This window comes from Etheostoma spectabile, chromosome 24 (assembly GCF_008692095.1).
Source record: "Etheostoma spectabile isolate EspeVRDwgs_2016 chromosome 24, UIUC_Espe_1.0, whole genome shotgun sequence".
Taxonomy (NCBI): domain Eukaryota; kingdom Metazoa; phylum Chordata; class Actinopteri; order Perciformes; family Percidae; genus Etheostoma; species Etheostoma spectabile.
In genome coordinates this window covers 10,025,324-10,093,874 of record NC_045756.1, presented here as the reverse complement: position 1 = coordinate 10,093,874, position 68,551 = coordinate 10,025,324, and the positions used below count along the sequence as shown (strand labels likewise).

The window sequence follows — 68,551 nt, the reverse complement described above, 5'->3', positions numbered from 1 at the left end:
AAAGGCCCCAAATGGAGGGCTACCCAAATTTAAATTTCCACTTGGGAAAAACGCCCGGGGGACTTCCCCCCAAAGAGTTCCCATATTTTTTGTTTTTTTAATTTTCCGGGGGTTTCCCACTACAGGCGGGCCCAAAAAAGTAATCAGGACTTTTTTTTGTTATGCTTTAAAATGATTTTTGTACATTAAAAAAAAAAATAAAAACAAACAAATTATTTAAAAGACCAAATAACCCCCTAATTAACAAAGAAAGGGAAAAAAAAGTACAAATGTTTAGGGTTGGGGGAATTAAGTTGGGTTGGTAAAAAAAGGGTATTTTAAAAAAAATTTTTAAAAAAGAAAGGGGAAATTTGTTAAACTTTTGGGTTTTGCTACGTGGAGCAGGGGATTATATAATTAAAAAATATCAAAAAAACCCAAACACTAAAATCCCCCTTAAAAACCATCCCAATAAAATTTAAATTTAAAAAAAACAGGTTAAAAGTCCCCCCCTTTTATCCCTATTGAAAACCCCCCAAGGTTTCCTCAAATTAAGCCCTTTTTTTTAAAAAAGTCCCAAGGAAAAAAACACATAAGTTTGACCACTTTCCCCCCCAAAAAACCCCCTTGTGACCCCAAAAATTTAAAGTTAAAAAAAACCCAAAAAACACGGGCGCTTTTTTTCTTTTAAAAATTTTAAAAAAAATAACCCAAAAATGACAACACGGGTCAAAACCCCTAAAATAACTAAAACCGGGCAAGGAAAAAAAATTTAGTGACCCCGGGACTTTTTTTTAGGGGGCTTGGTTTTTGGCTGTAGGGAACCCGGAAACAGAAAGACATTAAAACCCTTTTCATTGGGTCTCACAAAATTTGAAAAACCTGTCCCCAAAATTCCCCTTTGGGCTGTAGCCCCCCCGGACCCGCCCCCAGACAAAACCCCCAGACGTTTGGTTTTGGGCTGTAGACCCAAACCCCCCACACACGCCAGAAAACAGCAGCGAAAGGGGAAGGTGAGCTCTTTCGGGGGAAACCTTTTTTAAGCCTTGGTCACGTGCCCGTTCACTAAACCAAAACCTCTAACCAATGGGTTTAAACATTTACCCCCTCTTTTTTTTTTCTGTACTAAAAAAAAAATGGTGCTAATTCCTTTTTAATCCCAGGGTTTCAAAAGATTGCGTTAACAACTACAGGTGGAGCCCAGAAACCCGAGGAGAGCGAAAGGCCCAAACCGCCTCCCCCCCGAAAGGTCTGGAACCCGATGGGGGGAGGGTGGGGGGCCTGGGTGGCCCTTGTAGTTCTTCTGAAAGGGTAGTATGTTTAAACAGGCCTCCCCCTGTAGGGGGGGGAAACTGAGGTAGGTTTTAACTTGGGGCCCCACTTACTGGTGTCATTAGGGGGCCGGCTGGCTGCGCAAGGTGGGTGGACCGAAATGGTGTTCCCCGGGGCCCACATCCGGGGGGTCATCTTGTTTCCCTTTCCGCAAAATTTTTGAAAGTTTACAAAAGGGGACTCCAGGGGCCCAAGCGGTAGGTGGGTGGGAAAACGTAGTTGGGTTTTTGGGCGGTTGGGGGTGGCCTGTCAATTTTTGGGTTGATCAGCAATGGGCAATGGAATAGACTACTCCCAGGTTCGGGGTAATTACCTTTAAAAGATTGTGGCCCCAAAACCCCTGAATTTTTTTCCGACCTTTTGTTTAACCCGCATATAGCCCTGCGGGTCCATCTCCAATGGTTCATTCGTTTTAATTGGTCACCCTCCCCCTTCCTCGGGCCTGGTGCGCTTCATCCGATTTTTGGCACAGTAAAAAGAAACCTGAAGGCCCCGTCGATTTTTCCACCACCCAGTCGCACACCCGTCGGTTGTTTGCGTGGTGGGGGCCCCAAAAAAGGAAGTCCCCGGGTTTAAGGGGGGCCTGGCCCAAAAAGGGGAAGGGGGGGGCTCTCAGTCAAATGGGGGATGTGGTTTTTATAGTTGAACACCCCCCCCCCCTTTTTTTTTTTGGGGAAGGTGTTTGGGCCAGGGGACTTTTTTGAGTGGGGGGAAGGGGTGGCAGCGGGTTTATGCATTTGCCCGGGGGGGGAACCCGCACGGGCCCTTTTCCCCTGAGGAGGGTAAGGAGAGTAGGGGTTTCGGATGCCATATAGTTAACAAACTTTTGGAACTAGTGCATTTAAAAATTTCCCGCCCCGGGTCGGGAGTGCAGGGGGACGGGGAAAACTCCATAGGGGGCAAAACCCCACTCTTGCACCAACCCCCGGGCCACAGTAGTGTTTTTGGTCTTATTTTGGAACAGCCTGAGGGGAATTTGAGAAAAAAGTCAGCCTTCCCACCCCTGTTCCCTCCCTCTCGGTGGTTCTAAAAAAGTAAAGGGCAATCGCCAAAATTTTTTGGTTCGGTCGGCAGGGGAGTAAGAAGGGGACCCTTGGGCCCGGATCGGGGGGGGGTGCGTCGAATTTTTTTGGGCAATAGTGCCCCCCCGCTCACCCCTTTTTGGCCCCAATGTTTTATCTCTCGGCCCAACCCCTGGCCAATAGCTTTCTTCGCCGAACCAGCTCAGTGGTAGGTTCTACCCTTGAGGGCCGGGGTTTTTGGGGGGGTTTGCATCGGGTTTTCCTCCTTGAGGAAAATTAGGTAAACAGCAACTGGGGAATCATTTCCCCTCCATCAGGGCGGAAAACCCCGGCGGTGGGGGGAGACCCTCTTTTTTGCAAAAAACCCGACCCCAGGGACGCAAAAGTCCAGCACCTGTGGACTCAGTTCCTCTCCCCTTCCCCGGGATTTGGATCCTCTTTTTCCCCCCCAAAAGGGTTTTAAAGGTACCAATGGTTGGGCCCCGCTTGCTGGAGGCCTCCCTGCCCGCCGGGGTCCGAGAAGGCAAAGAAAATACACCAGCCCCTGCCAGCATACTGGGCTTACCCTTCCAGTCCCTGACCCAAGGTGGGGGTAATGCGGTCCCAGGCAGTCGGCCGCTTTGAGTGGCGGGACCAGGGTAGTTTGGGAAGGGAATCTGCTTTCTTTTTTAGTCCCGGCCGGGGCAAATACCAAAACCACTGTAATCAAAAGCGAGAGGCTCAGCCCCCCAGCGCTGCTCGGGAGCCCCAACTTGGCAGTTTTGGAGGTGGTCAAAGGTTTTAAATCAGCCCCGGCCCACCCCTTTTGGCCCCAAAATACCCTTTGAATTTTCCTGGTCATGGCCGACTTATGCCCAGAAACCCCAATTTCCAAGAACGTGTTTTTTCTGCAGGGTGTGGCTTCGGGGGTAGGCCCCGGGCCCCATTTTCCCCATTTGTTCCTGGCCCCAGAAATGCACCCAACCCACCGTGACTAGCATCCATTAAAGAAAAAAGGTAGGGAAAATTTAGCAAAAGCCAAGGGGGGAGTACTCCCAACGGCCCTTTTCAGTTCCGGGGGAAACTTTTCCCACATTTGCCGAAAAGGGCCCCTCCGGGGAATGCACTGCCCTTTTTCTTTGCCCCGGTTGATGGAGTTCAGCCCCCAAACATGCGGGGGTTTCGGCAATTTGGGAAAAAACCCATTCCAAAAACCCCCGGGTTAATAAGGGGTAAACCTAAAAAAGATGGAGCTCAGAGACATTAGGGGGGGGGCCATTTAGCCACTGTAAAAGATCTTATTTGGGGTCAGGGGAAAAACCCCTTCTCAGAGATCAGATGCCCAAGTCCCTGATTTGGGTTTTTTAAAGAAGGAAAATTTCCTAGATTTGCCTTTGGGTTTCCCTCCTGTTGAAGGGGGTAGCCCCCAAATCCAACCGATTTAGGCCTGTTCCGGAAGAGAACCAAGGATTCACCCAAAAAACCCGAAAGTAGTTGGACGGGGCAGTGCGTGCCCCAAAAAACCCCTTTCCTTTAAGGCGCTGGAATGTACCGGGGATTACACAGGAAAAAAGGCATGGTTTTTTTTAAAACCGAAAAAACCCCAAAGGGTGAAAAAAGGCAGTTTTCCTTGTCTTTTTCTCCCGGTACTGGTTTTTAAAACGGGGAAAAAGCCCCTGGGGGGAAAACCCTTTTAGCCCCTTGGACAGTGCACCAGGGGACTATCTATTCGAGGGAGGGGGAAAAAACCTCCCCGGGGTCTTAGGGTTTAGTTGCCGGTAGTCCACAAAAAGGAAAAACCCCCATCTTTTTCCCTGCCCAGGAGGAGGGGGCTATTTAATCGGCAAAACGGGGTTTCTCTAGCAACTGGGGGATAGAGTTTTACCCCCTCATAGTCAAAAGGGGGGAAAAACCCCGATCCCTCTGCCTTACGGGCACACACGATGGGGCGGGTGTGGTGTGATCAGATTTTTTACAGCCAAGGTCCCCCCCAAAAGAAGGGGAAAAACGGGTTCCCAAATTTTTAAAAAAACAGGGGTTCAACCCGGGTTCCGCTCGGCCGGTTTAAAACCCCCTTTAAGGGTAAAGGTTTTCCCGTTTGTATGGGCAAAACCTTCCCCCCCGGCGAGTTAAAGGTGGCGGGGAAACTTGCTAAAAACCCAAAACCCAAAATGACCCCCGTTGGTAAGTCAAAAACCTTTTGTTCGGAAAACAACCCAAAAGGGAAACGGGGGGGAAGAGTTATTGTTTGAGGTACACTTTTAAACATCGGAAATTTATGCGGTCCCCCGAAAAACATGTCAAAAAGGCGGGGGGACCCCAACAGCCATTGGTAGGGGGATTTTGGGTGGCCCGGGCTTAAAACCCCCTGATAAAGGGGGAACCCAAAAAAACTAGCGGAACAAGTGGCAGCTACCCCTTCAAGTCCCCCCTGGAATGGGGAAAGGGGCCCTACCGCGAAACCAGCGAGGTTTGGCTTGGGGGTTTGGGGTTTTGAGTCCTGTCTGGTAAAACAAATGAAGGGTTTGTCCCAAAATGCGAGGGGGCACTGGGAAACTGCTAAAAAGGTCAAAAGGAAAAGGGCCGTACTGGAAAAAAACTCCTAAACAACCACGAATGGGGTTCACCCAAAACCCGGGGCCCTGGTAATGGGATTGCAAAAGGGGGGTCCTTAACTCCCAATTACACCCGTTTTTGCTTTTTTTTCCCAAAAAACACTTAAACCCTTCTAACCCCACAAAACCCAAAGGTATGGATGCCCCAACCCCCGGTTCGGCCTTTCAACTAAAAACCCAAATGGGGAAAAATTTGGGTTCGGGGAAATTTTCTCTAAAGAAGTTTCCCCCGGGTAGATCCCTAGACCCCCTTTTGTAAAAAAAAAAACCCCCTTAGGTCTATACCCCCCTTTTTAAAACATTCACCGGAGGGCAAGGACAATAACCGATCCCCCACGTCTCATCTCCCCGACTTTAAACCGTGACCCCACTGAACCCCCCCCCAAAATTTTTGGTCGGCACTTAGAGGGAGCGTTTTCCCCCTGGGGAAAAGGGTGCTAACGACACCCGGGGGGTTAAGGACAAAGCTATTTGAGGGGGAAAGGGGACCCTCTTTTCAAAATCTCGGGCAAAAGGGCCGGGTTTGTTGGCCCCGTCTAAAAATTTTACATACGGGGCCGGTTAAATCTAGGGGGGCGGGAAAGGAGGCCGCTTTGGGAAAAGGGTTTGGCTCGGGCTGATTAACCCGGCCGGCGGGTTTTTTCTCATGGCCACAAATTCAGTAATTGTGGTTGGGGGAAGGAAGGGGTTGGGGGAATGAGCAACTTTCCCCCTTTGCCCCCAAACACTGTAAAATCCAATAGCTGTCAAACTTAAAAGCCGGGGGTTGTTTGTAGTTGGGTATAAAATAATTGTTTTGCTTTTTTAATTTGGTTTTTCCCAAAGTAACGATCAATTTCAGGGTTTTGGGGAAAAAAAGCTTTTTATCATTTTTTTGGGGAGGGCAAAAATTTTTGTTTAAAAGGTCTCTTAACTTGTTTTGAGGACTAATGGGGGCATGCGCAGTAGAAGCCCCCAAAACTTTGGCTCCTGTCAGGCCCGGTTAGGGGTTGCCGACGGACTAAATGGGACAATTTGCGGGGAGTTTTCATGCATGGGGAAATTAATAAGGTAATTTTCAAAAAAGTTGGGTTATATTTTGTGTGAATTTCTGTTTTGTCTGTTGCCTAAAACATAAGCGGCCTACCAAGGGTTAAAAAAAAAAAGGTAAAAGGCAGGCACATTTTCGGGCTTTTTTGGGGCGGCTTGAAATCCCACCCCGGGTTTCACCTAAAATCTTTTTAAAAGGGTTTGGAAAAAGTCAAATTTAAAGTAGCTACAGAAATTTTTTATTTTTAACGGGAGTCACAGGGGGAGTTTTTGGGGTGGGGGGGGAATGGGGGTTTAATAAACGGGAAAGCCCGAGTTAAAAATTAATTACAATAAATTTGGGCTACATAAAAGTGTAAGGAAAAAAGAAAAAAAGGTTTTTTGGTAAGCTACCCAGTTTTCGCCACATTAGTCAGCAGTTTTGTCCCTTTAAACGCGTTTTTTGACGATGGGCCGGACCGTAGGTTTTATGTTAACGTCTGGAAAGGGTACTGCAAAACCCTTTTCTTTTTGGGTTTGGGGGAAGGGGCCCCCTTTCCCCGCCATAATTTCGTTCAATAGGGGCCAGGTTTTCTATAAAAATTTCCCGGGCCGAAAAACCGGCAAAAACCCCACCGCAAACGGGCCCCTTAATATGTAGCGGAAAAAAAAAAAAAAAAAAAAAACCTTGGCAACACCAGTCCCACGGGCCCGCCAAAGAGTCAAAAACACAAAGCAGCAGGGAGGGCCCAAAGCAGAAAGAAGGCTTCGTGTGATAAATTAAAAGTTTTTTTAAGAAAGGGTTTGGTAGGTGCAAAAAAATCTGGCTTTGTGAAAAACTTTGGCCCGCCAGCTTTAAAAAAGAAAAAAAGCCCCCTTATTTCCCTCCACGGGCAAACAGGAAACGGTAGGCTACTTTAAAAGGAACACCCGGATAGCATTCAAGGTTTATGAGAAAGTAATCAAAATTTTTAAAATAAAAAATCTTTTGTTTCAGTTTTTAAAAAATTAAAATAATGCTGTCGGGGTTTTATGGGCAGTGGCAAAATAAAAAAAACCCAAATTTAAAAAAAATCTTGGCAACATTTGGGAAAAAAAACTATAAAATATTTCAGGTTTGTACTGTGACCTTTTAAAATTTTAAAAGGGAAATGAACAATAGTTAATTTTTAAAATGTATTTTTTTGAATTTGGAACAGTTATGTAAAAAAGTGAATTTTCCCAACACGGGTGTTTGGCCCATTAGGGGGAAACATAATTTAAATTTAATGCTATTTTCTGTTTTAAGTTTGAAAAGAAAAAAACGTGGATTTACATGAGCGTTTGGAAAAAAAAAGGACATTATTTTTCCCTTTGGAATTTTAAAGAAGGCCCTGAAAACCCTTTTTAAAAAAATTTAACCCAAATGGTTTTTAAGGGTTCCTTCAATCCCATCCGTCCAGCACAGTAGGGAGGGATGGAACAAGGGCACCCCCTTTTTAAAAAAAAGTAAAAATTAAATAAAAGCTTTCCCAATTTTTTTACAAGAAAAACACCGGTTATTGATAGAAACGTGAGGCTTGCTAATTTTTCAAAAATTTAAAATTTTAATTCGGATTGTTTATCCTCTTAATTTTTCGAATTTTTTAAAAAGCCCAAATTTTAATTTCAAATTTTCATATTATACGGATTTTATTTTTTGGGAAAAAAAGGGCTTTCTCCTAAAATGCTTGAAAGTATGAAAAATATGTCTTTACTCTCCCAATCACATCAATTTTAAGGGGAACTTTTTTTTTAACTAAAAATTTTAATTTGCCCTTTTACAGAAGGGATTGGGGCAATCCCTTAGGGATCCACAGCGGTTTTGGGCCCAGGGGCCCCAGTTTTTTTGGGGGGGTGAGAAAAATTAACAAAGATTTATATATATAAAAACCCCCAAGGGCCCAAATTTTTAGGTCCCCATGCTTTTAAGGGGGTGGCCCCCCTTTTTCCCTTTCAGAACTCCTAAATTTTTCGTGGAATGTTTCAAAAAAGGGGGCGGGAAAGTTTCCTCAGGGATTTGGTCCATATTGACATGATGGCTTTCCCCAAATTTGCCGCTTTTTGTCGGCTCCCACACCTTTTGATGCAAATTTTTCCCCCTTCCACCACACCCCAAGATGCTCTTTTTGGGTTTGGAGACTGGTGCTGTGGAGGCCCATTTAGTAAAGCAAAAATCTTTTGTCTTTTAAAAACCGGGTTGTAAATGTTTCCCAAAGCTTTATGACTGGCGCTTTTATCCGCGAAAGTACCAAAGAAGGGGGGGTACATTATGGTCATAAAGGGATGGCATGGTCAGAAAACCATACTAGGTGGCTTGTGGGTTGCAACGACGCTCAATTGGTAACCCAAAGGGGCCCCCAAAAATGCCAAGGAAAATTTTCCCCCCCCATGACCCCACCACCAGCCTGAACCCTTGATACAAGGGAGGGGGGGGGGCCCGCTTTTATTTTTGTGAAGCCAAAAATTCTGACCTACCTCGACTGTCGCAGCAGGGAAAACGAGGCTACAGACCAGGAAACTTTTTTTAAAACTTCTATTTCCAATTTTGATGAGTTGTGCCAAAAATTTTTCTCAGTTTCGGGTTTTTACGAAAGGGGTGGCACCCGGGTGGTTTCTGCTGCTTTTGCCCCTCTAATAATAAAATAAATGAATTTGATAGCGCTTTTCCCGAGCTCAAAGGCTTAAAAGGGTAGAGACAGGGTTTTTTTAAAAAAAAAAAAAACTAAGGATAGGCCCGAAAACCCAAAAGATGGGTCTTCAGCCGGGCTGAAAAAAAGGGGAGGGACTCTGAGATGGGATTTATGGGGGAGGGAAATTCCAAAAACCCTTTGGGGTGCCCCGGAAAAAAGGCCCCGGGCCCCAAAAAGCGGGAGCTTTTACTTGGGGGCTTAAAAGGGGGGACCGGTGTGGTGGATTTAGGGGGAAGGGGGGTTTGGGAGGGGGGGGAGGGGGGCATGAGGTATGACGGGGCCCGGTTGGGCGGGTTTGGAGGTGGGGCCAGGACTTTTAGTGATTCCGGGGTGAGAGATGGGAAACCAGTGAAAAAATGTTTTTGGAAGGAGTGATTTTGTTTCCCCCGGATGTGGAGGGGCCCCGGTTGGGGGTGAGAGTGAAATTGAGTTTGAACCCGTTTTGGGGCCTTTTGAAGGGGGTTTTACTGATGCGGGGGAAGTGGGTGAGTTGCAATAGGGCGAGTCGTTTAGGGGATGAAAGGGTTTGAAAAGTCTTTCCCGGGATCGCCTCAAAATTCGAAAGTATGTCCCTTCAGAGTGCTTTCGACCCCCCTTTGGTTTTTTAACGGGGGGTTTTTTTGAAATCAGTTTTCCCTTTATAAACTCGAAAACCCGTCTGGCCCTTTTCCCCGACCTCTGGCATCAACAAGGCATTTCCGCCCACCCGAACTGCCGCTCACTGGATGTTTTTTCTTTTTCGGACCTTTCTGTAACCCTAGGAGGTTTTGCGGTTTTTAAAATCCCCCGTAGATTAGCAGTTTTGAAAAAACTCAGGGGCCCCCCGCCCTTCTGGCAAACCCAAAAATTTATGCCCGTTAAAAATCACCAAAAACCTTTTTTTCCCCCTTTTGAGCCGGTTTTTAAAAGCAGGGAATTTCTTTGACCAAAGGTTCATGCCAAATGCCCCGGGGTTTGGCCCCCAGTGTGGGTTTCTTAGAAAATTAAGGGGTTAAAAGCCGTTTTGGAACCCCGGGTTTTACCCCAAAAAAGTGGCCGGTGAGGGTTTTCATTACATTTAAAAATTTTTTCCATATACCTAGATATAATTTTAATATATATTTATATTTTAATAGGGGCATGGGGTTTCCCAAAATCGCGGCCCCGGGGGCCCAAAAACGGGGCCGGAGGGTATTTTGTGGCCCCCTTCCCCCACATCCCAAAGTTAAATGTTGTGCGGGGCCGGGTTCTGAAAAATTTTTGTCATTTCCGTTTATTTGGGGCAATAGTCTCCTGACAGCGGCGTAACCGTTTTTTTAAGTAGTAAGTACCCCTTTTTCGGCAAAAAGCCCAAGGTTTGACAAGGGATGTTGTTGTTTTGGGAAAAGCACCAAACCCTATAAAAAAATTCTAGGGGGGTTTTGAGCACCGGCAGTTCCGCGCCTTTTTTTTTTTAGGATAATAGAGGGTTTTTTTGGGGAATTTTTGGGGGGCCCAAACCCCCCCAGACTCTACTTGCAGCGGCCCCCCCGTAAATTTGGGTTGGAACCCCCAATAGAGAGGAGGAGAGGCAAGTGTATGTGAAAATAAAGGCCCCTTTCAAAATTTTCTGAATACCCTTTTTTGTGGAAAGGGGATAAAGGTCTTCACTCCTCTAGGACCATGGGAAATTAAAACAAGAATCATCGTTTAAAGAAAGGGGGAAATTTCGGAAAAATTTTCCTGGGGGGGGAAACCAAACCCGGGTTTTAAAAGGGGGGGAAAAAAAGGGGGGGTTGAAGGGGGGACCCCGGGGGGGGGGGGGGCCCCCGGGGGGGGGGGGGGGGAAACCGGGGTGGGGGGGGCGGGCGGAAGGGGGGGGAAAGGGGGGGGAAAGGGGGGGTTTGGGGCCCCGGTTTTGGGGGCCAGCAAGGTTTTTGAAAGCTCCAAAAAAACAAGAAAAAGCAAAGGGTTTACCCAAAGTTTTTTTGGATTCCAAACTAGTTTAAAAGGGGGGGTTCCCGCCTGGAAGGAGCGGGGAATAATTTCCCCTTTTTTGTATGCCGTTATGATTGGGTTTTCCTTGAAATTTTAAAAAAAAAGGTGACCAAAAGCCCAAGGTTAAAAAAACTAAAAATTTTCTTTTTTTTTTTCGGTTTTGGTTGTTTGTTTAGGTTTAAAGGGAAAACCCAAAAAACAATTACGGGGGGGAAATTTTTTTTTTTGGGGGTTTTTGGTGACCGTTAAACCCCAAAACCAAAACTTTTTGGGGCATTTAAGCCAAAAAGGAATTTGGAAAAAGGAAATTGGGGGAGGAAATTTGGTTTTGCCGCAAATTGATTTAAGGGGGCGTCTACAGAATTAAGTTTTTGCTGTGGATTAGATCTTTTAAAAACTACTCCAATCAGGAACTGTTTCGCAATGTTTAAACATAAATGGTGACACCTCTTTTAAACCTTTTTAAGGGTTTATAATCTTGGAAATTTTTTTGTTCTATCCACTTTAGAAACCCGAGTGAAACCCGTGGGGTACCCTTGTTCTCCAAAGGGACCTGTTTGCCTTTGGGGATGACCCCCGAAGCTACAAACATCCTTTTTAAGTTCCCCCCCATCTTTAAAAAAATACAAAACGTTTTCACGTGAGGGTTAGAACAAAATTGGGGGGGATGTTTTTTCTTTTTTTTTTTCTTTTCTTTTGTTGTCTTGGGTTTTATTTTAAAAAAATGCTTTACTATCCCTTTTTTTTTATGTAAAAAACCAAATTGCCCATTTGGGGGCTGCGGAGGAAATTCCCTTGGGCTACAAAACTGGAAATTTACGTGTTTTGGGTTTTGAGGGGCATCAAAAGGCATGGTCCTGAATTAAAAAAAGAATAAATTGAATACATTTTTTTATTAGGGAAAAGCTTAATTCTTTATGTTTTTTTGTGGATGTTTTTAGCGGGGGGTGAAGTGAAAACCAAAGGCTGGAGGGAAAAAATTTTAATTGACAGATGTTGATAAAAAATTGATGATGCCAATCCAAAATTTCTTGGGTTTTAAAAGGGTTTGGGGTTTTTGGGGTTGGGGAAAAAGGGTTTTTGACCCCCTAAGGGGCCTGGGCCCCGGTATCTGTTTGGGGGTTTAAATTCACGTGAAGGGCGCCTCTCTCCAAATCAATTTCCCTCTTTACCCCCTGTGTTACTGCCCTCTTTTGAAGGAGGTTTTTAAGGACAGTCTTTCCCGAACCCACCTCAAGCACTTTTTCTCGGGGTTTGGGGGTTTTGCATACCCCTTGGGGTACCTAAAGCCTGAAGAACACATTCAATTCAAAAGAGTGATGTTGGCCCCCGGGAGGAAAAAAAAATCCCCCCCTACCCTTTAAACCCCCTTTTAAAAAACGGTTTAGTTGGGGTGGAAAAATCAAAAGTGACCTTTGGGATACAATTTTGTTTTAAAAGTGGGTCCAGCGCTTTATTTTTAAAAAATTTTTTTTACAGCCAAGGGTTTTACCCGCAAGGCTTTAGAGGCCCGCGGGTGTTTTTGGGCATTTAAATGTGTGGAAAATTGGGTTTCCCGTTAAAAATTATTTGGGTGTAAATGTAGTTTGTGTTTGGCAGGGGTTTTTCTGTCAGCACTTTTATTATTTACTAAGTTTTGGCCCTTTTAATTTTGGTTTTTACCCAAAAATAAAAAAAATTTTTCAGGACCTTTTTAAAAAAAAGGTCAAAGGGGGGGAATTTTCTTTCCCCCAAAAAAGACAAATGTAGTCTTTTATTAAAACCAAATACATTGGCTGTCTATTTATACTGGAAGGTTTTTGAAGAACAATTTTGGGGGACCCTGTGCTATAGGGGGCCCAAAAAAATTGGGGGAAAAAAGTTTTTTGTTAAAACCCGTTGGGGTGCCTTCCTCTGTTCCTTTTTAAAAAAAAAGAATTTTTTTGGTAGTGAAAAGGGAGCGTGTGTGTTTGGTTTTGTGAGAAGGATATTCTGGGTTTGGACAAAACCCCTTTACCGTGACCCTTTTTGGGAAGGGAAAGTTGTTTAATTGGTTTCTGATTATAGTTTTGAATAACATTTTAAATCCTCGAAACCAATTAGTTTTTTACCCCGCTGTCTCAGGCCGGATTCAAAATGTACCAGATCCTCATAAAAAAAAGGGATTTTCCCAAAAATTCATAATCTGTAAAAACCGGGGTTTTTTAAAAAAAAATTTCTAAGCAGTGAAGTTTAAGAATTAGGGCCAAAATTTTATTTATTTAAATTACAAGGTGGGCGGGCCAAAACAACAAAATAATTTTTAAGGGGTGATAAAAAAATCAGAAAAAAAATGTCAAGGTTTTTCATAATTAAACCAGATTCAAATGGGTTTTAAAAACTTTGATTTTAGCTTTTTAAACCCAAATAACAATTTTTGGGTTTTTAGGAAAAAAACCTGTTTCAACTTAATGTGGTTGTTTTTTTTAAGATTTTTGATTTATTTCTTTTTATTTTTCTGGGTACATTTTGGGGACAAGGGATAGTGAGGGTTTAAAAAGAAAAAGATTTAGCAAATAGGGGGAGCGTTTTGGGGGGTTTAGATTTTTTTAATTTTTCTTTGAAAAACCAAACTCAAGTCTAATTGATTTCTGTAAAAGGAAAAAAGGTAAAGTGTTGGTTTTCTTAATTTACACAAAACAGGATTTGGGCTTTTTTAACGGGGTTTTTTCCCCCCCTTAAGTAACTTTTAAAAAAAAAAGAAATTCCCAAGGGGGCGGAATTGTAAAATTTTAGCTAACTAAAAAGATTGTGGGTTTGAGTACCCCACAAAGAAAGTTCACATGACATTTTTAGTTTTTTGAATAGGAAATTTTGGTAGTCTATACTAAATCAGGGACACCCCAAATAAATGGTCTAGTACCAAAGAACCAAAAAAGTCTTAGGGTTTTTAAAAATCAAGCGTAAGTATACTATAAAAACAGGGATGGGTTACAACACGCAATACCTATTCCCCGGGACTTAGTTTTTTTTAAATGCAATCGGTTTTATGCCTTTTTTAAGTAAGGTTAATAAACCGGGGTTTTACAGTGTAGGGAAATTTTACCCGCACCCAAAAAGGGGGCACTAATGCCCCTTTATCTCCCCCAAAGCTGAACCCCCCGCTCCCATCCTTTAAAGGCCCCCCATGCCCCATCAAACAGTGAGAGCGCCCCAGCCTATCCCGAACAAGTTTTCAGCTCCCGCGAAGGCAGAATCATTAACATTTTCTACAAAAATGGTCCGTAGCCCGTACAGAGGAAAGCCCTTCTATTAGGGGGACCTCGACAACCTTCTCCTAAAACGAAAAAAGGATGGGAATATTTTCCCGCAAAGTTTGTTCCAGCTGTTTTTTTGGGAAAAAAAAAATCTTCCCGCAAAGGACACATAAGATTTGGGGCCCCCAAAATTTAAATCCCCGTAGATAGTAGGGAATTTCTTTTAGGGGCCCCATTTTTTTCTGGGGCCTTACTGATCTTCCTTTGCCATCCCTTAAGTGACAAAAAAGGGAAAAAGGCCTGGTAAGGGGTACCCAAGTTTTCCAGCTCGAAACTAGCCCCTAATTTTCCAAACCCCTCCTCTATCCTGATGCCAGGGGAACCTCTAAAAAACCCCGGGGACAATTTTTTTTTCTTGGAAAACCCTAAACCCCCCACGTTCGATTTTAAACAGGGATAGGGAAAATTAGTGGTGTTTTAAAAGCACTAGGCCCGGGGGGGGTCTCAAAACCCCCTTTTTGCAAAAAAACTGTCCTTTTTGGCCCGGAGCTGCCCTTTAAACTTTTTCCCGCAAATTTTGGGGCTCTTTATCCTGGGGCTTTTCCCAAAAAACCGATGGGACACTCCCAGGAAGGTTCCCCCAGTGGAAATTCGTTTTTGATTCCCCCGGGGGATTCCAACTGTTTTGCCTTTAAAACATTCACCACCCGTATATGCAAGAATCATTTAAAACAACAAAAACCCAAAAGTTTAAACACCCGCCAAAAAATAAAAACCAAAGTCCGGAAGGGGGGATCCTGCCGACAACCATATTTTTAACCCCGGGGCCCCCGGGAGGGCTTAGCCAAAGTTAAAAATTTCCACTTAGACAACGCCACCTTGGGACTTCCACCCAAAGAGTTTACCATATGAATTTGATTTTTAATAATCCCAGGGGTTCCCACTACGCAGGTCAGGCCACAAAGTAATCAGAGACGTTTTTTGTTTTGACTATTCAAATGATTTATTGTACATTAAAAGAAATAAAAACTAACAATTACTAAAAGACCAAATAACACCACTAATCTAACAAAGAAAGCAAAAGTACAAATGTTTAGGGTCTGGGAGAAATTAAGTTAGTCTGGTAAAAAAAAGGGTACTTTATAAAATTTAGAAAAGCACAGGAATTTGTTAAACTATTGGTTGCTACAGTGGCAGCAGGTGAATTATATAATTAAATAAATATCAATAAAACCAACACATGCAAATCACACTAAAACCATGCAATATATTTAATAAAAAAACAGCTTGTTATACGTCACCACCTGTTATCCACTACTTGACACAACCATCAATGTTCCTCAAATCTAAGACCTAGTTAAAAAGTCCCAAGGACAAACACACTCAGACTTTGACCACGTTCTCCCAAAAACCACCTTGTGACACAAACAATAAAGCATAAAACAAACCAAAAACACGGGCGCTTTATCAGTTAAAAGTTAATAAAATAATCAAAAATAGACAACACAGTCAATAACACATAAAATAACTAAAACACGGGCAAGGCAAAACAGCAGTGACACTCGGACTTTGTGTACTTGGCTTGGCTTTGGCTGTACGAACGAAACAGACAGACATTAGAACCTTTACAGTTGTCTCACAAAAGTGCAAAACATGTCACCAAATTCACCTTTGGCTGTAGCACCCGAGACCCGCACACGACACACCGCAGACGCTTGGCTTTGGCTGTAGCACCCGAGACCCACACACGCCAGAAAACAGCAGCAGACCAAGAGACAGTGAGCTCTTTCGGCGGAGCCTTTATTTCCGCCTTGGTCACGTGACCGTTCACATGACCAACCTCTAACCAATCGGTTACACCTGGTCTGATGAGTCTCGATTTCTGCTGCGACAGTCGGATGGTAGGGTCAGAATTTGGCGTCTACAACATAAAAGCATGGATCCATCCTGCCTTGTATCAACGGTTCAGGCTGGTGGTGGTGGTGTCATGGTGTGGGGAATATTTTCTTGGCACTCTTTGGGCCCCTTGGTACCAATTGAGCATCGTTGCAACGCCACAGCCTACCTGAGTATTGTTGCTGACCATGTCCATCCCTTTATGACTATAATGTACCCAACTTCTGATGGCTACTTTCAGCAGGATAATGCGCCATGTCATAAAGCTGGAATCATCACAGACTGGTTTCTTGAACATGACAATGAGTTCGCTGTACTCAAATGGCCTCCACAGTCACAATCCAATAGAGCATCTTTGGGATGTGGTGGAACGGGAGATTCGCATCATGGATGTGCAGCCGACAAATCTGCGGCAACTGTGTGATGCCATCATGTCAATATGGACCAAACTCCCTGAGGAATGCTTCCAGCACCTTGTTGAATCTATGCCACGAAGAATTGAGGCAGTTCTGAAGGCAAAAGGGGGTCCAACCCGTTACTAGCATGGGGTACCTAATAAAGTGGCCGGTGAGTGTATATTTCAGCAGATAATGTTTTGGGGGATACATCAACTTACCAGCCCGAACACGTTAACATTCACTAGTAGCTGAATCTAGAGCATGATGGATGCGAGCAGACCCACGGGACTGCGCCTGCCAATATTGCCCTGCACTGGGCACGCTCATATGACGGTTTTCCCGAGGTCCTGTAGCTGTAATGTATGTAATGTACGTTTCGTACGTCAATGAAACTGCGAGTTCATGAGTTTGCCATGTATATCAACAAACTAGCTATACAAACTGTCATTAATGCACATGCCCATTGTGACGTCATGGGCCAGTCACCGCGGAAGATCCGAGCTTCATGAATTCTTTATGCACTTTTGAGCACTCTCATTGGAATTGGGGCTTCCTGCTACACTCCAAAGATGTATTAAGTTCTCTTAATACATTCATGGTTGCATGCACAGGCCATCGGGAAATGTAGGGCTATTTATTTTTTGTCCCAATAGGTTAATTAAGTCCAGTAAACTGTTGATTGGAGTCATATTGGCTTCATCAGAGTAATTAAGTGGCGCAGGTGTTTTGGATGCAGGCTCTGCATCCAAAACTGCTCAAAAAGCGCTTTGAGCAGTTGTTAAGACTGGAAAAGCGCTATATAAATACAGCACATTTACATTTACTTTACCTTGTGATATTTTGTGTTACCATTGGAGGTCACTAAAACGTAGTCTACAAAGCCTTGGGAGCCTTGGGACCGTCTCACGCATGGTCAGAAGATTATGTAATACTGGCACCATATTATGCATGGAAATTCTTTATAAATCCCGAGTATTGCGAGGAATGAAAACAAGGTTTCCATTTAAAGGGGTGATAGAATGCAAAACCGATTTTACCCTGTCATATGTGAATAACGACAGTTCGGTGGGTAAACAGGATATACATAAAAGCTTAAAATCCCATTGACATGCCTTTCCTCTGAAAATTTCACATTTTGAAACTGCCGCTGAAAACGGGCGAATCCCAACAAAGCTAAAAGATGACGTCAGGATCTCAAAACCTGTAGCTTTGTCACGCCCATGGATGTATTGGGAGAACGGTAATGCCCCAACATTTACATACAGGCCATTGACCTGAGAACAGTTCCTAATGGAGCTAGCGTTAGGTCAATTAGATGTCCGACTGAGAACGCTGCTTGTGTACTTTATTAGTGTACTTTTACTAAGAAGAAAGTTAAGAATTTTTTCCAGGATATTGACAATAAACCAATTGCAAATGGTTGCAAATGCAGTGTTCCAGGCTGTACAGGGAACGGAGACACTTCTCATAGTCAAGGAAGAAAACACTCGACGGGCATGGCAGATGTTTATAAGGAGATCCCTGTGAACTTTTTCCCCAAAGACAGTTTTCAAAACTTTGGACAATTTAAAGCAGGATTTGCTAAGCTGCTGTTGATGAAAAAGGGGCTGTTCCGACTGTATGGTTATCCCAACCACAAGCTGTAAGTATGATTTCGTTGCTAACAGTAACATTAGCAATGCTAACGTCCTGTAGCTAGCATAGGCTGAATGTGTGTTGATCAACTTAATGGTAAAGGGGCTAACGTTTCATTTTCCTAACTGTTCCATTCGAATAAATACCCCGTGTTGTCATGTAGCTACATCTATAGTTCACGATGCATGTTTGTCCACTTTGTCAGGTTAATTTTTATTGTATTTTAGCAAGAAAGCTAACTGCAGCTGAGTAGAATCCTGATAGTTTGGTTGCTAGCTAAGCTGTAACGTTACTCAGCTAGCTAGCTAGCTATGTCATCCTGTTTGCTTCGACAACAGAACTGGAAACGTTATAATTTCGTATGATATCTAGTCAATCTCGTAAAAACAGTGTGTATGTAGACTGCAGTGTATTGATTTGCAGTTTTTTTTATTTCATAGTATATCACAAGAACAACAAGACAAGAAAGATGCAGCTTGCCAAACAGTTGCTCTGAGTGTGGCATCTCGGGGGACACAACTGTCTCATGACATTAAGACCTCACATATCATATAAGGTAACCTTTGTAATTATTCTTACAAAACCAGACCTTTTATGGTGTTTGTGTAGCATTGTGACTGGGTAGTATTTACCAGAGCAGTGTTATCTAAGAATGTTACCATGATGAGTGAGTGACTTTCATCTAATATGTGAGCCATTCACAACACATCAGTAGACTAATTATAGTAGGAATAGAACTATTCATCTGGATTATCGCTGATTGGTCTGATCTTAATCAATTGCATTTCCTTTTGTGGGGGAGGCTGGTGAAAATAATTTGGACAATAGGTAGGATTGTGTGTTGAAGATGCCTTTTGCAGGTATGTACATGCCCTATGAACTTTGTCATTCAACAAAACAAGTCTTTAGAAAAGGCAAATGTGAATGGGGGACAAATTGTCTGCAGAAACTGGTTTTGTTCATTGAAGGAGTGAGACACGAGCAATGGTCTAGAGACATCAAGCCTAGTTGCCGGCCATATAAATGCAAATCATTTCAGTTTTAAGCTTAGAGGTTTAGCAACTGCTTTTACTGTGAGTTAACTGGAGTATTTTGCTTGGTGTGTGTAAAAGGTAATACAGTTATGTTACAAAATTTATGTTTTTTGTTTCAGGTTGTATCTTGCAGCCACAATGGAGGACAGCCAAAGGGAAACTAATGTACAGACGTCTGTTACCAAAGGCCAAAAGGGGAGGTTACACCGTCAAAGAAGTGAAGACAGAGCCAACAATTTATAAGTTTAAATATATTTTTTTATTACAACACAATTAAAAATTGCATCGTATAGGCACTAAAAATAACTTTTCACACACTACAAACAACAAATCTGAATGTGCAATGGTATAGGTGCTAAAAATGACTTTTCACACACACACAACAGGCTATGTCTTAGACCTGATGCGACTGGTGTTTGAGGAGATCATCCATGACCCCCTTCCTCATCTGGAAGCAGTCCGGCAGATTCCTGTGCCCCAGGACCTGTGTGCTTAGCTCGACAGGCACCCAACCCGACATACTGCCCTGAAGCATCCAGAAACTCCCTCCGTATACGCAGCACGACACAAGGGGGGATCACGACATGGACACTTCTACCAAGAAAATCCCCAGCACCAGCTCACAAATGTCCTATAGCCATTTTTGCCTGCAAAGAGAACAGGGTGTAGTGGACAATCAAATTTTTTATCTTTTAGATTTCAGAGTAATGATGATTGTTTTGAAACTAAATAAAGTTTTTCCTTTTGTTGTCTTGATAATACTGTGTTTTTGAAATAATGCTGAACCAATAATCAATGGATATTGTTATAGAACTGCTAAAAGTGGTTTAAATTGGCCTCACCTTTCCATCCCTCTGATTCTCAACTGGCCATGGTCAACTCTGTAAATATTCATTGCATTTCGCAAAGAATATATATTGAGGCACACCAGATGAAGGCCAGGATGGTGAGTCATACAGGTTATCTCCTCAGGAATCTAGGTCATTCTTTTCATGACCTGTAAAAACAAACAATGAGCTTGTTGTTATTTCATAATGTTGAATGAGCAGAAAGCATAAAGTAGCTTGAGTTAATGTATCTAATCTTTAATTACCTGATGTATTTATTGGCAACATATATTTTCTCTCTCCTGGGGCATTTGTGCACAGTTTCCACAAGAACACCGGCCAAGGTAAGATGGATGCACCGTAGTACCCTAACCCTAATTTTACACATTACTACATGTTATAAAGGTAATAATCTCAAAGTCAGATCTAATCAGCAGGATAGTAGTTCCAAGATAACATTTGACCTACTGACCCAGGCGAGAGTAGTAATAATGCTAGACGTAGCATACAAACTGAACAAAAATAGTAGGCTCCTGTACCGCTAAATGGATGTCCTGTTGTGAGATAACATAATACTACTACGTGTTAAATAATGTACGTAACTCATAATCACAATCAAAGAGACTTTCATTGTGAGCAGCTCTATGAACTGGCCACTAACTTTTTAGCCAACTGGACATCTTGACTGAAACTGCGAGGGTACAAGTTGTAAAATATTTGTCCGTGTGCAAACTTATGTTGCTTACGATACTAAAAACAAGCAGACGGCTAATGTTGGGCTTTGTGTTGAAAATGCAAGTAAATGCTAAATGACCAAACTTACCAGTTTGAAGGAGTCATTTCCAATCTCCGGGCAGTTTGCTCCTCTACATCAGATCCTTCCTCTGATTCAGGCTCAAACAGATACCATTCAACAGCTGAAGTCGCCATGCTATCTCCACCTTTGATGTTTTAGTGAGTGTTGTTGATCCTGTTGCACACCAACCAATCAGCGCGCAGCTTATTTAAATATTCATGAGCAGACCATATAAGGCAGAACACCTCTTGTTTCAAGCCAGGTCAATTTAGCAGGGTGGTATGAGGGCCAAAAGAACAGCAAAAGCAACATTTTCAGCCCAACAAATGTTACATACCCTATCAGGAGACATAAAGGAACAGCGTGATAGAATATACAACCATTCTGTCACCCCTTTAACAGGAAACTTTTTGTAGGAGACTCTACATTGTTCTGTCTTGGAAACATATTAATGGGATCTTTAAGTAAGTAATGGCTGTAAAGTTGCTTTGTACTCAAAACAAGGTCTCAGGTCATGCAGCGTCTTGGAGGAAAATTCACATGCTCCTCACATTGATACATGTTTATGAGTCAAATGAGTCAAATGGTCAAAACAAGGTTTCCACATTGGAGAGAGCTTTTTGGTGGCAACCGGCAGCGGCGCCGGGATGTTGATTGTAGGTGGGCCTCCAGAAAACTGGATGGGCAAGTCTAAATACAGTAATATTTTGATGGTGATATTAGAATGGATAAAAGTCAAATTTTGACATTTTCTTACATAAAAATGTGTATCAGCTGCATATTTCCATTTGTTTGAATATTTCAATTCAATTTAATTTTATTTATAGTATCAATTCATATCAAGTTTTCTCAAGACACTTTACAGATAGAGTAGGTCTAGACCACACTCCATAATTTACAAGGACCCAACAGTTCTGGTAGTTTCCTCCAGAGCAAGCAACAGTGCGACAGTGGCGAGGAAAAACTTCCTTTTAGGCAGAAACCTCGGACAGACCCAGGCTCTTGGTAGGCGGTGTCTGACGGGCCGGTTTGGGTTAGTGGAAATAACAAAAATAGAAAAAATAGTAGTTTGTAGCAGTTCTTTGTAGTAGTTCATGGCATAGCAGGGCACTGTGCGACCTTACAAGGCACAGCAGGACGTAGCTGGGCACTGCAGAGTGTAGCAGATGAACATGGCACCGCAGAACGTGTAGCGGGACCATGGCGACAGCTGCTACCATGATTTTGGAGCATCCCTGATCCGAGGGAACATGCTGGGGAAAAAAGAACATAAGTACTCCGGGGAATGACTCCCCAGAGCTAGGTTAGTAACACGCATTTCTGGGATCATGGATACACATAAATGAAAAGATAGGAAGATAGAGGAGAGATTCGCTAAAGGTTCCATTGTTAAGAAAACGTTAGGGGAACGTTCGCTAAAGGTTGCAATGTTAAGATAAAGTTAGGGGAAAAAATTGTTAGCTGGGATAGCAGAGCTACCCACGCCCATGTTTATGCTGATGCTTGATTGTGATAAAGCATCAACAGAGAGAAGTTGTCTCTGTCCGTGTTTTAACAGACACACCTAGGGCCAAGTTGGAAACCAGAATCAGCTTTAAATCCAGTCCTAATCTAGTCCTCACTAAATTTAAAATAATTTGACTGGAGTTAGTTATTATTTTTGCGTCATCAATACCAAATTGAATCTAATTGGATGGGAATATACACAGACTTCTCACAAAATCACACTTGAATTCATATCTTGCTACTCAGTCAGAATCTTATTAACCTGGAGTCCCAGTTGCTGTCACAATAAATAAGCTATATGTTTTAGGCCCATTGGCAGACAGCAATTCAAAATATAGGCAAGGGCAAATAAAGAGCCTTTTCTCCATGTCCACTGTAGTTTCTCAGCTTGTTCTCTAGTAACATCTGTCTGGTCCAGGTAGTTTTGTCATTCGCAAGGATACTTTTATTTTTATGCTTTAGGTAAATTGTTTTTGGTATTTTTTAACACAATTATCTGTACTTCTACTTGAGTATGGGAAGTGAGTACTTTTGCCATCTCTGGTGCTGCTTGTCATTGTCATCTTTCAAAAGCTGAGTTCAGTTCTGAACTTGCCCGGACATGTTTTGCTGCTTGCTCACGCCTTCTACCAGACAAAGAAGAGCGGGAGAAATTGGCGTATTTCCATTGCTGGTAATATCTCTACTCGCTTCGTCTCTACTCTACTTGACTCGTGTCACTGTGAGTCCGTTTTCCATTGCAAGGCAAGTCGTGGCTGGTTATCATAGCAGCAAACTGCCGCGACCCAACGCGACACACACACAGAACGTCGAAAATATGTTTTTTGCCACAGCCAGAAGTTCAGTGAACATGCGGTTGAGAGAGGACGCTGCCATTGTTTGTTCGCCGCTTCTCTGACCGAAATCCTTTGTGCAACAGTTGTTGCTACACAACCAGGCTATACAGTATAATTATTGATTAGTATTACGTCCAGAATGTTATACTAGTGTCGTTGCTCACTTGTAAACAGTGTGGATTGTGTTGTGGTTTGGGGTTTTTGTGTGTTATTGTTACCTTATTATCTCAGTCTGTCCCCTCTGCGTCCACGTCTGTCCTATATGTCCCTGCCAAGCCGGTCCTGTCCCTCCGCGAGCTTCCTCGTGTGCCCCCCCGTGGGCTTCCTCGTGTTCCTTGTGCGCCCCCCCGTGGGGTTCCTCGTGCTCCTTGGGCGCCCACTCATGGACTTCCTAGTGTGCCCCCCTGTGGGCTTCCTCGTGCTCCTCGTGCGCCCCCCCCGTGGGCTTTCTCGGGCTCCTCGTATGCCCAATTATGGGCTTCTTTGTGCTCCCACTAATGAGCTTTTTCGCGCGCCCACTCATGTGCTTCTTCGTGCGCCCACTCATGGGCTTTTTTCGTGCGCCCTTCCGCGGGCTTTTTCATGTGTCCCGGCGAAGGCTTCTCTGTACGCCCACTCCTCAGCTCCCCCGTGTACTTGCTAGCCCCTCCTAATTCCCTCCCTGGGGTCCCTTTCTGTCCCTGTCAGTCTCCCTACCTCCCTCTGTGTCTCTCTGTCTCTGCCTGTCTGATTCTTTGTGTCCCTTTGCCTTTCTGTCCCAAGATGCAGAGAGCAAGACAAACAGACTCAGGGAACAAAAGGGACAGAGTGAGGGAGACAAATAAGGAGATGGGGCGAGGAGAGGACATGAAGAGATGGCACGAGGGAGGACATAAGGACAGGGCACGGGGAAAGCTAAGGAGAGGACTGTAGACAAGTGAGGGATTGGGGGAGAGGGACAGAGAAAGGGAGCAAGGGCAGGGACTGCGCGGCACAGAGAGAGAGCTAGAGGGAGACGGAGGGATGACAAGACATAGAGAGCCAGACAGGCAAAGAGGCAGCAAAACAGACAGACACAGGGACCAGATGAGAGAATGGGGAGAGAGAGACAAAAACATCGAGAGCAACAGGCTCAAGGCAAGGGGACAAGGCAGGAAGGACGGGGATGAGACGGCTAGAAAAGAAACGAAACGCGAGAGAGATGAGAAGGACACAGAGAGGGAGACAGGCAAGGGACAGAGAGAGAGATTGTGTGAGAGAGACAGAGCGACGCAGAGAGAGTGAGAGGAAAGTAGGGAGTCAGACAGACAGACACATGGAGAGAGAAAAGCACAGGTAGAAAGGGGTAGAGAGGGAAACAAGTAAGGCGATAACAAGACCACCAGGAACGAGACAAAATGAGGGAAAAGACAAGACCAAGGAGAGGGACGGGACGACCGAGGAAGAGACAAGACGAGGGAGACAAAGCAAGGGAGACACAGAGAGCAGAACCGACAGAGCTCTGTCCCTTTCTCTCCCTCTGTTTGTTTGTGTGTATCTCGCTCTCTTTCCGCGTGTCTCTTTCTCTCTCCCTGTTTGTCTTGCTCTCTGTGTCCTTCCCCCTCTGTCTCTTTCGGTCCCTATGCCTGTTTGTTTTGCTCTCTTTGTCTGTCTGGCTCCCTGTGTCTTGTCGTCTCCCCATCTCTATCTGGCTCTCTCTCTCTGTCCCTGCCCCTAGTCCCTTCTCCACTCCCCCTTTCTCTGGTCCCTCGCTCGCCGCCCGTCTCCATCCTTTTTCTGGACTCCTCCTTCCTTGTACCCTCTGTTAGTGCTCTTTCTTCGTCTGGTCTCTTGTCCCGTCTCCTCTCGTCTCACTGCCTCTCCTCTTGCGTCCTCTGTTCTCCGTCTTGTCTCCTGTTTTGTTTTTCTCACCTCCTTTCTGGTCTCCCTGCCCTTTTGTCTTGTCTCCCCGTTCATCAGCTTCCCCCTCTCCTGTGTCCCTCTCGTCTTTCGTTTTGTCTCCCTTGTCTCGTCGCCTTTTCCCTTTCGTCTCATCACGTTGCCCCTCTCGTCCTGTCTCCTGTTTCTTCCGTCTCCTCTCTTTGTCTTGTCTCCTCTTTCCGTCTTGTCTCCCCTCTTGTTTTGTCACCTCTCCTCCTTCATCTCCTTAGTCTCTTCCTTTCGTTCCCTCCTTCCAGTCCCTCTCTCCTTTCCAGTCCCTCTCTCGCTCCCTCTTTTTGTTGGGGGGTAGGGGGTACTGTTGTGGTTTGGGGTTTTTGTGTGGGGTTGTTTTCCCATTTGGCCTTCCTTGTGTTTTTGTCTCAGTTTTCTCCCCAGTCTTGTGTTGTTGGTCCTGTCTTGTGTTCCCCTGTGTCTGTTTATTCTGTTTCCTGTTTTATTTTGGTAGTATGGTTTCCTGTCTTGTCTAGTCTTGTCTAGCTTTACTTTTGACTGTCTGATTGTCCAGCCCCGCCCTAATGTGATTTACCTGATGTCTCACCTGTTCCCCATTACCTCATTACCTCTTGTATTTAATCCCAGTGTTCCCTTTGTCACTTGCCAAATCCTTATGTTGTGTTGCCGTGTTTATGTTCCTGCCAGTCTCCAGCATTTTGTCTGTGAGTTGTCGCTGTTCCCCTTTTCCCTTGCTTTTCCTTTTTCTGCTCCCTTGTTTTTTTGTCTCCAGACCCCCAGACCTGTGTTGGACCTTTTTGTTTTTCCCCGAGGTTCCCGGATGTGGCCAGTGCCTCTAGCCCTCGGGGCTTTTCTATTGAACTGAACTGTGTTAAAATAAACGGCTGTACTCCTGCTCCCGCCTGCTGTCTCTTTGCTGCATTTGGGTCCTGTCCTCACCTCCCCTTAACAGGATTGTATGTGTTCTGTATGGATTCCGCCGACGCCAGCAGATGTCTATTCACCAGTTTGCCATTGCTTGTAGTTTCCCGTATCCATTTATCACTGTCTGCCGTCGAATGACTTTCACCCGAAGTGACTGCTGATGTTGGTGAGGTCTCAACGCAAAGTCACTGCTGTTTGCCTATTGTGTCTAATGGCTCTCTCTCCCGTGCATAACGGGCATTGCTAACGGCTAACAGACCACTCTCCACGACTGGCTTGATGTTGAAGTATGCCGTCATCGAACTGAAGAAATTCAACAACTACACCGCTCCATCGTGCATATCGGTTATTAAACAACTTGGACTACTTTGCCGGCCGTGTTACATACACAGAAGTTGCAGCCGAAAGTTTGCTTTCTCCCGGTCGAAACACAACATCCCTTCCCTCTGGTCTGGCGCATGCCTCGTCGCATCTCCAACACATTATCAGGGTGCTGCCATTCCTAGGACGCTAGAGATTCCACGACAACACTACGCACTGACCGGGATGGAAAACGTGGCGTGGATTTCAGTTTACTCCGGCAAATACAGATACACACTACTCCATCTACCATCAAGATTGAACTGTTTAATGCACAATCCATCACAAACAAATCTTGCCTCATACATGACCCTATTCTGGATGGGTGTTTGGATTTGATGTGCCTTACAGAAACCTGGCACCAACCAGATGTTTTAGTGTAAATGCAATCTTCTGGTCTATGATCTGGGTGTTTTCGACCACAAGGCCATTTTCATGAAGATGTCTTCACTGTCCACCCTTATCAAGCCCAAACAACAAATCTGCTTCAGAAATCTTAAAAACATCAACCCAGAGACTATGGCGTCCGACCTCCAACATCTCCTTTCTGTAAACTGTTGACCTGCCATGGACACTGCGGATTACCACAACAACACCCTAAAGAGTATCCTGGATCTCCTTGCCCCAGTCAAAACCACAATAGTCACTTTCTCCCGTTCAGCCCCTGGTACGCCAGTGAGCTACGGAAAATGAAGGCATCTGGGCATGCCATTGAGTGGAGATACAAAGCCACAGGTCTCCCAGTGGACAAACAAGCTTTTTGGGAACATCAAAAGGACTACTCAGTCACGCAAAGAGGCACGGTCACAGTTCTATTCAAACGTCATCAGAAACAGTCCCGGAAACTCCAAGCAGTTGTTCTCTACCATACATCATCTTCTCAAACCACAAACCCCCTCACTCAGAGAAACTACAGAAGAGAACTGTAATTATTTCCTGGCCTTTTTCAAAACAAAAATAGACTCAATACCAGCAGCTCTTCTGGATCGCAGGATACACTGATTCTTTCATCACCTGAACATGTTACCCAGCGTTCACAGCGTTGGCCTACTGTATTTCCTGTACCTGGCTTTGCCTATGACGCAGAGCTTGTGCTTGCCTCAGGAGATGAAGCTTCAAGAAGGAGGGAATTCAACTCAATTTTACCACAATCCTCCCTTACATCCTTGAGAAACTGTCTGAAAGCATCTTTCTGTATGTTTACAGTTGTCTAATGTTGCTGAGGCGCTGATTAAGCAGCATTCTTGCCTTAAAGAACCTGGATCATATTATGGATGCTACGAATAGATACAAAGACTAAAATATAAAATGGCTAACTACAGATCTAAATTGAGAGGGCTTGGATGCCCTGAGCTTGATGTGAACTCTCTCAAAAAGAAGCAAGCACATGAGAAAGCACCGGCAAAGAACATCAAAAAGCCACAAAAGGCCGAGGTAAACTATTTACCCCCTCATCCACAAGGAGAAACTGAAGAAAGCTTGGAACATTAAAGACTGGAGCTCCTTGATGATGTAAAGAAAAGGAACAATTGCCGGACCATCAATGAAAAAATGGCGAAGACATTCTCCATTCGCAGGCAGGAGGTTGTGAATGAAGCACCACCAGTCCCTAACCTAAAAGACTGATGGCCTGCTCTTTTTGATGCAGCTGTGAACCATTTTTCATTTTAGGGCAATTTTTTTACATTACCAAATTGTGCTTTTGTCATTTGTGTCTTATATGTATGCAGATAAATGAAGAATTCAGGAGGATCACCACTATAAACCTCGAGGCAACGTTCAAGGCAAAACTGGACCAGCACACAACAAAAATAATGTTCTTGGTGTCCTTAAGAGGAGGGGCTTCAGGAATGAATATTCAGCGCATAAGAAACATGCTGCTAGAGGAAAGTAATATAGTTAATTACTAAGGGTGTGACGAGATCTCGTTGTACGAGATCTCGCGAGATTAAAACGTGACGAGATTTCTCGTCGAGGTGAAAAGTTGTCTCGTGAGGCCATATGATGAAAAATTGTTTCTGTTTGCACTTGTAGTTTTGAGAGAGCAGTACTTTGGTTATTGATACACTTACTGTTTGCATTTAAAGTGTTATTTTTCTGTTATTTACACATTTATTTTATTTATACTGTTTATTTTTTTATGTTCGGTTTGTGGAAAGGAGTTAGATTTCTTGTGTGAAATTGTACAGGGCAGAAGCCAGTTGGTAGAGTTTATACAAAACATTTTGCAGTGTTAGCACGTCCTTTACTGCATATAATTCATTAAAATAGTAAAAAAAAAAGTTAAATAACATTCATCATTAATAGTTGATTTCAAAATGCACCTAAATTGTTTTGCATTTTGTGATTTTTCAGTTGAATAAAAAAACTATTTTCCATTCATATATTTCATCGATGATTTCTTTAAATTTTTTTTAAAAATCTCGTCTCGTCTCGTTCTCGTGAACCCAATCTCGTGATGTGTCTCGTCTCGTGGAGTAAGCGTCTCGTCACACCCCTAGTAATTACTAAACATTTTTGTTGGTGAAATTGGGTTAAGTAATCTTGTTCTGAACATTATGGATGATGTTGTGTTGGTTCAATTTCACTTGAGTGTTTATTGTAAAAATTTGACAGGTGGCCAAAAACACAATTTCACATGAAAACTATCAGTGCTCCTCGTCTGCTGGATGTATTAAAAAACAGCTGGTTGCAATCCAACACTTATAAGGGAATACTATATCTATGCTCTGAAGTTGCTAAGAAAAAAATATCAATTACAACCAAAACTAAATGAGTAGTGAAAGGGAACAAGACAGGCATAATTCAAAAGGCTTTGAATTCAAAAGCCTCAACAGTTTCATCATTGGTCATCATTCAACACTTTCACAACTACAACAGAACAAGGAAACTGAATAATGTATAATTGTTAATATAATACATAAAAGCTGTAATATTTACAAGGCCTTTTTAAAATTATAGATTCTTCATCGAGAATCAGTTTCCAAAGTTTGAAGTACGGCTGGATAACATAAAAACGGAGGTAACGACGAACACAACTGATATTAGGAAGCTGAAAAAGGACTATAAAGATCTCTCCACCCAGCTGGTTAAACATGAGAAGTCTTTCCGAACAGCATGCTCCAAACTGGAAGCACACATGGCAGAGCTTGAGGACAGGTCCCGCAGGGATAATGTTCGCATTATCAACTTGCCAGAAACAGTTGAAAAAGGAGACGCAACGAAATTTGTTTCATCTTCGCTCATTACATGGTTTCCTGTACTTAACGACGGAAAGATGGAGGTGATGGGGGCACATCGTATAGGCCCGGAGCGCGATACTGGATCCCGCACCCTGAACTGCAAGATGCTACGCTACACGGACTGGGACCGCATCTTGAAGGCAGCTAGAGGCCATCGGGTAGAGGCCGGCGGCAAAAAGATTCGCTTCGCCGCTGACTACAGCAACTACACCTTCAAACGACGCCGCGCACTTTCCCAAACGATGGAAACAGCGAGGAAACAAAGTTTCATCCCGTTCCTGATTTATCCGGCTAAACTAAAGCTGTCCCGCGGGTCTGAAGTGCACCTTTTTGAGACCCAGGCAGATGCTGAGGATTTCCTTGGTGCTCAGACCCGGCCGACGGCCTAACGAAGGGATATGATATCTGGCTCCCAGAATCTACTACCACAGGACTGTTGGATGAGTAAAGCGTTATTCTGCACAGACAAACACACCTCAGGGCATCCCTAAGGTAACTGTTATCTGACAATAAGAGAGGATGTGTGTTGTGGGTTTCTTTACTATATTATTTGCTTTACGTGAAGTAAATTCAAGATTTTTGTGCATGTACGGATGACTAATTTGATGAATAATTTTCTTTTCTTTTTTAATGTGGCCAGTTTCTACTGTTTTTGCTCTTTTGATATTGGATTGGGTACACAAAATAATGATTTAGGGGTGGGCCTTGTAACGGTGTGATAGCCGCCTTTCTCAGTTCAGGTGCCTAAATAGTGGGTGTTTTGTCTGTGGTTTTTGCCACCTTGTTAGGTTATGTCAGATGTGAGTTTTGCAATTTTACATTGTTTTTTTTAATTTATTGTCATATTTTAATTTTCTTTTTCTTTTTTTTGGCGACATGGGGTGGATTAATTGGATCTCTACATTGTCTACTATAGTGTATATACAGGAACATGTAACCTTGCTCAGTCTTGTTTGTATTAATGTCGATGTTACACATAGCTAGTTGGAATATAAATGGTTTAAATGGTCCCATTAAGCGCTCAATGTGTCTTGATTGGCTTAAAAGGCACAATATAGATGTGGCCTTTATTCAAGAGTCACATTTTAAACACCTTGATAAACAACGCTTGTCGAACCGTTATTATTATACTGCAGCTGCAGCTACTTTCCATTCTAAAAGCCGCGGGGCCTTGGTGGTGTTAAGGCGTAGCCTCTCCTTAACAATAATTGGAAGTTATGGAAGTGAAGATGGTCGAATTGCTTATATTAAAACCAATATGTATGGGCAAAAAATTGCGTTTTTAAGTATTTATGCCACAAATACTTTTAGCCCAGAGCTCTTTGGCACAATTAGCAAGACTTTATGGGACCTGCAGGAATTCTCAGTTATTATCGGCGCTGACATGAACGCGGTCCTGGATCCCCTACTCGATAGATCTAGCGCTCCAACGCGACATCTTCCTCCGTCAACAATTGCCTTCCAAGGATTAGTTGATGACTTCAATCTCACAGATTTATTTAGAGCTGTTAATCCTTCAACTAGAAATTATAGTTTTTATTCATATAGACACAAAACTTACTCAAGGATAGATCATTTACTGGCTTCTGCAACGATATATTCTGAAATACATTCCGCTGTGATTTATCCTAACTCTTTATCTGACCACTGTGTTGTCACATCACAGCTCTCACTGGCCCAAATTCCAACTAAGGCCACAAGGTGGCGCTTTAACACTATATTACTTAAAAACAACAGCTATTGTGACCATTTTAGAAATACCTTTAAAACATTTATTTCAGAGAATGCTGACTCGGTGGGGGACCCTCGGGTCCTGTGGGGTGCAATTAAAGGATTTGTGAGAAATACTACTATTTCCTTCGCTTCCTACCTTAACAGATCAAGGCTGAGCAAGATTACTGCACTTGAGAGTGAACTGCAAACGCTAGAACAGGCTCAGCAACGGGATGGCTCAACAGATGACAGTAAAAAGAAAATCAATACAGCCAGAATGGAGTTGAACAACATTTTGAGATTACGAGCTGAATTCCAAATTCAAAGGGCTAGAAGGAACTATTATTTTAATGGCTCGAGACCAAGTCATCTGCTCTCTCTATCTCTTAAAAAAGGGGAAAAGTACTCTAATATTACAGCTATCAGTTCAGAGCAAAAACTGTTGACTACTCCCAAAGATATTAATGTTGCTTTCCAAACATTTTACGAAAATCTATACAAATCGGAAGTATTATTGGATAAAACTAAATGTGACACCTTTTTACAAGACTTAGAACTCCCTATGCTTACTCAAGATGATGCATACAGTCTTGGGGAGCAAATTACTCTGACTGAGTTAAGGGGTACTATAGCGGGTATGAAAAAGGGTAAATCCCCGGGTTGGGATGGAATTCCTCCTGAATTTTACCTTACTTTTTGGGAAGAGTTGGGGCAATACTTTTTAGCAATGATTCATAAAGCTGTTGAAGTTGGTGCTTTTTTTAACGATATGAATGCCGCCTTGATAGTAGTATTACCCAAGCCTAATAAGGACACCACTAAATGTGGAAACTATAGACCATTATCTATCCTTAATGCGGAAATAAAAGTTTTTGCCCGTATACTGGCCTTGCGATTAGAGCCTCATATAACGATGTTAATTAAAAGTGACCAGACGGGCTTTGTGAAACTGCGACTTGCTTCTGACAATGTACGACGACTGCTTCATGTCATCCATGCTGCTAAGGATATCCCTGCTCCATGTGCAGTATTGAGCCTTGACGCAGAGAAAGCCTTTGATAGGTTAGAATGGGATTACTTGTGGATGGTTCTAGAGCGCTTTAATCTGGGCCCAACTTTTATTAGTCATATTAAGCTACTTTACAGTAATCCATCTGCGATGATAAACACAAACGGCATTAAATCAAATAGGTTCGAGTTATCACGGTCATGCCGACAGGGTTGTCCATTTAGTCCTTTTCTCTTTATACTGTCATTAGAGCCCCTTGCACAGAAAATCCGCCAGCACCCGATAATTTCCCCCGTAACTTTCAATAATACTTCACACTCCATATCGCTGTATGCTGATGATATATTATTATATTTTGACAGAGCAGCCATATCGTTACCGCACATTTTGGATACTTTTCAGGAATTTAGCTCTCTGTCGGGGTATAAAATTAATTGGTCCAAATCGGCGCTCCTCCCATTAAATCCGTTTTTGAGCCTGTCTGTGTTGCCCCAGTATATTCCAGTGGTTAAACAATTTAAATATTTGGGGGTTGACATTTTCCCGTCGTTAGTTATATTGCCAACTCAAATTTCAGGGTATTTATAATAGAATTGAAGCGGATCTCAATAGATGGTCTCACTTGCCAAATTCATTACAAGCACGGGTGTCAATAGTCAAGATGGATATTCTACCACGCATAAATTTCTTTTCTTCAATGCTGCCCTTACCACCCCCAACTGATTACTGGAAGAGGATTCATTCCTTGGTTTCTAAATTTATCTGGGGGGGAAGCGGCCACGGGTGAAACTAACAACAATTCAACGACATAAAACAGAGGGTGGCCTATCTGTGCCTAATTTTAAACACTATTTTGGTCATTTATACTAAGACCACTCACAGATTGGATTAACACCAATTATGACCCTTGTTGGAAACCCATAGAACAGGACCTAGCATCACCACATAGACTGGAGGATCTGATTTACTCTGCTGTTCCTTAAAACGGGCTAAGCTGCGGCTTGGACCCATAATGAGTTTTCTCTTATCAACGTGGCTCACCTTGAGAAAGAAAATAAGATCTCATGTAAATGGCACGGAATAGCCCGCTCTTAATAACTATTCTCTACTCAGGGGGGGGGTGTCTTTGCATCCCCGGTATGGAGCTCTAGAGGTATACATGTTTTAGCCGATGTATGTAATGGAAAATGGGCTCCGTGATTTTAATGATCTGAGACAGTCTTACCAATTGCCTGGAACATCTTATTTCTGTATTTTCAACTACGTTCATCTATGAAAGCATATGGAGTACCATGGGCTTCTCGTCCTACTATCCACCCTTTGCACTCCATTTACATAGTAGCAGTCGAAACAGAGGGGTGGTCTCCAAATATATTCTTTTGTTCGGGATGCCTCTTACAAAACTCTCCCTATTCACGTGTGTGGGCCAATGACCTACAACGTTACAATGAAATGTCTCACTGGACTGGGATACCATTTGGTCCTCGATTGGCCTTGCTTCTAAGAATCCAAATCACCAACAGATTCATTTCAACTATATCTATAGGACCTACCTCACTCCCAGGAAAAGCTTTCTTATGAAACGCTTAACTTCTCCAATTTGTACCCTCTGGTCAGATGGCTGTATAGTTCATACATGCATATGTACTGGGAATGTAGGATGTGAAGCTTTTTTGGGGGGAGGTATGTGCCACTTTATCTATTGTTGTGGATGATATTGTACCGTGTTCTCCTGTTGTCTGCTTTGAATGACACTTCCTCACTAAAGATGACATGTTGGAAAAAGCGTATGCTCTTAACAGGCATCACCGCGGCCAAGAAAATGCAAGCTCTACGCTGGAAGCCTCCACATGCAATTACTAAGCCTCAATGGATTAACACTTACATGGACGTAGTTGAGATGGAGCTGTCAGTGGCAAGAATGCACAGTGCCGGGCCCGATACTATCTCAGCGTGGCACTCAGTGGTTGATAAAGTTAAGAATTTGCTGTAACTCAGTATCTGTATTTACATGGTTGGTTTTGTGGTCTGTTTATGGCCAGTAAAATTGGGTAGAGATCCAGGGTATGAGGGATTGGGGGGGGGGGGGGGGGGGGGGGTCGCTATTGTGTTTGATTTATTTGTTATATGTGTATGTATGTGTGTATGTATGTATATGTATGTGTATGTGTATGTGTATATATGTATATATGTATATATGTGTGTATGCATATATGTGTGTATATATATATATATAATTTCCTTTTTTTTAATTTTTTTTTTTTTTATGTATGTGATTGTTGTATTTAGTTTGTTTTTGATGGTGATAAGCCGACGTTGTAGTTGGAAGAAAATAAAAAAGTTGTTCACAAAAAGAAGTCCTGCAAGACCTGGACGTACCCAGAGAATGTGCCTTGCTAATGGGGCTGATATACGGACTCAACCCTAGCTACCCAAAAGAACTGAAAAATACTTTTGAGGCATTTTTAAAAGATATTCCTTGAGCTGGATGGGCTGAAAGCCAGTCCGAAGGTTATGTCTTTAAAAAGTAAACTGCTGTGCTAAAAATGAGAAGAATTAGACTGTCATCAAATTCAACAACAGGTTATAAAGCTTTAGTTTGTAAAGTTTTGTTGTGCAAGAAACATTACCTGTACTCTTACTGTACAGTTGGCACTTCATTAGGTACACCTAATTACAATGATTAGTGTACTTGCCAGTTTTTTGGAAGCATTAATGTGTATCAGAGAGTATTTACAAAGTCCCTTGGAAAGCATGCCTCTATATTCGCCATGTAGCTGTTTGTACATCTACATGTTTTTTTGTTATTTTTTCATGTATTCCTTTTCACATGGTGCATGGTGTTTTTTATTGTATTCTTTAACATGCACAGAGAATGAAGCACTGGATTCAGGGGGATGGGCCTCAAAAATTTACGTTAATAGTTTGAGCATGTTATTTAAAATAAATAAATAATAAAAGCAAGTATTTGGCTTAGAAGCTCACAAATACACTTTTAATTTTCATTTAGGAGAAGCTTTGTTTTTTTTTCAACCTGTGTTTCTGTGTCTGTCTGTCCTAAGAATATCTTTAGTTGGCCCAGTATTGACAGAGAGCGCATCAGCTGGCAGCTTAAATGAACTAAAACATACTTTTTAAGAGACTTGGTTTTACACAGCCAAAACAAGTGAAAGGAAATGCTTTCCATACTTTTGTCAGGACTTACAGGAACCACCTAAGCCTGTTAGAGGGGGAAAAACAGCACTATTTGTGAAAACAATTGGACGCAGTACATTTTCCTCTTAGAACTGCATTTCAGCTCATTTTGTAGCCACCAAAGAGATGCGCTTTCCCTCAATGCTGGACTAATTAAAGGTATTGTTCTCCCCAGTCTGGTACACACACACATGGGGAAATAGGGCCCAGGTTGAAAAAATACTGACACTCTCTGTTAAAAGGGATTTGGGTATGAATTTATTTATTTATTTTTTGTCTAAGTAGTTTATGTTATAAAATATTACTATAATAATATAGTTTTTTATAGGTTTTTTAAAAAGGAATGGCTATGTGCATTTTATTCTTGTTAACAAAGTTAAGGTAACAATTTGCATTTGCAAGAAAGTTTCAGACACTGGTTAGAGCCAGCAGGCGGTTTAAAAAAAAAATAATCCGACAAGCAGAGACAGAGACAGGCCCCATGTTTACCAGAAATCTACCAGTTACTAAGTACTAGTTCGAACCAAAGTTAAAAACAAACTTGAAGCTGAAGAAACCCTAAATGTTGACGGAAAAGACCCGCAGAGTGACTGAGGGAGAGAGAGAGCTGTTCACTTCTCCGTGTTCTGTGTGAGAGTGAGCAAAGAGGCACACAGCAACACAAGGAATCTGTGTGTGTGTAGGGGAGGGGCGTTGGGATTAGCCTATCACAGAATAGTGTAGGGGAGGGGCGCTGTGACTGGCGCTGTGACTAACATTAGTATTACTTGATCTCAGTGCTGCATTTGGCACGGTCGACCATGACAAATTACTAGACCAATTGAAAAACTGGGTTGCACTTTCTGGCTCAGTACTTAACTGGTTTGAATTCTACCTACAGAATAGGGATTACTTTGCGTCAATAGGTAATTATACATCTGAACTTAAAAATATGACGTGTGGAGTACCCCAAGGCTCTATTCTGGGGCCTCTTCTGTTTAACATCTACATGTTTCCACTGGCTCAGATTATTGAAAACAACATAATAAATTATCATAGTTATGCGGACAACACACAAATTTACATAACCTTATCTATATAACATAGTCCAATAGTCCAATACAAAAACTGACTACGTGCATCAAACAAATTAACGGCTGCATTTGCCAGAACTTTCTGAAATTAAATGAAGGAAAAACTGAGGTGGTTGTTTTTGGAGTAAAAGAGGAACGATTAAAAGTCTGCGCTCAGCTTCAAACAACAATGTTAAAAACAACAGACAAAGCCAGAAATCTTGGTGTAGTCATGGACTCAGACCTGAACTTTAACAGCCACATTAAGACAATTACAAAGTCAGCCTATTATCACCTTAAGAATGTATCAAGGGTTAAAGGATTTATGTGTCAACAGGATTTAGAAAAACTTGTCCATGCTTTCATCTTCAGTAGACTTGAATACCGTAATGGTGTCTTTACAGGTCTCCCTAAAAAATCAATCAGAACGCTGCTGGTCCTCACTAAGACCAAGAGACTGGATCACATCACTCCAGTTCTGAAGTCTTTAAGACTGAGATTTTGCCACTACCTGTGTTAAGGTGGATTAAAGACTTTCACAAGAGCCGTCTTAGCGCTGTGGTGTGGTTGGAAACTCGACTGAAAGGTATCAAAACTGTTATTTAATGACAAGAAATAGTTGAGCTGCTGAAAAACTGCTTTTTCAATGATTTTACTTAAAAACGGAAGGTTTGATATTGGCCTTCAGTTGCTCATTAATGATGTGTCTAGATTGTTCTTTTTTAATAGTGGCTTGATCACTGCAGTCTCAGGGCCTGTTGGAAAGACACCTGAAAGATGTGTTCACAATCTGTAGAAGATCAGAGGCCAAACAATTTGAGACATTTTTTAAACACCCGTTGGTAGAATATCAAGGCAACAGGTCGAGGTTTTCAGAGGTTGCATAATGTCCTCGGGGTTTTTATGGTTGACGTATGAAATTCTGTCATATTGGAACTAGCTTGAACACTGTGACAACACATATCCTCTACTTGATATGGTTAATTTTGTCTTTGAAGAAGGATGCAAAGTAATTGCAGGCCTTGGTAGATAAAAGTTCAGATGCTACTGGTACTGGAGGGTTTGTTAACCTATCGACAGTAGCAAACAAAGCACGTTAATTATTATTGTTTCTAGAGATAATATCAGAAAAAAGGACCTCCTTGAATTCCTCACTTCCAAATTATAAATGCAAAGTCTCTCTTTATAGGCGTTATAATGAACCAAGAGATTTGTTTATCGCCACCTTTGTTCAGCTTTTTTACACTCTCTTTTTTCTGTTTTCTGCTAGAGCGGGCGACATTGAGTCTTATCTGAAACTGCTGGCTAAGGATAAACGTAAATACAGCAAGATTATTATTCACGTTGGCGTTAATGACTCCCGGTTACGCCAAACAGAGGTTACTAAGATTAATGTTGAATCGGTGTGTACATACGCAAAGTCAATGTTGGACACCGTAGTTTTCTCTGGACCCCTGCCAAATTTAACCAGCAATGACTTGTAAATGTGCTGTATTTATATAGCGCTTTTCTAGTCTTAACAACTACTCAAAGCGCTTTTACATCATACAGGAAACATTCACCATTCACACACATTCATACACTGTGGCCGAGGCTGCCATACAAGGTGCCACCTGCTTATCAGATAAACACTCACACACATTCACACTCCAATGCGCAGCATCGGGGGCAGCTCGGGGTTCAGTGTCTCTCCCAAGGATACTTCGACATGGGACTGCAGGGCCAGGGACCACCAACCTTCCGATTGGCAGGCAACCGCTCTACCACTGAGCCACAGCCAACATGTATAGCCGCATGTCGTCATTTCGCCGCTGGCTATCGAGGTGGTGTCCAGATAATGATGTGGGCTTTGTGGATCACTGGCAGTCTTTCTGGGGAAGACCTGGTCTGATTTGGAGAGACGGCATTCATCCCACTCGGGATGGAGCAGTTCTCATTTCTAGAAATCTTGACAAGTTTATTATTAGACCAAATCCTTGACAATCCATATTTGGGACCAGGAGGCAGAGTTGTAGTCTAACACACTTCTCTGCTCCTTTATTCCAGGAGTTACCTAGTAAAACCCCCATGGTGACGGTGTCTGCCCCCCGACCATTGAAATTATTTAAATCAAAGGTAAACAGAAGAGGAGCTTTGCATGAAAACCTCATAACAATTAAAACCACAAGTGCAATAGTGCAAAAGAGTAGGAGAATTAAATGTGGACTCTTAAACATCAGAAATCTCTCTTCTAAAGGTGTACTAGTAAATGAATTAATATCAGATCCTAATATTGATTTATTTTGTCTTACTGAAACCTGGCTGGGTGATGGAGAATAAGTTAGTCTAAATGAATCCCCCCCCCCCCCCCCCCGTCATATTAATACTCACATTCCTCGAGGCACAGGCCGAGGAGGTGGAGTTGCAGCTATCTTCGATTCTAGTCTACTAATCAGCTCTAAACCTAAACTGAATTATAACTCATTTGAAAGTCGTGTTCTTAGTCTTTCACACCCAAGTTAGAAATCACTGCAACCAGTTCTATTTGTTATAGTGTACCGAGCACCTGGTCCATACTCTGAATTTTTATCCAAATTTGCAGAGTTTTTGTCAAACTTAATGCTAAAAACGGACAAAATTATTATTGTAGGAGATTTTAACATTCATGTGGACGATGAGAATGATAGCCTTAACGTTTATCTCTCTTTTAGATTCTATTGGCTTCTCTCAAAGTGTACATAAACCTACTCACCGTTTTAACCACACCCTCGATCTTGTTCTGGTATATGGTGTTGAAATTGAACATTTAATAGTGTTCCCACAGAATCCCTTTCTATCTGACCACTGTTTGATAACTTTTGAGTTTATACTGCTGTGCTGTGATCCTCTGTGCACTCCAAAGTTAGTCATGGAGTCCCACAAGGATCTGTGCTCGTTCCAATCCTGTTCACTTTATATATGCTTCCTTTAGGCAGTATTATTAGGAAACACTCCATAAACTTTCATTGTTATGCAGATGATACTCAATTATATCTATCGATCAACTAATCAGTTAGCTAAAATGTGCCTTCAGGATATTAAAACCTGGATGACCTGTAATTTTCTAATGTTAAACTCAGATAAAACTGAAGTTATTGCACTGGGGCCCAAGCACCTCCGTGACGCATTATCCAAAGATATAGTTACTCTGGATGGCATCACCCTGGCCTCCAGCACCACTGTGAGGAATCTTGGAGTTATCTTTGATCCGGACATGTCCTTTAATTCCCATATAAAGCAAATTTCAAGGATTGCCTTTTTTCACCTACGTAATATTGCAAAAATCAGGAATATCCTGTCTAAAAATGATGCAGAAAAACTAGTCCATGCATTTGTTACTTCTAGGCTGGATTACTGCAATTCTTTATTATCAGGCTGCTCGAAAAAGTCCATAAAGACTCTTCAGCTGATCCAGAATGCTGCAGCACGTGTTCTGACAGGAACCAGGAAGAGAGATCACATCTCTCCTGTTTTAGCTTCTCTGCATTGGCTTCCTGTAAAATCCAGAATAGAATTTAAAATCCTTCTCCTGACCTACAAAGCTCTTCATGGTCAGTCACCATCTTATCTTAAAGAGCACTACACTCCCAGAATGCAGGGTTACTTGTGGTTCCAAAAGTCTCTAAAAGTAGAACGGGAGCCAGAGCGTTCAGCTATCAGGCTCCTCTCCTGTGGAACCAGGTTCCAGTTTGGGTTCGGGAGGCAGACACCGTCTCCACATTTAAGAGTAGGCTTAAGACTTTCCTCTTTGATAAAGCTTATAGTTAGGGCTGGCTCGGGAAGGTCCTGAACCATCCATTAGTTACGCCGCTGTAGGCAAGGAGATAACTGTTGTTGTGATTAATCACTATATAAATTGAATTCTCTCTCTCTCATAGCCACCTCCTCTACAGAGGGATGGTTATGTCTCTCTCTCTCTCTCTCTTTCTTTCCCCCTCTCTCGTCCACCTCCTCTAGACAGAGGGATGGATATCTCTCTCTCTCTCTCTCTCTCTCTCACACCCATCTCCTCTAGACAGAGGGATGGATATCTCTCTCTCTCTCTCACACACACCCACCTCCTCTAGACAGAGGTATGGTTCTCTCTCTCTCTCCCCCCACCTCCTCTAGACAGAGGGATGGATATCTCTCTCTCTCACACACACCCACCTCCTCTAGACAGAGGTATGGTTCTCTCTCTCTCCCCCCACCTCCTCTAGACAGAGGGATGGATATCTCTCTCTCTCTCACACACCCACCTCCTCTAGACAGAGGGATGATTCTCTCTCTCTCTCTCTCCCCCACCTCCTCTAGACAGAGGGATGGGTCTCTCTCTCTCTCTCTCCCCCCCATCTTCTCTAGACAGAAGGATGGGTCTCTCTCTCTCCCCCATCTCTCTAGACAGAGGGATGGATCTCTCTCTCTCTCTCTCTCTCTCTCTCTCTCTCTCTCTCTCTCTCTCTCTTCCCATCTCCTCTAGACAGAGGGATGGGATCCGGTTAGGGAGAGTTCTAGCCTGGCCAGGCTCCTCTCTTTACCCTGTCTCTCTTAGTTATGCTGTAATAGTTTTAGACAGCTGGGGACTTCCTTTGACACACTGAATTCCTCTCTCATCTATCTTTCTATCTTTCCATTTGTGTGCATCCATGTCCCAGAAATGCCTGTTACTAACCTAGCTCCGGGAAGTCATTCCCCGGAGTCCTTATGTTCTTTTTCCCCCAGCATGTTTCCTTGGATCAGGGAGGCGCCAAAAATCAGGGTAGCAGCTGTTGCCGTGGTCCCGCTACACGTCCTGCGATGCCATGTTACATCCTGCTACGTTCTGCAATGCCCAGCTACGTCCTGCTGTGCCTTGTAACGCTGCACAGTGCCCTGCTATGCTACAAAGAACTACAGTTTTTCTCGATTGTTTACACACATTTTCTGAAAGAATGCCTCATATTCTCAGAACACTACACACAAATCAAAAAACACACACACAATGCTCAAAACCCCTCATTTCTCCTGCAAAACTAAACTTTACATTCAAAACAATGTTATTTCTTCTCAAAATGGTATTTTCTTTTCAAATGACACACACAAACCATCATATGAACAGACATTCATAAGAACCAGTTGAACACTGATGTGCTCAATGCAAAACACTACGATGAATGGAAAACACTTCTTCTCCATTCATTAGAATGACTTAGGCCTTTTTTTTGTTCAGTGTTACACTTACTACAGACAGTACATACATAAGTGTGTTGTAAAATATTTGAGAACATTGTTGTTATGCTCAGTACACACAAATACACCAGTGACGTGCAGTCAGGGTAGGCAGGGTAGGCAGTGCCTACCTTGCCAAAATTCAAGCATAAAAATGTTTATTAAATAAATGTATTATAAACTTGTATTTGTATTTTTACTGTTTATTCTTGGGATTTATATGTGTGTTGTTCCAATTATTTAGACGGTACTATGACAAATGTAGCAGTTACGCATAATCAAATAGAAAAAATGGCAGAATAAGCAGTGCCTTTACTGTCCATTCAAGCGCCAATGTTGCGCATGCGCACTTCGATCCTGTATTCTTTAACATGTACGTCAAAAGGCACAACTCTGCCGTGCCTTTGTACGTAAATGTGTTATGCCAGTAATCGTCTCCGTTAGATATCAAACATGAACCAATTAAAATCGAGATATTACTGTCCCTTTGCGTAGCTGACGTCATTACACCAGCGCAAGCGCAATCCCCGCGAAATTCAAAGTCAAAATGACAGCAGCGGTGTCCGCTGATATCACGGCGGATTTTAATTCAAAAAAAGAACTAATAGCAAGATGGAGGTCTACGCCAGCCTTAGATGGACTACTGCAGCAAAAGGGACAAATACTCGTCGCATCGTTTCAAACTGACTGGTACGGAAGAAGAGATGTGGCTATGTGGCCATGCTAACAGTGAGCGGCGGGACCTCTACGGGGTCCTGGATCTAAACAACCGCCCGCAGCTTTAACCAAGCAGGAAAAGCCGTCAGCTAATATAACCGGCAACTACAGCTTCGCACATTTTCACCTGAAACGGATCAAAACATCCTGTCGGAACCGGGACCGGGCCAGCACGTCTTTCAGCCTAGCATTCTGTCTATTGAGAGTCAGAGACTATGCGAACTGAAGGCCGTAAAGACGAGTTTTACAACGCTGTGATCGACGCCTTCACGACGAAGCGTCGGAGGATTTATGTACAAATCTATCGACTGGTGAGTCAGAAAAACTATTTGGGTTTAGTGGGATTGAACTAATGCTGCTAGCCATCTGCCTCATATTCAGTTGAGTAGTGTGTGTTTTCATTGTTGCTGACTGGGACTGACAAACATAATTGGCCGCTGTGCAATAATTAGAACAAAGATGGAGAGAGTGAGAGAGAGAGAGAGAGAGAGAAAATGTCACCCAGAGTATTTGTCTGAAATCTTAACTTTGCGGGAACACACTGTCATTGCGGTCTTCAAATCAGCTGGTTTTAGAAGTCCTAAGGTCCAGGTATAAACGGTGTGTGTGTGGGGGGGGGTCAAGCTTTTGCGGTTGCTCCCCCGAGACTCTGGAACAAGTTACCCCCCGATATTCGCACTGTTACAGATGTGGCTCTTTACTTCGGTAAAGTTAGAAAGACATTCGCAGATTCGAACTTCCGGGATCAATAACTCTGAATCGAAAGGTTTTTTTTTTATCAAAAACGACTTATCTTTCCTTTCGTAGTAAGGTTAACAACGACCTACAAAATCATTTTCATCCAAACGAACCGTCCTTGAATCTGGAGAAATAACATTGTTCTCTATGAGCAGCCGGTGGAGAGACGGCAGCGAGACGAGGGCTAGGGACCGTCTACAAATTAAAACACCGACTAGAGATACCACAAAAATATTCATTAATTACTTATTAAATAAGGTAGTGCCTCATACTACCTCGATTATTACTTGTGTACTGGTAGTTGTACTACAACAGTTATTTATCAAAAATAACAAAAACACAATTATGTGAATTATTTGCATAAATCATTCAAGTTATTATAGAAATGCTGATTCAGGTTTCTAAAAAGAATAGACAAATAGATATGGGACTGCCGGTTGTACTACAACAGTTATTTCTCAAAAATAACACAAAACCTAATTTTGGTGAATTTATTTTGCATAAATCTTTCAATAGTTATTATAGAAATGATGATTCAGGTCTCTTAAAGGAATAGACGTAGAGGTGGATCCCTGCTGGTTATACTACAGCAGTTATTTCTCAAAAATATCCATATTTGTAATTTTGGTGAATTTATTTTGCATAAATCTTTCAATAGTTATTATAGAAATTATGATTCAGGTCTCTTAAAGGGCTAGACACATAAAAGGACCCCTGCTGGTTATACTACAACAGTTATTTATCAAAAATATCCATATTTGTAATTTTTGGTGAATTTATTTGGCATAAATCATTCAATAGTTCTTATAGAAATGATGATTCAGGTCTGTTAAAGGGCTAGACACATAGAAGGACCCCTGCTGGTTATACTACAGCAGTTATTTCTCAAAAATAACACAAAACCTAATTTTGGTGAATTTATTTTGCATAAATCTTTCAATAGTTATTATAGAAATGATGATTCAGGTCTGTTAAAGGGCTAGACACATAGAAGGACCCCTGCTGGTTATACTACAGCAGTTATTTATCAAAAATGTCCATATTTGTAATTTTTGGTGAATTTATTTGGCATAAATCATTCAATAGTTATTATAGAAATGCTGATTCAGGTTTCTAAAAAGAATAGACACATAGATATGGGACTGCCGGTTGTACTACAACAGTTATTTCTCAAAAATAACACAAAACCTAATTTTGGTGAATTTATTTTGCATAAATCTTTCAATAGTTATTATAGAAATGATGATTCAGGTCTCTTAAAGGAATAGACGTAGAGGTGGATCCCTGCTGGTTATACTACAACAGTTATTTCTCAAAAATATCCATATTTGTAATTTTGGTGAATTTATTTGGCATAAATCATTCAATAGTTATTATAGAAATGAAGATTCAGGTCTGTTAAAGGGCTAGACACATAGAAGGACCCCTGCTGGTTATACTACAACAGTTATTTATCAAAAATATCCATATTTGTAATTTTTGGTGAATTTATTTTGCATAAATCATTCAATAGTTATTATAGAAATGATGATTCAGGTCTGTTAAAGGGCTAGACACATAGAAGGACCCCTGCTGGTTATACTACAACAGTTATTTATCAAAAATAACCATATTTGTAATTTTTGGTGAATTTATTTTGCATAAATCATTCAATAGTTATTATAGAAATGATGATTCAGGTCTCTTAAAGGGCTAGACACATAAAAGGACCCCTGCTGGTTATACTACAACAGTTATTTATCAAAAATATCCATATTTGTAATTTTGGTGAATTTATTTGGCATAAATCATTCAATAGTTCTTATAGAAATGATGATTCAGGTCTCTTAAAGGGCTAGACACATAAAAGGACCCCTGCTGGTTATACTACAGCAGTTATTTCTCAAAAATAACCATATTTGTAATTTTGGTGAATTTCTTTTGCATAAATCATTCAATAGATATTATAGAAATGATGATTCAGGTCTCTTAAAGGGCTAGACACATAAAAGGACCCCTGCTGGTTATACTACAACAGTCATTTATCAAAAATATCCATATTTGTAATTTTTGGTGAATTTATTTGGCATAAATCATTCAATAGTTCTTATAGAAATGATGATTCAGGTCTGTTAAAGGGCTAGACACATAGAAGGACCCCTGCTGGTTATACTACAGCAGTTATTTCTCAAAAATAACACAAAACCTAATTTTGGTGAATTTATTTTGCATAAATCTTTCAATAGTTATTATAGAAATGATGATTCAGGTCTGTTAAAGGGTAGACAATAGAAGGACCCTGCTGGTTATACTACAACAGTTATTTTCAAAAATATCCGTATTTGTAATTTTGGTGAATTATTTTGCATAAATCATTCAATAGTTATTATAGAAATGATGATTCAGGTCTGTTAAAGGGCTAGACACATAGAAGGACCCCTGCTGGTTATACTACAGCAGTTATTCTCAAAAAATCCATATTTGTAATTTTGGTGAATTTTATTTGCATAAATCTTTCAATAGTTATTATAGAAATGAGATTCAGGTCTGTTAAAGGGCTAGACACATAGAGGACCCCTGCTGGTTATACTACAGCAGTTATTTCTCAAAAATAACACAAAACCTAATTTTGGTGAATTTAATTTGCATAAATCTTTCAATAGTTATTATAGAAATGATGATTCAGGTCTGTTAAAGGGCTAGACACATAGAAGGACCCCTGCTGGTTATACTACAGCAGTTATTTATCAAAAATATCACAAAACCTAATTTTGGTGAATTTATTTTGCATAAATCATTCAATAGTTATTATAGAAATGAAGATTCAGGTCTGTTAAAGGGCTAGACACATAGAAGGACCCCTGCTGGTTATACTACAGCAGTTATTTCTCAACAATACCCATATTTGTAATTTTGGTGAATTTATTTGGCATAAATCATTCAATAGTTATTATAGAAATGATGATTCAGGTCTCTTAAAGGGCTAGACACATAAAAGGACCCCTGCTGGTTATACTACAGCAGTTATTTCTCAAAAATATCCATATTTCTAATTTGTGTGAATTTCTTTTCCAAAATCGTTTAATTGTTATTATATATAATACGCTGCTGGGTGTCCATTAACTTCTTCCTACAGTGATCACACATTAGATCATGTCCTCGCTGCATGTCCACTCCCTTTTAACCAATAAAATGAATAGTGCAAGGGGTGACAATTTCACCAGCCATCCAGCAAATGTCCTCGAGGTCAGACAATTATGCAACAAGGACTGAGTCTCTGCGTAATAAAAAGTAGTGTGTTATTTTTGTTGTTATATTTACCCGTTGTAGAAATTGGGTAATTAGTTTTTTCCGGTACTCAGGTCCTTAAATTGAATACATTTTATATGACTGTAATGCTAAGACAGGTAAAGATGATTTTAGAAGCCAAATTGTAACCATTCCTTATAATTCTTGACCCAAAAGAAGCATTTGTAAAAGAATTTGTAAAAACTTGGCCTTGGTGTGTATATATTGACCTACTGTGACCTTGAGGATAATCACAGCCTCATTAAACTTTAGAAGCACAAATTACAGACATATAGCATTCAGAGAGTGTATTGTTTTCCTTGAAGAATAAGAGTGTTCGGGGATGGTTCTGTCAAAAGTTATTTGATATAGGGATGTCTATGTAGCTCAACTGGTTGAGCGTGTGCCCCCATGTACAGAGGCTCAGTTCTTGTAGCAGCTGTGGGTTCAATTCCGACCTGCAGCTCTTTGTTGGATGTCATTCCCACTCTCTCTCTGCTTTCATTTATTCAGCTGTCAAATAAAAGGTGAAAATGCCCAAAATATAATCAGTGAAATACAAAAATTATTTCATACAAAATTGCATAATGAACTTTTGACCTTTTAAGCAAATTGCAAATTGTATCTCTACATATTGGGCAGCCTTATTTTACTTCCCAAACTACAATTTACTACTAAAACTCACTTTATCCTGACAAAAGTTTTAACTTTGCCTTTTCCCTAGGTTAGAGGAAATGTGAAGACAATGGGGAGAATTAAAAAAGGAAAGAAAGCTCAAGGGAAATGCTTATGGGCAACGGCTGGTGGAATTAAAGCTTTGGTAAAAACTATGAAAAGTGCTAAGATTACAACCCAAGAAACAGGGTATTCCTCCGAAATCTGGTCTGAACTCTATTAAAATATTTTGACAAGATGATACAAAAAAAACGTAATTGGCTGTGGCTCATATGGACAAGAAATCGAAAGGGAGTGAGAGATTTGATCATTAAATAAATGGAAAACACAGACAATAATAAAGATCTGGTAATACAGTCCCTGACAAAAGTCTTGTCGCTTATCTATTTTGTAGAAACACCTGCTATTAACCTGACTTTTAATTAATCTATTGGTGTAAGAAATAGCTCATATGAAAAGCTAAAACCCTCCCAAATGATGTTCAATGCACTGAAATAAATTAGTTTCACTAAAAAAAGATTTATTATTCAAACAAGACGGAAAGGTCAAATTTTGGCAAGACAAAAGTTTTGTCGCCTATACAGAAATTGAACAAATTTACTACAAATACTAAAATATGTCAGCAAATTAAATAGTGGTGCTGTGAGATTCAAATTTAATATCTTGTATGACTTCCATGAGCTTGAAGGACTGCATCCATGCGGTTTGGCAAGAATTCATACAATGTATTGATGAAGTCATCAGGAATAGTAGGGAAAGCAGTCTTGCATGCCTCTCAGAGTCATCAATATTCTTTGGTTGGTCTTCCATGCTTCCTCTTTCATCCTACCCCACATATGCTCCATGATGTTCATGTCTGGTGACTGGGCCGGCCAATCTGGAGCATCTTGATCTCTTCGCCTTGAGGAACTTTGAAGTGGAGATGGAAGTGTGCGAGGAGCACCATCCTGCTGGAGAATTTGGCCTCTTTTATGGTTGGGGAATATAAGAGGTAGCTAAGATTTCTTGGTATTTGAGACTATTGATGTTGCCTTCCACCCTGCAGATCTCTCGCACACCCCCCATACTGGATGGAACCCCAGACCATGATTTTTCCGCCACCAAACTTCACTGTTTTCTGGGTGAATCTTGGATCCATGCGGGCTCCAGTAGGTCTCCTGCAATATTTGCGGACAACTGTGGTGTAATCCAACAGAAGATCATCTGAAAAATCCACTTTCTTCCACTTCCCAGCGTCCATCCTTTTAGCAGGCGTGGGCCTTGGCAAATGCCACACGGTTTTCAATGTCTATTGTTAGTCTGGCTTCTGGGCACGATTCACACCATGGAGGCCATTTCGAGACAGAATCCATCAAACGTTTGGGTTGGACACAGGGACTTCAGGTGACAGGTCTGGTGGAGCTCTGCTGCAGTGGAAAATGGGCTGGCCTGGATTTTCGAGCCAACAAACGGTCCTCTGAGCAGTGTCTTGCGGGGTCTGCCGACTGGGCTTGTCAAAAAACGTCTCCAGTGTCTTCAAATGTTTTTTTATCCTCTGTACTGACGCTGAGACACATTGAAGGTGTCTGACACATCAGCAGTGGATCTGGTCTTCAGCCTCTGATAATCAAAACTTTAGTTCAGGGTGAATCTTAGGATGTTTGCCAGATGTCAGTTGCAGTTGATGTGAAGGTCTAGTGTACTGGGGTTGTTTTTATACACACTGAGACCTAATTGATCCATATTAGCACAGGGAAGCTCATATGACAAGGCGACAACACTTATGTCTTTGCAAAAATGATCAAGGGCTGTTACCAAGCTGTGAATAGGAGAATACTTTTTGACAGTTCTTTTTGCACTGAAACATTATTACAAAAGCTGTTGGGATTAAAATGAGCCATTCTTGTAAATAAATCTTGATTAGAAATGTATTTCAGCGGCACTTCAGGTCAATTTGTACACAAGCAACAGGACTTTGTCAGGGACTGTAGAGGAAAACAATAAATATGCCGAAAGTAAGGAGCCAAAATTATGTTTTGGTTATTTTTGATAAATAACTGCTGTAGTATAACCAGCAGTCCCATATCTATGGTGTCTAGCCTTTTAGAAACCTGAATCATCATTTCTAATAACTATTGAATGATTTTGGCCAAAAAGAAATTCACCAAAATTAGGTTTGTGGTATTTTTGATAAATAACTGTTGGTAGTATAAACCAGCAGGGGTCCTTCTATTGTCTAGCCTTTAAGGAGACCTGAATCATCATTTCTATAATATCTATTGAAGATTTATGCCAAATAAATGCACCAAAATTATAAATATGGAATTTTTTGATAAATAACTGCTGTAGTATAACCAGCAGGGGTCTTTCTATGTGTCTAGCCCTTAAGAGGACTGAATCATCATTTCTATAATAAACTATTGAAAGATTTATGCAAAATAAATTATGCAAAATTACAAATATGGGTATTTTTGATAAATAACTGTTGTAGTATAACCAGCAGGGGTCCTTCTATGTGTCTAGCCCTTTAAGAGACCAGAATCATCATTTCTATAATATCTATTGAAAGATTTATGCAAAATAAATTCACCAAAATTATAAATATGGATATTTTTGATAAATAACTGCTGTAGTAAAACCAGCAGGGGTCCTTTTATGTGTCTAGCCCTTTAAGAGACCCGAATCATAATTTCTATAATAACTATTGAATGATTTATGCCAAATAAATTCACCAAAATAAGGTTTTGTGGTATTTTTGATAAATAACTGCTGTAGTATAACCAGCAGGGGTCCTTTTATGTGTCTAGCCCTTTAAGAGACCTGAATCATCATTTCTATAATAACTATTGAATGATTTATGCAAAATAAATTCACCAAAATTACAAATATGGATATTTTTGATAAATAACTGCTGTAGTAAAACCAGCAGGGGTCCTTTTATGTGTCTAGCCTTTTAACAGACCTGAATCATATTTCTATAATAAACTATTGAATGATTATGCAAAATAAATTCAACCAAAATTGTGTTTGGTTATTTTGATAAATAACTGTTGTAGTACAACTACAGTACACAAGTAATAATCGAGGTAAGTATGGAGGCAACTACCTTATTTAATAAGTAAATTAATGAATATTTTGTGGTATTCTAGTCGGTGTTTTAATTTGTAGACGGTCCCTAGCCTCGTCTCGCTGCCGTCTCTCCACCGGCGCATAGAGAACAATGTTATTTCTCAGATCAAGGACGGTTTTTTGGATGAAAATGAGTTTGTAGGTCGTTGTAACCTTACTACGAAAGGAAAGATAAGTGTTGTGATTTAAAAAACATTTCGATTCAGAGTTATGATCCGGAGTTCGAATGTGCGAATGTCTTTCTAACTTTACGAAGTGGCTCTTTTTAGGTCCAAACTCAAGACATATTGTGAATCAGGCATTTAATCCGTAGCTGTGGTGGGACAGTTTCATTCTTTGTTTCTTTGAGACCTTTTCTGATTTTACTGTTCGCTAGTTCTCTCTTTTATTGGATGATGTTTACTCATTCTGTTAAGCAACGTAGCCTGCTGGTTGCTGTAAAGCAGGGGTCTCAAACTCAATTTACTTGGGGGCGCGGAAGTAGAATCTGGGTTTGGCTGGGCGCATCAAGTATTCCAAAAAAACAACAACTATTTCCTCCAAAAGGGCGCGGAATGCGGTGCTTTAAACCCTAGATCTGATATGGTTGGTGCATTTCCCAACAGAGTTCACATTGTCAAACTCAGGCATTTGCCGAAAAGGGGTACTTAGCTAGTTTGACAACCGTCACCCGCTGTCAGGAGACCCTACGGTAAGCCCATAAGTGACAAGCGAAATGACAAAAGTTTCAGAACCCCGCCGGCCGCACTAACACTTAACTTTGATGTCAAGTAGGGGCCACAAAATCATCCCCGCGGGCCGCACTTGGCCCCCGGGCCGCGATTTGAGACCCAGCTGAAAAGTGTTTTATATATATATTAGATTGATTTGGTTGATAGATTAATTGGAAATGTCTTGCTATCGCCCGCTGGGCGGTTGTGCCGCGCTTTTTGAGAAACGTGTTGTTTAATTAGCCAAAACCCAATAAAGTAGGTAATCTGGCTTTCATAACTCAGTGCCTACCCTCTTACTGAAAACACCGCACGTCACTGAAATACACATAAACAATTATACTTGTCCCACAAAAACAATGTCACATTGTACAGAAAATTTCCAACCAACACAAAGTTGCACATACAAACCACCAGAATAATTTACTGTACCATTTCAGTAAAAAACTAAAAAACTACTATGCTCCATCCTCTCTTCTGTTGCGGTCTGGCCCCAGCACCTCATCCACATCACAAGCAATGATTTCCCGGGCCAAGCAGCGGGGGAATATCGCCTGGCGATTCCAGCCATGAAGAGCATCACTGCTATTGTCCACATGCGTCCTCTATAGCTTGGAGAAGACGTAAACGCATTTGTGGATTTCGGTCAAAATCTTTCTATCTCCAGGCAGAAAAAAAACCTCAAAGGAGGATGGAGAACCCTGGAGGGAGATAAACAACTAAAGCCTGGAGTTGGGGGGGGCATGAACCAGTGATGAACAGAGCAGCCCGTGGAAACTTCTGGGTTTTACCAATATAATTTGTTTGTTAGTAATATTGCAATTTTTTCATCTTTCTGAATTGCGTTCAAATGGCACCCTGTAGACCCCGCTTCATCCTGAGATGATTTCTGCACAAGACAAAGGGCCAAATTTTTTAAGCTCACCCCATCAAAATTTTGAAATAGTCCCTTGTTTTTCTTTGTATTTTCCGGAAATGTTTTTTGGGGATGGGATTATTTACCAATTCCCTGATTTTTAGTTTCCTGTCAAAGAGACAGAAAAAGTTCCCCAAAACCCCCTTTGTTTGTTCCGCCAAAAAAAATAGGGTAGTAAAAAATTTTAAATACTGTGAAGGAAACCCAAAATAGGGAAAAATGTGCATACTTGGGAATATTCTTAATGAGATAGATTTCCCCTTTCCCCTTTTTCATTTTGGAAATTTCCGATTTGGATACTACAGTGTACCTGCTCACATTTTTGGGTGTACCTTTGGCCCCCTCAAAAATTACCGTCCTAGGCCCCTTTTTTCTTTCCCCTTCCTCTCCCGTCCCCTCCTCCATTACTCTCAATCCCCCCTGGCTTCCCGACTCTGTTTTTTCCCAAAGGGCCCTCCATTCCCCAAAACAGAAAGCTCACCGTTTGCCGTTTCAGGGTAAAACTCTGTTTCTAACCCGTAAAGCCCTTTTTGACGGTGGTTTTCCCTTGTGATGGGGCAGTGTGCATAAAGGCCTGTTTTCCTTGTGAATCAAAATTTTTTTCAAAGAAAAAATTTTGCCAAAAGGGAGAGAAATTTTGTTAGGTTTTTGAAAGAAGTTGTTTTAGAACTGCCCTTTTTTAGTGTAAAGCAGGAAATTTGCTTGGGATTTTTTGGGAAATTGGTTTTTGGGGGTTGGTGCTGATTTTCATGTTGTGGTCCTTGTGTCTCAAGTACCAAAATTTTTGTGTAAACAATTGAGGAAAAACTGTAATACAAACAAACTACTATTTATTTTATTTTTATTTATTTCTGTGACTGTGTCATTCTAATCCCCACCGGTCGTCAGACACCGCCTACCAAGAGCCTGGGTCTGACCGAGGCTTCTGCCTAAAAGGAAGTTTTTCCTCGCCACTGTCGCACTGTTGCTTGCTCTGTAGGAAACTACTGGAACTGTTGGGTCCTTGTAAATTCTGGAGTGTGATCTATCTGTAAAGTGTCTTTGGATAACGCTTGTTATGAATTGATACTATAAATAAAATTGAATTGAATTGAATTGAATTCTGTTCTCACCAGAAGGACGTTTCTCCATGGAGATCTTTTCTTACCAGAGACAAATTTGACCTTAGTGGGAGCAATGGCATCCATAACATTTGTAATTTTACAGTTGAAATGATCTACAAGCTCATTGGCGGGTGTGTAGGAGAAAAGCTGAATAAATGCTTCACTGGTGTTTTCAGTGATATACCGTTTTCTGATTATCTTTGTTTGGACACTTTTGGGCACAGAGATAGTGCCGCTAAACAAAACACAGGAACAATCAGAGAGCAACGTCAGTCACCACAACCTTGGAAGTGTTCAGACCCTTGGAGACTATCAGGTCCAGAGTGTGCCTCTTATTGTGCGTGGGCTCTGTCACATGCTGAGTCAGTCCATAGTTCTCAAAAACACAACACAGTTCTTTGGTCCCCCTGTCCTGGGGGTTGTCAACATGAATGTTAAAACCACCTGCAATGATTACACAATCAAAGTTAATGCAGATTATGGACAGCAGTTCAGTGAAGTCATCAATAAAGGTTGCACAATATTTAGGTGGCCTGTAGATATTTAGAGATATTGCTGAAGAGCCACATATTCAAAAGAAGCAAAATTTCCATAACATATTTGCGTTAGGGGAGCTGACTCAATGAGAACAGCAGCGCTGTTATTATGGTCTAACCAGGTTTCAGTTAACAACTTAAAATCTAGATTGTGATTAATAATAAAATCATTGATTAAAAATGATTTTCCTGCCAAAGGCCTGACGGTTAGTAAAGCTAGTGTTAGTGTGTTTTCATTTTTTGGGACAGGCTGTGGCTGACGAGGAATGGATGCTAAATTTGCAGTTAAGTGTTTATTCACCATTCTTTTTCTACCACCTATCACAACATAAATTGAGGAAGAATTGAATACACAGGGCACGGGCTTGTCTTGGAAAGAGTCATGAGTGTAATAAGCCTTGCAGCCTAGGTCCGGCACATATCAGTTAATGCTTGCTGGATTTGGCACATAAGCGTCCTTGTCAGTCTGGGGAGAAAGAGTTTGATGACATCCTGGCAGAGGTGCCTGGCGTTTTACTTTTGCCCGGGGTTGAACGATGCAGGAAGGAAGGGGTGTAAATATGGTTCCAGCATCTACCAGCTGCTTTATCTGGTCAGTGAACTCCAACATGGGGGTAGGGGAGGAGGGGAAAGGGTGAGTGGAGACAGCGATGGCTCCTCAAAGGGTTCGGTGTTGGTAAAGGGGTTTGAGGGGTGCTGGATGGGTGAAAAGGGGAGTTGAGGTTTCATGTTTCTACTCTTTGACAGAGGGTGCAGATGTGTATTGCGGAAAGTACAGTGGATTAGAGATGAACAGCTTTAATCCTGGCTTCTTAAGGTTCTGCTTTAAAAAGATGTTTGCGATCCCAAAATGTTAAAATAGTCAATGAACTGCAGAGAATGGACCGTACATGACAGGGATTTTTACACTGGGTTGGAACTGCCAGTCTTGTGATTGACAGCCAATATTCTCAAATGAACCACAGAGATATGTTGCAGAACTCAGAAATTCCTAGTCTCCAAAACTCCACCGCTCAAAGTGGGGCTCAAACCCACGACCCTGAGATTATTAGTCTCATACTCTGACTGAGCTAGCCGAGTACTACTGGAATGTTTTAAAATCTTACGTACAGTGCTATAATGTTACTTGGCAGTTCTATAATGTTAGGTTGAAGTTCTTGAATGTTAGGTGGGCAGTAGTGTGCGGCAGTGCCGTTATTGAAAAATATTTTCATGTTTCAGATAAACGCAGAGTTTAAGCGCATCACAACCATGCCTCTATAATCAAAGTGTTTGCAAAGCAACCGGGGAGCAGGGAAAAGCTGAAAGACATAGCTGCCATGATGACAGTAAGAACTAGGGGTGATCCCAGTACCCGGCTGAAACGAGTATCCGGTACGGATGAAGCACTTTTGCCGAGTACAAGTATTATCCGAGTAATATGAGTCAATATCCGTGCTCGGATTGAATACAACTCCTCAACTGGCCGCGCAGCGTTCTGTGATAATCACAGCACCCCCCCGCCAACAAACCCGCTCGGATCAATCACACACACACAGAACATGGAGAAATGCGCTCCCTCTCTCGCTCTCGCTCTCGCTCTCGCTCTCTCTCTCTCGCTCGCTCGCTCCCGCTCCGTCAGGCAGGCAGTTAATCGGGTCTGCGGATCTGTTCCGTTAACGTTTAGGGTTTCTTCAGCTTCAGGTTTGTTTTTAACTTCGGTTTGTAGTCCTTACATACTTGGTAACCAGTAGATTTCTGGTGAACGTGGGGTTTGTAGTCCTTACATAGTATCCAGTAGATTTCTGGTGAACGTGGGGTTTGTAGTCCTTACATAGTACCAGTAGATTTCTGGTGAACGTGGGTTTCAGACATGCTGCTCGCAACTCCCGTTGCGTCTCTGCCATCGGAGATTTTTTTTTTTTACTGTCAGCTGCCCCCCGCCCCCCTCCCCCTCTCTCTCTGTGTCTCTCTCTTACTCACTCACTCACACACACACACACACACACACACCTTGTGTGGAAATAAAAGAAATAAATAATAATATAAAAAAGAACCAAAAACAAAAAAAATATCATAATCATAAAAAAATAAAAAGTTAAAAAAGGAAAGTTATATTGAATATGAAAACTCTTGTTCATTACATTTTACTTCATAATTGCAACCACATGTGTTGTATTCATTGTTGCAAAACGTTCTGTATATAGTTTGTTTGTTACCATGACAACACCATTGATCTGAAGCTTGATGCTGTCATGTAAATAGTTTTCAAATCAGCAATAAATATAACAATTTTTGATCAACTCATATTAATTGCATGCTTAAATAACATACCGGTTAAAACCCAGCACATTTCAAGACAACCCGACCCACTTCCTGGTTAAATCTGACCACTTCCGGTTTAGGCCCCGCCCAGTCCAAGCACGGATCCGGATACAGATAATTCATGTGGTAAACAGATACAGATAAATTTACAGATAATGCTGTACTCGCTCATCCCTAGTAAGAGCCTTCCACTCTAAATTGTTTAACTATAAAGTAAATATACATTGCATCAGGTCAGTATAAGGTGTATCCATTGCAGAGCTCAACTCCCTTTACCTGTGGGTACTGATTCCACTGAAAGGACCTAGTCATTTTTATCATGCATTCACTGTCCCACTGTGAGAATTTTGTTTTTTTATAAATATCATCCCTGGAGATGATATAAAGTCCAGTCCATAAAGGTTATGTCCAAACAGGTAGTTCTGTTGTGTTGTTGATACTGGTGTCACACAATGACTGTTTAAAAACAGTCTGTCTTTGATCACTTTCTTCTTTGAGTTCAATAATCTCTATTTTCTTTGTTATATTTCTTAAGGATGACATTGATGCCAGAAGGGAGTCCCTCATTAAATGACTGCATCTATCTGAAGACAATTCCCAAGTCTTGGTGCGGGAGTACACGTTGAGATTAAAACAAACGGTTCAAACAGTTCACTTTTTCTCCATATGAAGTGAAAAACCACCTATTTTGACACATTGTCTCTTACATTAGGTATTGCAGCAGTGTGAAAAACAATTCAAATTTTTTGTAAGAAGGAAAAATCCACCATCTTCCGCACTGCACTGACCCTCATCTGACAAGGGCAGAATTAGGACTGGGATACAGCCCTGGAGTAAATCCAGGTTAATCAAAAAAAATTGTCCAGGAACATGAAAACTTCCAGAAAAAATGTATATGAAAATTCAATCTTTACATTAGTTTGTAAAGATTGAAGCCTCCTCTTCATTTTATCTGGAATCTTTTTTTTTCTTTCTCTCCATTAACTGACCAAAAATGGTAGCATGGCAGGCCATTTTGCAGGGCAGCTTTTGGGGGTTCAATCCCCGCCCCTGCAGTCATTGTCGAAGTGTCCTTGGGCAAGACATTGAACCCCGAGTTGCCCCCGGTGCTGCGCATCGGAGTGTGAATGTGTATGAATGTTTATCTGATGAGCAGGTGGCACCTTGTACGGCAGCCCTGGCCACAGTGTGTGAATGGTGAATGTTTCCTGTAGATGTAAAAGCGCTTTGAGCAGTTGTTAAGACTGGAAAAGCGCTATATAAATACAGCACATTTACATTTACATTTAAATAAACTATAGCGATCAGTTTATTTATTTATTTTTTTAAAGCTTCAAGAAACGTTTTTATCTTTAACCAGGACATGACTGAGGCCACAGCACTGAGTGCCATCACGTAAACGACAGTGGGAATCTATTTTACCAGAGATGCCAGGCAATGACTTTTCCGCTGTTGGAATCATCATCAAGGTGGTTCTTCGAGATCTGGATAATGTGGCCCTTGCAACAGCCTTGCTGTTTGGACTTTGTTCATCTTTGAACATGAGGTATCCGTCAAAGCTCCGCTACACTTTCAAAGTGATTCAAAAGGTGTTAATGGAGTTGGATGTGACTCAACTCTCAAGGAAAGCCCAAAGTTTAAAGACAAAACTGCTCCAGTAAGGGGACCTCACTGTTGTTGTGCATGTTAGGCCAAGTGTTTGTTCCTTAACTGCCATGTGGACGGGCCAGTTATTTTCCTCTCTACAAGATTGAAAACATTTTCAATCTTAGTCTCACAGGTGAAGGGATGGAGAACTGTACGCAGTCTAAATAGTGCCATCAGGGCCGTGTGAAACAGGATCTTTAGTTTAATTCAGTTGCAGTAAAGAGTATTAATACTTTTAAGAAAACAACTCAGACTTGGCTCTTTAAATTTTTTCTTCGTGTGCAACCCCTACTTGTGGGACCAGAGATGGTTTTAGTCTACTGTGTAATTTAGAAAAGTTCAACCACTGTTCCAATTCCTGCAACATTAGATATTAACATAGTCCTTAATCTTACAGCGGCTTGCATAAGTTTACACACCCATGCTAAAGTTGATTAAAAAGAGGAATAAAAAAAACATCTTTTGGAAATTTCCGTAATTCAAAAAATAGGAAAATCCAATCTTTAAGGAAACCAATTTACCTTGTGAATGAATAATGTAATGTATCTCTGTGTAGGGTGAAGGGTATGTGATGATGGGGTGTTGCTTAAATTCCAAAGGCCAAGGAAACTTTATCAGGATGCACGGTATCCTGGATCCATAAAATAAAAATATAAAAATGGGGAATGGGACTTTAACATAGGGGTGTGTATACTTATGCCCCCTGTATTTTAAGGAAGAACATTAATTTATTTACAATAAATTATTCACAAAGACAATTGGTGACCTTAAAGGTTGGATTTTCCTATTTTTTTAAGGCACTAAGATCAATTTATTTTTAATCCTCTTTTTAAGCAAGTTTACACTTATGCAAGCCATTGTATGTACAGGGTGAATTCGTGGCCGGACTGAAAGCTGTGTAACAGTTTTGACATATTTTCATGTCTGTAAGTGACACTTAAACCTTAAATGTTAGTTAATGACCAGATTCTTTGTGAGTGTTGGAAATTTTGGCTCTTGAATAAAGGTTTTTGTGCAACTGGTAAAAATGGGTCATTTTAACGATTAACCCTCTGAGCCCGAGACACTCGCCCACGAGTTAAAAAGTACCTCTGATTCATAGTTTAATAACTTTTGAACCATACAAGCGATTTACTCACTTTTGGTTTCGTTTAAATCCTGACGATTTCATGTTTACGGCGGTCTTTTCCCTGTCTTTCTAGCCTCTACAGGGGATTTTCTATCCAGCCTGGAACTTCAGCCTCTTTGGGCTTTAAATACATACTGTTATATCCAAGATTGATCCACTTTATATCCATAATTCATCGCGTTTTGGCTCATTTCTGCCGCTGGCTCGCTCCTCCGTCTCTCTCTCTGTCTGTCCTGTCTATTTCTCAGGAAGTACATGCCCATATATGGGAGATAAAGGCACCCCTCTTGAATGGAAGGCCGGAGGGGACAAAAATGCCTATATACTCTATGGAAGGCCAAATGGTGCACTATTTAGACACATATTTGCTTGTATAACATTGCTGTGGGTTTAATATCAATAAATATGACATTATTATGTTATTATTGGCATAAGTAAATGTCATGAGAGCAAAACGTCTTGACTTTTTTGGAAAAAATGCATGTATTTTGTCAACTGTACAAGTTATAATGATTATTTCTTCACAGTGTGACTCCCAAGACATATGAGAAGTGTTTTAGAATGGAAAATGGCTTAGGTTTTACTTATATGTCTGTGATATCAATACATATCTGGAAGATTCATTTATTTACAACCATTTTTAACATGCAAGTGACCTCACTTCAACCCAAATATTCCAATAACCCAGTTTGTCCTAAAAGAAATGATGTTCATATCTTGACTGTAGACAACAGGGTTGATGTTTTACAAGCTTTTTTATAAAATAAATCCAGACGGAAATTAAACTGTAAAAATGGCCTCAGGGCCCCCAGGGTTAAGAGAGTTAATAGACATTAAAATAAATGATTGCTGGAATGGCAATGGTAACTTATGTTTTTGCATTTAAATTCTATTCTATAGTTACATTGAATTGTAAGTTACGATTGTCACTTAATTTTAATCTTGACAATAGAGACCTTGAACATTATGTTTGTATTGTTCTCCTCAAAGATGGTTGCCTGTAACCTTTTTCAAAATAAAAGGTCTAATTTCTATTTTGTGACTGAGGTGGTAAAACACTGAAAAACGGACATTACTTGTTCACTGTTGATTTGTTTAACAGTAAAACAGTAACGTCAGTTAAATTTTTACCTACTGTCACTGTAGTAAAATTAGGCATTTTATTTGAAAGGTTACTAGTGTTACAGGCAACCCTCTTCAGAAAACAATACAATCTGTTTTATGCCAAACAAATTGTGTAATTGAAACTAGAATATACTAATATGTAATATGAAAAAAGTGTAGTATTTAAGTAACCAAATGTATTGGAAAAAAAAAATGTTTTGAAAGGTGTGGCGTGAAAAAAAAGGGAAAAGTTTTAAAATGTTCCAAGAGCAAAAATTTACTTTATCAAAACATTTTTAAAATCACACGTATCAAAAAAAATCAATTTCTGAAACTGAATAATTGTGTAATTAACATAATTTTTAATTGCTGCCAAAAAAAACATCTGTGTGCAACCAAGCCCAATTAATTTAAATTAACCCCAAAATGTTTTTTTTCAGTGTGGAATTTTTAAGTTGCAGTTCTAAAATAAAAGGGTAGTTTTAAAATTTTTAAGAGTTATGGTCCTAAAGTATTTTATAGTTCAGATTTATTTTGGTTCCAGAAGTTGGGTTGAATTCTAGAATTTAAGGCAATTCTGAGTTAAGTTGTATTTCCCAGAAAAAAATGGTAAAGGTTAGAACTTTTGATTGGGGGAAAAAATTATTAAAGTTTAAAATTTTATTTTTTAGTACAGAATTTTGTGCTGCGTTCAGAATTTTATTTGGCAGTTCTAGAAAATAGTTAAAGGGTTTTGAATCAACAAAGTTACACTGTAGTTCGAATTTTTAGTCTGCCATTTAGAATGTTGGGTTTTAAGTTTGGAATTTTAAAGTTGCTTTCTAGAAAAAAAGGTTTAAAGTTTTAGTTTAAAACTGCGGTCCTAAAGTTACTTTAGTTCCAGAAGTTTGTAGTTTTTTAGAAGTTGGTTTTAAGTTCTGAATTTTAAGTTGCAATTTAGAAGGAGGTTAAGGGCGAAGGGGAGCTTCATTTTTAAAAGGGAAATTGAATTTTTTGAACAATGGGTTTTTTAGTTTAGATTTTAAGAGTTTAGCCCAAATTTTTCAGTTCTAAAATTTTAAGCGTCAATTGGAATTTTAATTTGCATTTTTTAAAACAATAGGTAAAAGGTTTTAGATTTTAGATTTAAAGTTGTAAAATGTATTAAAGTTAAAAAAAGTCTTGTGTTCTGAAGTATGATCCCATTGGAAGTTAAGTTGCAGTTCTAAAACAATAGGTTGAAAGGATAAAATTTCAGAGCAGGGGAAAAATTTTATTACTTCCAAATTTTTAATTGTAGTTCTAAAATTTTTAGCGCAGTCCTGAATTGAAGATGCGATAGAATTTTAAGGGGTGCGTTAAGAATTTTAAAGTGCAGTTAAGAATGTGGGGTTAAAAGTTCTAAAATGTTAAGCGGTTTTGAAATGTTAATTTGATTCTAAAAAAAGGGTTTGGGGGTTTAGTTTTTTCAGATTTGCAGTTGAAAAATGTTGCTTACATTCAAAAAATTTTACTGTGTTCTAGAAGTTTCTGCAGTTTAGAAGTTGGGTTTTAAGTCAAAAAGGGTTAAAGCCGAGTTCGGATTTTAAGGCATTTCTGAACAACGGGTTTGTAATTTAAAATTAAAAGGGTTTATGGTCCAAATTTTACTTCGGGTCGGAAATTTAAGCTGAAAATTTTTAAATGAAGTGATTTTTGAACAATAGTTAAAGGTTTAGAATTTTACATTTTTTTCAACTCACTTTAGTAGTTGAGGAACAGGGGGTCAGACGGGACAGAGCAGGCGATTTAGTTAAAAATTACAGGAATTTTTTACATGGATTTGCTTCGATGAACCCACCCACCCCAAAACTGAGATCTCAGAAAAATTTTTCGTTCTAAAACTCCCCTGCCCCTCGTTGGGTTTAAACCCCGGGGCCGTAGATGAGGTCTTTTACCGACTGAGCTAGCCAGGGCCCTTTTGGAAGTTTATTTCGGGCCCTTTAAAAGGTTTCTTACATTAGAATGTTTGGCTGCCATTCTAGAAGTTTGGTTAACTTTTAGAATTTAAACGCAGTTGGAAGTTTCAGTTATAAAAAAGGTTAAAGTTTAGAATTTTAAAAATTACGGGCCTAAAATTTTCTTTTTGTTCCCCAATGTTATTTTTGTTTTATACCTGTTAGGGTTTAAGTTCTCCAAGTTAAACTGTGTTCTAAATGTTAAATTGCGTTTTTAGAATGTGGGTTTAAGTTTAGAATGTTGGCTGCAGTTTGGCTGTTAAATTGCAGTTCTGACCTAAAGTTGAAGTTTAGAAATTTTTAAAATTTCGGTTCAAAATGTTACTTTTTGTTTCCAGAATGTTTAAATTTCGTTCTAGAACAAAGGTTTTTGTTTTAAAATTTTAAAAGTTTAACCCTAAAGTTTTTACAGTTCTAGAAGTTAAACTGCAAATTTGGGAAGGGTTTAAATTGCATTTCTTAAATAGTTTAAGTTTGGAAATTTTTAGATTTGCAGTTTTAAAAAGTAAATTTCAGTGTAAAATGTTTCATTTTGGGTTTTGAAGTTGCCAGGGAAAGTTTTTGACAGTTCTATAATGTTTGTTTAAGTTCAGAAGTAAGCTGGTTCTGGTGTTAAATTTAGTTTAGAAAATAAGGTTTAAGTTTTAGAATTTTAAAACTTGCGGTCCCAAAACTACTTTTAGTTCCAGAATGTTTTGTAGTTTTTTAGAATGTTATGTTTAAGTTCTAGTATGTTAAGCTGCAAATTTGGAATGTTGAGTTGCATTTTTTTCTTCTTGAACAATAGGTAGAAGGTGTAGAATTTTAGGAGTTGTTACATTGTAGTTCTAGAATGTTTAGCAGCAGTTCTAGAATGTTAAGATAGAGTTCTAGAATGTGAGGTTTAAGTTCTAGAATGTTAGGCTGCAGTTCTGGAATGTTAAGTTAATGTAATTATTATACATAAAATATTCCATTCCTTACTAAGTTTACTTGTTTTCAGTTTAAACAAATTACATATCCAAATACTTAAGGCAAGGCAAGGCAAGGCAAGGCAGCTTCATTTGAATAGCACATTTCAGCAACAGGGCAATTCAAAACAGTTGAAAAATAAAAACAGATAAAACACAGGAATAAGCAGTTAAAAATGAAAAATAATAACAGATAAAACACAAGAATAAAAGTTACAGTGCAGTATAAGAAATTAAACATTGAAGAAATTAACATAATTTAAAGAAAGGCAGCATCAAAAAGAAAAGTTTTCAGCCTGGATTTAAAAGAACTGAGAGTAGCAGCGGATCTGCAGTTTTCTGGACGTTTGTTACAGATATGAGGAGCATAGAAACTGAACGCTGCTTCACCCTGTTTTGTTCTGACTCTGGGGACAGAAAGCAGACCTGAACCAGATTACCTTAGAGGTCTGGGGGGGTCATAGTATAATAGCAGATCAGAAATGTATTTTGGCCCTAAACCACTGAGTGATTCATAAACTAGCAAAAGTACTTTGAAATCAATTCTTTGAGGTACAGGAAGCCAGTGTAAAGACTTCAGTACTGGAGTGATGTGATCCAGTCTCTTGGTCTTAGTGAGGACTCGAACAGCAGCGTTCTGAATCAGCTGTAGCTGTCTGATTGATTTTTTTAGGAAGACCTGTAAAGACACCGTGACAGTAGTTAAGTCTACTGAAGATGAAATCATGGACAAGTTTTTCCAAATCCTGTTGACACATAAGTCCTTTAACCCTTGATATGTTCTTAAAGTGATAATAGGCTGACTTTGTAATAGTCTTAATGTGGCTGTTAAAATTCAGTTGTTTTTAACATAGTTTGAAGCTGAGCACAGACTTTTAATCGTTCCTCTTTTGCTCCAAAAACAACCACCTCAGTTTTTCCTTCATTTGATTTCAGAAAGTTCTTGCACATCCAGCTGTTAATTTGTTCAATGCACTTGAATTGAATTGAAATTGTGACGAAATCATTATGTCAAATTAAAACCATGCATTGAAACAAACTGTTGGGTGAGTCTGTCAAAAGTCTACTATTCACCTATCTTACTTCAAGTGCACACTTATTGATACGTCATCCAAATGTGACTTGACATATTTTACGTTTTTTACAACAGCTTTCACAAAATCTCAATCAAAGAGCAAAACCACATACCAGTACTCCAAAACCATGAGCTATTTCTCAGCCTTTCACTCAATTTTCCTTTGTTACACTGTTTTTCAAAACACTACACACAATTCTCTACCAAAGACCCAAAAATCTAACAGGTTGTGACTTGCTTTCCTTTTCCAAGCACAACCAATCAAAATGCTACACTTATTCAGGTCACACACACTTCTCACAAGTGCAACCACTAATTGCTTAACTGATCACTGCTTTAGTTTAGGCCTATAAATAGGTCAAAGGTCAGATTACCTATTTTGGAACAATAAATGTCGACAATAGACAGAGCAAGGGGATGAGGAGGGAGAGGCAGGGGATGGCAACGAGGACAAGTTCAAGGAGGAAGAGTTGGAAGAAGAGGACAAAGAAGAGAAGGAAGGAGAGACATCTTTGATGAGTTCCACTTACTGACTGACACACACACACACGCGTGTGTACAATTAATCTTTCAGAGAACTTGGTGGCTACAGAGTAATTATTAAATGTTTCAAAATGTAGCCATTCAAATACCTTTTGACTGAAACAGTGATATAAAGCAGACAGCTAGGGGAGCCTTAATTTATAACCAGAGATTATTTCTAAAATGCAAAATGTGAAATTATCCTGTGGTAAAGTTGTCTTTATTTTGAACGTTGGCTATTGGCTATAGACATTCGAAAAATATATTATGGAGTTTGACCTTCCAATATAAAACCAACTTTACCATGGTCTATGACAGCTCGTCCTCGCTCGCTCCGCAGATAGCTACAGACACGGTTCTTGACGTGATTACATATTTTGATTAAACGGGTTGCAGACATCAAAGAGAAATTCAATAATTTTCAAGCATTATATCCCAAATTCTAGCATCTTTCACACCTTGAAAACACATCAAAATTCAAGCATTTAAGAATTTCAAGCACTCGTACGTAGCCTGAATAAAATTAACTTTTGCCTCTTACTTTGAAAACATAGACCTTATTAACAGCAGCTGAACTAAGCGCAACATTATCATGGAAAACCCCCAGAAAGTATGAAGATCCATGTATAAAATTATGACAGGCAAAATATATAATCAAGAAAATGTAAAATATATATGTTTTAAGTCAGGAAATTATGAAATGTTATCTCAATCTGTCTATTTTCACAATTACAGTCTAGCAGTTCATTTTAAATGCCATTTAATGCCAGTGAATTACATGAGTCAAGCATCAATTATCACATCTAATTCTTTGCTACTGCCTACATGTGTAAAACTGATACTTTATTCTGTTTTTTGACTAAATGTGACTAAAAATGTAAGTGATAAAGTATATAGGTAGAATTAAAAATACCAGTATATAACAACAAAATTAACAAATGGTACTCAATAGACTGATCAGGAGAGCAAGCTCTGTGCTGGACTGTCCTCTGGACCCCATAGAGGAGAGGAGGATGTTAGCTAAGCTGACATTTTTATGGTCTTTTCTTTGTTTACTTGACAAACGTTCTTACTGTTATTATAACTGTTATTTTGTTGTCTTTATACTGTCTTTTTTATCTATTTTTTATTTATTTTTTCTTGCTAAAATCGCTGCTGGAACTTTTAATTTCCTCGCGGGAGTCATCCCAAAAGGATTAATAAAGAGAAGTCTAAGTCTATCCATCACCTCTCACCCCCTACATGACACTGTGGGGTCCCTTAGCAGCTCCTTCAGCAGCAGATGTGCACGGTGTAAGAAGGACAGGTACCGCAGGTCGTTCATCCCGGCCGCTGTCAGACTCTACAACACCTGCACTACCTTATAATGTTGTATTTCTGTTCCTGTTTTTTCACACACTCTCTGTATATCTTTATCTGTATTTATATTTCCATTACAAGTACTTACTTTTTCAATATTATTTATGGTCACAGGTGAATATAACTCAATATTATGGTCACCTGCTTTTGCATTATCACTTTAATTACATATTCAATTTAATTTTAACGTCACTTACTACACTGCAATGTTGTTTTCTTGTACTATGGCAGGGGTGGCGAACCTGCGGCTCGTGAGCCGCATGCGGCTCTTTGCCTGCTCCTGTGAGGCTCTTGCTGCGTGGCTGGGTTTAAAAAAAAAAGTATTTATATAAATAAATATACTGTGTATATTAGACCCTTTTGCGTTTGGTATCGCGTCGGTCTGTAACATTATAGGACATAGGACAATAACTATGTGGTTTGTTTAAGTGGTGTTGCCGTAGCTAGCTGTATCGTGTATTGACAACGCAAGGTAGGTGCTGCTAGCGAGTAAATAATGGCAGAGTCCCGAGGGAAACGTAAAGCTAAGCGCAAATATGAAGAGGAGCACAGGACATTTTTATCTGAGTGGGAGGAACTGTATTTTTTTGTGGAACGAAATGGGAAGCCTTTCTGCTTGATTTGCGAGACATCGCTATCGCATTTTAAAGCATCAAACCTGGAGCGCCATTTCACCTCACTCCATGCTAACATCGCCCGGGATTTCCCCAAAGGCAGTGAACTCCGCAAGCAGAAGGTAAACACGTTGAAACGGCAGTCAGAGAAGCAGACTCAACTTTTTCGAAAATTCGCAAAGCACTCAGAGACTGTCACGTTAGCATCATATCAGGTAGCATGGAACATTGCTCGTGCTAAAAAGCCATACAGTGAAGGGGACTTTGTGAAGACATGTCTCAAAGATGTCATCGCTATCCTCGCGCCTGAAAATGACAATTTAAAGCGGTCTGTGTCAGACCTGCAGTTGTCACGGCACACAGTTGAACAGAGAATATCGGATATTAACAAGTCCATTGAAACACAGTTACATACGGACCTTGAGAAATGCATGTATTTCAGCATTGCTTTGGATGAGAGTTGTGACATTCAAGATAAGCCTCAGTTGGCAATATTTGTACGGTCTGCGTCAGAAGACTGCACAATTAAGGAAAAGCTGCTTGACATTGTGCCGTTAAAAGACAGGACCCGTGGCATCGACCTGAAAGAGACACTCATGACTGTTGCTGAGAAGGCAAATTTGCAGTTGTCAAAACTGACAGCAATAGCCACAGACGGTGCACCAGCTATGTAAGGCGCTGCAAATGGCCTTGTTGGGCTGTGTAAAGCTGACGACCGTTTCCCGGATTTTTGGACATTTCACTGCATCATCCATCAAGAGCATCTGGTGTCTAAGAAGCTGAACTTGGACCACGTCATGAAACCAGTGCTGGAAATTGTGAATTTTATTCGCACTCATGCTCTCAATCACAGACAGTTCAAAAACCTAATAGCTGAACTTGATGAAGACCTTCCCAGTGATCTGCTTTTTCACTGCAATGTGAGATGGCTTTCAAGAGGTAACATGCTTTCCCGTTTTTTTGAAATGTTGAACCCAGTGAAGCTGTTTCTGGGAGAGAAACATAAGGAATACCCTCAGCTACATGACCCCCAGTGGATTTCAGATTTGGGGTTTCTGGTTGACATGCTGCATCATCTGAACAAACTGAATGTAGATCTGCAAGGAAAGTTAAAAATGCTGCCTGACCTGGTGCAAAGTGTTTTCACATTTGTCAACAAGCTCAAGCTATTCCAGACCCATCTTCAAAAGAGAGAGCTCACACATTTCCCCTCCTTGTTGAAGGCAAGTGGAGGAGCAGCTGATGTCTTACAAAGGAGCACTGTATGCTATGCAACACTGGTTGAAAATCTTCAGCAGAGTTTTGAGGACAGATTCTGCAACCTGAGGGAAAAACGGCCACAGATCACCTTCCTCATTAACCCTTTCACTGCTGAATCAGACTGTTTGAAAGCCCCTTTAGTGACATTTGAAGCAGCGTCCCAGTTGGAGATGATTGAACTTTGTGAGGATGACAGACTGAAATCTGTGTTGAGAGAAGGAACCACAGAGTTCTGGAAAACAGTGCCCACAGACAGATATCCCAATGTTAAACAAGCTGCACTCAAGCTAATGTCAATGTTTGCAGCAACGTATGTCTGTGAATCAGTGTTTTCTACACTGAAACAAGTAAAGTCAAAGCATCGTTCTGTTCTTACCGACACACATGTCAAAGAGTTGCTTCGAGTAGCCACAACTGAGTACAAGCCAGACCTGAAAAGGCTTGTGGATACCAAAGACTGCCAAGTTTCCCACTGAATCAGTCTAGGTAAGAAAGAAACCTATAAAACTGTTTTGCTGTGTGTGTGTGTGTTTTTATATATATATATATATATATATATATATATATATATATATATATATATATATATATAAAATCAGCTGCTGTTGTAGTGTGGGCGTGCATGTGTTGTGGCTCTTTGCTATGGTGCAGGTTTTTTTTTGGCTCTTTATGCTGGACTGGTTAGCCACCCCTGTACTATGGCAACTGCACTTTACTTTACTTTTCAATACCTTATGTGACGCCACTTTAATTCAGTCTACCTTTCATTGTAGAAAATGCTGCTGTAACAAGGGAATTTCCCTGCTGTGGGATGAATAAAGTATCATCTAATCTAATCTATATGTAGTTACTTCCAGCTGGATCCACATATTTGTTTGATGGTAGGTATTTTACATTTTTGGATTTGAATATTTGTCTTCTTGCATGCAGGCCAAAGTTTACTGTGGTGTTTTGTCAGTATTTAGCTGCTAGCGACTTCTAGATAGTTCTACTCTAACAGCCTGATGTCATTTTTAGGCAACTTGATAAAATGTAAACTGTACAACTGTTAATAACGCTAATGCTCTAATGAGGCGCTGGCTGAGCATTCATTCACAAACACTGCAGTGGGCGTCACTCGTCAGACATTCCAGGAAAAATACAGGTCTATGTATTCCAAACACTTGCAGCAAAAAATAAGTGATTCAACTTTTGGATAAAAGCAGCCAGATGTCAACGTGGTGTGGACCAGAGATCAGCCTCACTTGTCCATATCGGGGTGTGTATTTTGGATTGTTGGTCAGATTAAAAAAGCAATTTAAATACGACATCTTTGGCTGAAGTTTATACAACACTACCCCTAGTTTTATACCATATTGCCCAGCACTACTACCATTAAAAAAATATAACATAAAACCGAGCAATTAAAGAAAAGAAAAAACAAAAACAGAGCGTGTAAGAAACGTGCACAATTAAAGTAAAAAGGCCACAGGAAAGGCTTTGGCGGCATTGTCTAACCTCAACAAATGCAGATGTAAGTTTTAC

The 68,551-nt window shown here is 40.8% G+C and overlaps 1 long non-coding RNA gene across 1 annotated transcript; it reads right to left on the bottom strand.

Moving 5' to 3' along the window:
* Positions 1–40,266: 40,266 nt before the first annotated feature.
* Positions 40,267–57,658, bottom strand: LOC116674084 (uncharacterized). Its single transcript, XR_004327959.1, has 4 exons — positions 57,649–57,658; positions 41,184–41,278; positions 40,361–40,368; positions 40,267–40,279 (listed from the first exon to the last, which is right to left on the bottom strand). It is a non-coding gene; the product is annotated as an uncharacterized LOC116674084 (long non-coding RNA).
* Between the last annotated feature and the right edge of the window lie 10,893 nt (positions 57,659–68,551).